General features: G+C 44.5%; 2 protein-coding genes across 2 annotated transcripts in view; both read right to left on the reverse strand.

Moving 5' to 3' along the window:
* Positions 1–3,083: 3,083 nt before the first annotated feature.
* LOC129707516 (YTH domain-containing family protein 1-like) lies at positions 3,084–34,374 on the reverse strand. The gene is given in 8 exon segments (XM_055652621.1): positions 3,084–4,067; positions 9,380–9,487; positions 11,244–11,283; positions 18,383–19,276; positions 19,279–19,914; positions 29,720–29,799; positions 31,267–31,291; positions 34,148–34,374. Coding segments are annotated over 7 exon segments (1,749 nt in total). The 5' UTR covers positions 34,175–34,374; the 3' UTR covers positions 3,084–4,067; positions 9,380–9,440.
* A 26,003-nt stretch (positions 34,375–60,377) lies between these two features.
* LOC129707517 (sodium/potassium-transporting ATPase subunit beta-1-interacting protein 3-like) overlaps positions 60,378–72,089 on the reverse strand; it is a 67,590-nt gene continuing 55,878 nt past the window's right edge. Inside the window, exons 5-7 of the mRNA XM_055652622.1 lie at positions 68,376–68,436; positions 62,876–62,960; positions 60,378–61,942 (exon numbers count right to left, since the gene is read on the reverse strand). Of these exons, the coding sequence (XP_055508597.1) occupies positions 61,933–61,942; positions 62,876–62,960; positions 68,376–68,436 (156 nt within the window). The 3' untranslated portion in view covers positions 60,378–61,932. The remainder of the gene's footprint in view (positions 61,943–62,875; positions 62,961–68,375; positions 68,437–72,089) is intronic.

Here is a 72,089-nt window from a genome sequence, read left to right on the forward strand (position 1 = left end):
GAGTCGGCCCCCTCCTACCGGATTCTGCGGCTCCCAAAGTCCGTAGGCCGCACCGGGTGGAGACCGCTGCTGGCGGCCTTCTGCAAGGCGCCCCAGGACTCCACGATGTTGTTCCGCACCGCCCGCGTTGGAAGCTCTCCGCACCAGAGCTCCACGATGTTGGAGCAGCGGCCCAAGGCTCCGGAGCTCCAAACGGCGCCCCAGGTAGGCATCGCCCGCTCCGCGGTGACTCCTGCGCTGCGCCGCCGCTGGAGCAGCCCTGGTCCGGTACTCAGTCCCCGGCAGGAAAGGCCGCTCCAATCCAGCTGGTAGGCCACGAGGTGGGGGGGCGAGGTGGGCGACTCGGGAGAAATAGTCGCGTCCCTGCTAGGAAGAGACTGGGAAACGGTTTCCCCCCTTACCCTGCCCCCCTCCCCCACATAGAAAAGTTAAAGTTTCCCCCAACACAAAACTTTAGACTAACTAAAAATTTTTAAAAAGATTGAAATAACAGACAGGCTGTAGGTAGAGGCTGCTGCCAGTGCAGCGCCCCTAGAATAGACTCTTGACTAACTCAAGCATTTTGCATTCTATGATTATAACAAATATACTGGATTGACAATGTGCTTAGTGTTGTATTATATACCTACACAATATCATTGACATCTTATGTAGTCACAACTATTCAATGAAATGTGATAACACTGCTACACATTATTTCCCAGAGCTGTAGTTCACCATGGTACACTTGGTCCTTAAGTCTGTGCACCCACAGGTTAGTTATACACCCATAGTCATACAGGGTGCAAACAGGCCCTTCAGCCCAACTTACACATGCTAACCAATGTGGCCCGAAGTCCTGAAGTCTGCAGGTACTATCACAATATTTAAGATACATGTAGACCGGTACATGGATAGGACAGGCTTAGAGGGAAATTGGCCAAACGCAGGCAGGTGGGACCAGTGTGGGTGGGGCATGTTGGCCAGTGTGGGCAGATTGGGCTGAAGGGCCCATTTCCACGCTGTATGACTCAGTGACGCAGTTTAGTTATTGGACGAACTGAGTGCTGCTGTGAGGGAAACCAAGTGCAAACGTCTTCTGAACGATGAAACGATTATCGCAGTCTTACAGCTCAGCACGCTATGAGCCACCAGAGTACTGAGCTGATGTTATTAGACGATAGACAATAGATGCAGCAGTAGACCATTCGGCCCTATGAGCCAGCACCGCCATTCAATATGATCATGGCTGATCATCCCCAATCAGTACCCCTTTCCTGCCTTCTCCCCATATCCCCTGACTCCGCCATCTTTAAGAGGCCTATCTAGCTCTCTTGAAAATATCCAGAGAATCGGTCTCCACCGCCCTGAGGCAGAGAATTCCACAGACTCACAAACTCTCTGTGAGAAAAAGGGTTTCCTCATCTCCGTTCTAAATTACTTACCCCTTATTCTTAAACTGTGACCCCTGGTTCTGGACTCCCCCAACATCAGGAACACGTTTCCTGCCTCTAGCGTGTCCAAACCCTTAATAATCTTATGATCCACCAGAGTACTGAGCAGAAGTTATTGGTGGACTGCGGCAAAGAGCACAATGCAGCTTTGCACACACATGCAGGGCTCAGGGCTATTGTCACGGTCCGGCAGCGACAGACCAACTGCAGACCACCTCCTGTTGATGCAATGGATGCTGTTCTGCTCTCACCCACTACCATAACGTTGGCTGCACAGATCTCTCTTTCCAGTCCAGCAATGGCAGGCAACACAGTGGAGCAGCCGGTAGAGTTGCTGGCTCACACCGGCAGAGATCCTGATGTTAGGTGCCGTCAGTCTGGTGTTTAAAAGTTCTCCCTGTGACCGCGTGGGTTGCCTCCCACATACCAAAACACCTGCAAGATTGTATGTTAATTGGGAAGAAGAAAGGAAGAGGTGGAGACAGTAGGCTGTGGGCGAGCTGGGGAGAGGAAGGAGGGAGAAAGCAAGGACTACCTGAAATTGGACAAGTCAATGTTCATACCGCTGGGTTGTAAACTGCCCAAGCAAAATTTGAGGTGCTGCTCCTCCAATTTGCGGTGGGACTTACTCTGGCCTTTCTTCCCCCACCCCCCACCACCACCCCCACATCAGTCTGAAGAAGGGGTTCGCCCCGAAACGACACCTATTAATTCACTCCATAGATGCTGCCTCACCCGCTGAGTTTCTCCAGCATTTTGGTCTACCAAAACTAATAAATTTCATTACCCACTTTGGACATTTTATCGATTCAAAACCAGCCAGAACAATCATGCTGGACAATCTATTTTATCCAGCGTGCAAAAGCACGGCAATGGGAAGCTTAAAAATTACTCTATAGCCATACAAATCAGAGGTCGACCTCAAAAGGCTGAACTCAATGCATTTACAATTCAAGTTGGCAGTCTTTAAAGTTTTGCAAGTCTGGAGATTTGAGCGGAAGAAATGTTTTGTCTGTGAATACAGCTTCAATTATGGGCATCAAATTCCACCAGTTGCCTCATCGTCAGATGCACAGCTTTTATATATTCATCCCATGGCATAATGCAGGTACACCATCCAGAAACATTTTTGCACCAAAGAAAACAATAAACTTGGTCAAAGAGCAAGGTTTTAATGAGCTACTGAAAAGCAAAAGTGAATCTAATTTTAATTCGAGAGCTGCATTAACTAGTATTGGGTTTACAATTTTGAACTGAAGGATGAGAGGAAAAAGAATAGCATCTTAATACACTGATCTTTTCTAAAAATCATATATATCTAAAACTATTCATCAAGGCTGTTGTCACCTGCAGGTTATTGCTGAACGTAACGGGGTGTTCAACAGCTCTGTACACCCATGATACTGACCAACTCATCCCCCCCCCCCCCCTCCCCCCCACCACCACACATCCCCCATTTGCAAAATTCATGACAATCTCACACAATTCATTGACATTTCTTAAGAGAAATTTACAAAATTTGATTCAGAATTCAATGCAACTCATGCATAGTTACTCATTGCACATTTTTTTTTTACAAATACAGTTCATCCAAACATGAATAGAAAGAAAGCTGAACATAATTGAACTGAGCCATGAAGAATAAATCACTTGTGCTTGCTAAACAGATATTGTTTATTAAGGCTTGTATTCTCCTAGAGGACAGAAAATCAACCCGATGATGTTTATTTACCTTACAGGCAATATTCCATAGACATAACTAAAATTGTCTAAATAAGTCTAAATGATAAGTTTATTTCTTTAAATTGAGGTCAATTTTTATAACTAAGTTTAGAAGAGTTAATTGTTTGTTTCCTAATGATAGTAAAGTTCCTCTACAATAAACACGTGCACATTTCTGTGAATAAAAGCAACAGGCATGAGCACCATTTCATGCTTTATCCAAGTTGGTGGCATTTTCAATGGTTCCCTCATCTCACAGACAGTACAGCAAAGTACAGCTTTCGGACAGAAAAAAAAATCAAAATATTTCATCTCGGAAGAATCAAGAGACGTTTGCATCAATTTATAATTTGAGACATCAACCATCATTTCCACTATTTGCTCCTACATTAAAGCTCAGCTTTATAGAAGGAAAAAATAAAATGGCCTTGGGATTTTCATGAAAGAATGCAAATTAACAGCAGCGTGAAAACAAAAAAGGAAGCTCAAAGTTTTAAACACACATGACCAAAAACTAGTAACGTTGAAAGCATCACATCATCCAAACTACAGAAGGCTGATGCAGTAATATGTCCCGTAAAAAGGAGCATGAAAATCTTCATATGGTTGCTAAACAAATGCAAGATAAAGCTTCAGTGTAACAGAACGTTACCAGTGACAGCTACAGCATTTAGGTGCAAAAATTACTAACAAAATGCAGACCAGTCTGGGGAAAACAAAAATAATCAAAACAAAACCAGAAGAGTATTAAAAACATGATATAGCTTAATTCCCCTGCACAGAAGGTTTTACTGGATCAGAAAGCTTTGATTTTTCGTTCTGACGCTGGTTTCTCACCACCAGCGATTCCGTTTGTTTTAATTATTCATCAAGTCAAATGTTTCCTTATCATTTGCTTCGATTCAGGTGCTCCTGCAGGGGACAAAGAAAAAGGTAAAAGGAACCATTTCTTTAAAAACTACATTCGAAACAACATACCCACCAATTCTTAGATTTTCAACAATACTTGACAATCCATCAAATAATCTATTTTGTCCACTTGCTTGGCATTGTAGTATAAACAGTATCTTTGTTTGATTCCAATTACCAGCAGGCATTCTTTCAGTATTGCCAAAACCATTTGTTAATTTGCTGGAAATTGGTTAACCATGAAAACAATGCACTGTAGGTGACTGGGGATCGCTGAAAACAAATATTGCATGGAATGTAAACCAAGTCTTCAACTCAAAAGAATGACCATGTCCACATTTGTTAATTTGCTGGAAGCTGGTCAACTATAAGAACAATGCACTGTTGTTGGGAGATAATTGAAATCAAATATTTTGCAGAGATTGTAAAGCAAGTCTCCAACTCAAAAAGATGGCCATATCCAATTAACTCCACATTTCAGGTAATGACCCAGAGCCAGTAATGCTGATGGAAGCGGTTCTTTTAGATGCCAGTCCATTTCCCTCTGTGTGAAAACCCCACACATATTTCTCACCAGTTCTTTACTACTTGCAGATTTTTAAAAAATATTAAACGTACAACATTCTACTCCGAATGTTTCTCGTTATCACAGCTCTCTCGCAGATAAGCAGGAGTTACAAGTTCACAACTCTGCTGGAGCTCTATCAGAATGATTCCTCTCTGGTAAAATTGGGTCAAAGGAAGATTATGCTGTTAGCAACTTTTAATGTTCAGTTCCCACAAGTCCCAGGCTGAAATTCAATTTGTTTGGGGGCAATTGTACGTCCAGTGTTGTCTTGCCCCTGTAAACGAGGGCATTGCAAATGTGGTCAGCAGATTTCTTAAAGCTTGGTTGTCATTCACAAAGTTGACTCGATATTTAAGATAGACTCAGCAAATGCTGGAGTAACTCAGTGGGTATTTGCATTCAACTCTGCAGGGTTTTTTTGTGTAATCTAGGTATTTCAATATGAACATTGGGGGGAAAACTGCCAAGATCTGCCCACAACAAACGACAGACTAGTCTGTAACTGAGCTGTTCCAGGCCATTGGCTGTGCCAACCTGTACAAATTTCACAGCAATCACTCTGGGGAAACTACCCACTGAGCGCACACTAACTACAGCAGCTCCATTAAACAAAACATTAGACATTAAACAGTCAAATCAAGCTTTTAATTTAACTTAAATACTTTTAATCGTTTTCATGTTTAGCATTTTAAATGTTTAAAAAATACATCCATGGTGATTATTCATGTTGTATATGTCAACATAATATGGCATTCATATTCATAAGCAAAGAATGTGGGACAGCCATCAGTGAATCAGGGCTCCATGCAGTACCATGTTGCTCTGGGCGTTTGCAATCATCTGAGACAGGACTGCAAGTGGAAGACTGCACCCCAGGTCACAATGGTAGCACGAGCAAGCAATCTTGGTATCTGCAGAAAATCCACTGCGTGATGTGGCCGAGTCTTGTACCAACATGGGAATGGAATTGTCCGTCTACACTCAAGGCCGGCTCCAAACCAAGGGGCCGATTACTTGTACCTGAAGCTTTCATCAAGCCAGAATATTAAGTAATAGACGTCAGATTACCTACAGAAGATGAAGTGCAAGTCTGGTATTAGCAAAATCACAATTTGAGCCTAAATAACTCAATAAATGTGTGTCCCAAACCAGTAGAAAATAGGACATTATTTTTACTGTCCTTTTTAACAAAAATCCCACATATTAACTCAAGCTTAAAGAGACATTTACAATTACAAGCACATTGGCTTTTTACTCCGAGTCGAACAATTGTTTTCTTAAACTAATGGTTTCCATTTATGTTCTCTGTCCACAAATCTACCCATCACCCATCCCTTAGCCTCAGAATTTATTTAAGCCAATCCATTTTCCTGGAAGCAAAAGGAAGTGGCGCTATTTCTATATTTTTTTACATCAGACTTTAAATCAAATAAATAATGCAGATATTCCAACGGGATCCTTCTAAGCAAACATATTTATTTGATGAGATGAATCTTGAGGCTTTTCCTCCAATGGTTTGTGATTTGTGACGTTGGAATATCTAGAACAGGAGTGGAAATAAATTATATAAGGATGCTCAAAATGCATTTAACATTGATACTAATCATTGGCCTTAGAATTATTGGCATTTTTTAGGACGTAAGATTAAGAGAAAAAAACAATCAAAACCAATGCAGTGTTTCTGTCATGAGAATAATGAACAGATTAAGAGCCAAGACTATGTGTGCTTTAAAAGAAACGAGGGCAAGGTTAGGGATTAACACAATCTTAAATGCCAGAAAATGAAAACATGCCAAGTGGAGCTCTGGGTTAGGATGGAGAGTTGCAAGACATGGTGTAAACATTTAGGAGTATCGAAATGGGAAAGTATCAAACGCCTCTGAGGAACACCAAAATAGGCCATAAGCCCAAAGGAGAATGCAACAGTGCAATACTGTGCCAGCTGAGAAGGTCAATCACGATTAACAGAAGCAAGGCCTGCAATATTGAAAATAAACATAGACCTATGAACAAGAACTTTCCTTAGGTGTGATTGACTGCTTTAAAGCAATGCGAAGGACAAACAGGAAAGAGGATGGAACACAGGAACAAAAGTAGTCCATTGATTCCTTAACTACAGAAGATATACAAGCTTGAAAGTGTGCACCGTACTAAAACAGCTTTGTCCCCTCTGTTATCAGGCTTTTGAACATTACTTCCAGAAGCTCGGCAGACTGATTCTCCTGTGCCTCATAGCAGACCGTGGACTTTCTCTGGAACCGTTAGAAACATAGAAAATAGGTGCAGGAGTAGGCCATTCGGCCCTTCGAGCCTGCACCGCCATTCAATATGATCATGGCTGATCATCCAACTCAGTATCCTGTACCTGCCTTCTCTCCATACCCCCTGATCCCTTTAGCCACAAGGGCCACATCTAACTCCCTCTTAAATATAGCCAATGAACTGGCCTCAACTACCTTCTGTGGCAGAGAGTTCCAGAGATGTTCTGCTACAATACTGAGAATATAGTCTGCCTTGAATCTTTCCCGTCACTGTCTACTGTACTCAACTTCAGCTTGATTGTATTCATGACTTTTTCGGCTTTCAAAAAAAAAATTTAGTACGTTTTAAAAGTTTGTGTAAATGTTCACTGGTTTGTGTTATGTGGGGGGAGGGAAGTTGGGGAAACTTTTTTTCAGTTTCTGACCTTGCCTGAGATGCGATTTATTTTCCGGATCGCATTTCTGGTCGCTCTGTGGCCTACCATCGTGGAGCTGGAAGCCTCCTCAGACCGACTTTGAGCCCACTGCGGGGCAGGGGACATCGGAGTTGATCCTTTGCCTGAGATCGCTCCAACCGCAGCCTGCGGACTTTCCCATCGCGAGCTTGCCGTCTCAAGAGAGGGTAGTCGGGAGCTCCAACGACGCAGGGTCCGATCGCCGGTGCGGGGGGGCTGACATTTCCCCCCCCCCCCCCCGATGCAGGAGCTGATCGCCCCGTTGCGGAGGTCCCAAACGCTGCCAGCTACAGGTCAAGATCGTCCCGTCAACAAATGGGCTCGAGGCCCCCGACGCAGGGGAGAAAAGAAGGGAAGAGATATGAACTTTTATTTTGCCTTCCACAACAGTGAGGAATGTGGAGGAGTCACTGTGGTGGATGTTTGTTAAAATGTATTTTGTGCGTTCCATTGCTTTTTATTTATATGACTGACTTGGCAAATGAAATTCCTCGTATGTTGCAAAACATACTTGGCTAATAAAGTATTATTGTGATTGCATAATATTATTGGATTTGTTTGGATAGCATGCAAAACTAAGCTTTCACTTTGCCTCAGTACATGTAACAATGATAAAGCTAAACCATATCACCAGTAAATGTCATGGTTGTCTGTGCCTTGATTCCACTGATCGACACAAATGCTGGAGTAACTCAGCGGGACAGGCAGCATCACTGGAGAGAAGGAATGTATGGCATTTCGGGTCGAGACACTTCTTCAGACTGACACAAAAAACTGGAGTAACTCACTGATGTCTGAAGAAGAGTCTCGACCTGAAACGTCACTCATTCCTTTTCTCCAACGATGCTACCTGTCCCGCTGAGATACTCCAGCATTTTATGTCTCTCTTCGATTTAAACCAGCATCTGCTGTTCCTTCCAACACATTGACTTCACTGATCTGTCTTTGCTCGAATTTTGTGGTCCTAGCTGATATGTTCTGCTATAAACGTGTATAGGGAAGTGTCACTAACACAATTAAGTCATCATCACAGATGTAATCTAGCTGTTTACACAACATTTGTAATCAGTAAAATGGTGTGCCCCCAATAAAGTCGGCAATCGGATTGTTCAAATGGCTGAAAATATAATACAGCCTTGTGCCAAGGTGCAGCTCAAATTCTCAAGAAAAATTCCCAAATACCTTAAACTTGGAAACTTGTTTAGATCATTTTATGTTCAGTACATTTTAACTTTTGTTTCGTAGTTAAAACATTGTCTGTTTTTACAACCCTACTCTAAACTGCTCATGAGAACAAGTGGTGACCTAATGTCTAGGAAGGAACTGCAGTTGCAGGTTTCACCGAATACAGACACAAAATGCTGAGTAACTCAGCAGGACAGGCAGCATCTCTGGAGAGAAGGAATGAGTGATGTTTGGACTCGATGGACCGAAGGGCCTGTTTCCATGCTGTATGTCTAAACTAAGCATCTTCCTACCCTGCATACCAGAAGAAATATTTTGAAATCCAGGAAATTAAGCTTTATTTTGCACTTCCTGAGAATTGGTAGAGGCATATCCTCTACTTTAAGTAGCAATGTAGCCAGTGAAAGGGTCAACATATGACACAGCTTGTCACAAAGAAGGAAAGGCATCTGACGGGCTTCAAGTTCCAACTAGTCCCGCTGCACCAGTTGCATACATGGTCCAGTCATTAAAACGCTTCCACCATTGTCATCTACTTCCCTTCTTGACTTTGCTGAGGATTTGGCTCTACGAAAACCAAATACAATGGAATCTATTTCAACAAGAGTATAGATATCACTGAAAATATGCCTCGTGTATGTAGATTGCACCCACATCGGGGGCAAGATCCAACACACCGATTAGATCAACATGAAGGGTAGCCATTCCAATTTTCCACAAATATCTTGGCAAAACTTGGGCAAATAACTTGCTTCCCAGTCTCCACCTTGGCATCTAGCTGGAATTTAACCCTGCGGAAAGATGATCCCTTTGTCGTTTGAGATTAAGTTTTCTATTGCCGCTTACCAGAGGTCTTTGGAGCAAAACTTGAAGAGGATGAGGACTGATGCAGCCGTTCTGATGCAGCTCATTCTCCCTGAAGCTTGGATGACTGTGCCTTCATAGGAGCGGTGGCTGGAAGGGCAAGAGGAGTGGGATGACTTTGAGCACTTGCCGGCCAGAGGCAAGTCAGACACCGATGCTTCAGCCATCTTGGATTTTGTGATCTAATGCAATCTTTGAATCTAATGCAATCTTTGAACTCTACTAAACGTGGAAAGTTTGACTAATCACATTGTACCACACAGCGGTCATAAAACAAGAAATAGTCATAATGGGAAATGAAAGCCCAGAATAAAATTCATTCCAAATAATCCAAACCGCACTGTCAAACACAGACGGGCGTGGTACTGTAGATCCTCTCACTCATGATAGTTGTGATCACACCCATTTTCAATAGGAGAAAGAACTGAGGAACGCCAGCATGAGGAATGTAGTAAATGGTATATAAAAAAAAACATTGGCCACAGGTGGGACAGACATCCTAAAAGCCCCCACATCACTGGCTTTGGATCAATACCAAATTTTTGCAGAGGCAACAAAATTAACTTTCATTTTAGTTTTTGCACTTGTTAGCGATTCCAAATATTGTTCTTTCACAAGCACAAGTTTTCATCAATAATGCATAAAGTTACAAACAATATTGAGAACCCCTACAATGTCACAGTGTAAATTAAATCATGGACCACAGTACAAAAAAATGTGACGGTACGTCAAATGACAATAAGATTTCAATGACAAAATACAGACAAAAATACAAAAGGCAAATCGTGCTACTGGTTTCTTCTCATGTTTAACATTGCTACATTTTTAGCAAACAAATCCATTCAAGCACATTGCTAACTATCTATGCAATTATCTATAGGATCGAGGAGAGACAATTGCAACAAAAATCTAACTTTTTTAAAAAAGCTTCTGAGATTGGAACAATAGGGTATAAAACCATTCTGATGTTTAATTAAGTATGCCTCGCAAAATAATAATAAGCTTTTGTTCTCATTCCCGCATGTAACTAATCCCTAACACAGTTATCAATTAGTCACATTTTTAAAGACAATGCAAATCTGGCTCTCAACTTTTTTTTGACAAGTGGGACTGTAGCTTTCTGGCCACTTCCAAAACTTAGTCTGAAATCTGGAATCTGCCATGTCGCACAATTCTAGGCTAAAACCTACATTTGGTCACAGGCCAGGTCCAACTAGGTTCCAAAACCATCTGACATTACCGTAGTTCAGACAAGAAATAAAACCACAGCTGCCAGATATATACCAAAAACAATATCAAAACTGGAAATTTAAAAAAATGAAAATACGTGGCCAGATAAGTGATACCAATTCGGAAAGATTTATGGAACACTTGTTCCACAATACATTTCTTTATATGATAACTTTAATCAATTATGATTCTTTATTACATGTGCCAGCCCCTTTTCCAAAAATTTGACCCAAGCACTCGGCAGCCTCCAAGCCAATGATTCTACCGTCTGGAGTCACAAGACGACACAGATGCTGGAAGCTGAAGCAAAACACAAAATGGTGGAGAAACTCAGCGGGTCAGGTAGCATCTGCGGAGGGAACGGACAGGTGACATTTCAGATCAGGAGTCCCCATCTGAAAATTAATCTATCCAATCCTTCCACAGATGCTGGCTGATCCCACAAGTTTCTCCAGCACTTTGTGTTTTGGTAATTCTACAGTCTGATCTGGATATGATCAGCTTCTTGTTTCCCAGTTCTGAGTTACAAATGGAGAATAACTGTAAATCAAAGGCAACCAAAATTCCACAAGCTTTTTTTCCAAAAAACACTAATAAATTGTTTTATAATATTTACCTTGTAAATAATGAGAAGCCACTGGCAGAGAAACTTTGTCCTGAAAATTTAAAACAAAAAGGCATGTCTATTCAATTTGTCGGTATATTACATAGGTCAAGGGTAACACATTAACACATTAATCAACACAGTCTCTTCATGAGCTTATGAATAAAACTGTACGTCAAGTTTTCTATGTAGACGCAAAAAGCAATACAGACATTAAATTTGATTATTGGATAAGATTACCAAATTGGAAAATATCATTGCATCGTTTTATCACAGTTAAGATGGATCAATGCTTTATCAATGTAAAACCTGGTAGGATCCCCTTCAATTTGGCAACCTTATGGGAATTATGTTCTTGAATCAGAATGGATTACAGTATCCATACAGTCAGAGATAAAGTACATGCCTCAACCAGCATGTCCAATGGAAGGAGTATTCTCTCCAAGATAATCAAACTAGAACCTGCATCTTGGGGCTCAACTACCAAGGGGCTCAAACCCCTTCAATATTTTAGAAATTTGAGCTATCTTTAATGAATGACAGGGATGAGTTTTTAATTAAATTTAAATAATGAAGTCATGGAAGCCTACGGCATGTGTAGGAAGGAAATGCAGATGCTAGTTTAAACTGAAGATAGACACAAAATGCTGGAGTAACTCAATGAGCCAGGCAGCATCTCTGGAGAGGAATGGGTGACATTTCGGGTCGAGACCCTTCTTCAGACTGCCTACTGCGTGAGGCCCAACTACAATCTCTACCTGATCATGTTTTTATATTAAACCGCTGTGATCACCGAAATTCAACTCATATTGGGACAGTCATCATGAATATGAAATTGATTGACACAGCAGTCAGCACTGCTGTCTCAAAGCACCAGGCACTCGGGTATGTTGCTGATCTATTGTGCTCTCTGCATGGAGTCTACCTACACGTACTCCCTGCATGGAATCTACCTACACATACTCCCATTTGCCTGGTTTCCTCCTATGTGCTACAGGTGCGCTGCTATTACAGTAATTGGTTATTGTAAATTGCCTCGTGTAAGTGCAATGGTATGACAATCAGTGGGGGGGGGAAAGAATGCTGGGAGGCAAGAGGGAAATGCATTTAGTGAAGGATTGGTATCGATGGATGTTTAACTGAATGGTTCTACCTCAGCTGCTATTGTTATTTATCTGTAATTTTTTTTTTTTTTTTTTTTTTATATATGTATATATTTTTACCTTTTCTTATATATTTAAAATTGCTCTTGTGAATCGCACCGTGGGATTGACGTTTAAATTTCGTTGTACCATGTGCAATGACAATAAAGAGATTCATTCATTCATTCATTCATTAATGGTTGACAAAGACACACTAGACCAAAAGGGCCTATTTTCATGCTGCACGTCTATTAAAAATGTAGCAATTTTGTAAAAATAAAATCCAAAATATATAGAAAATTTGTATGAGATTATTTAACTTTTAAATTATATCAACTTTTTTAAATTTTCTCGACCCATGCAATGTACTGCTAGTGTAGGTTTACATGGTCTATTCACAGCTGACAACAAAGACGCCTCACTTGGTTACTTGTTCAAGAAGCAACTGCAGATGCTGGAAGATCGAAGGTACACAAAAGGTACACATCAGTCTGAAGAAGGGTTTCGGCCCGAAACGTCGCCTATTTCCTTCGCTCCATAGATGCTGCTGCACCCGCTGAGTTTCTCCAGCAATTTTGTGTACCTTCACTTGGTTACTTCCTTTCCTCCCGCGCTAAACAAATCACTGTGGTTTAGTGTGACCTTGATAACTAAATACACCCTGGTCCCTCCCTAACCCAAGGGCAGATTCTCTTTCTTATTGCAGCTTACCTTTCACATCTCCTTTAAAAACTGCAATTCTCCCCAAAAGCCAAACCATGTTCTTCACTGACCCAATCTCCTTCCTTCTCATTCACGACTGACTCATTCTTAGGGTGAAGGCAAAGGCACTCCCCTGAACATCGCCGCATAATTCTCTGCTTTTCCTACTAAATCTGGACTATCACCATCTATTCAACAGCCTCCTATTTCCCCCTTTATTCCACCAATGCAAACCATGTTTCAGTGGCAAAAGGTGACAAATCTCTGCCTTGTATCTTAACTTCACATTTCCTCTCAATTTTCTTCCCGTGCCTTCTGAGCTCCTATTGTTGTTATATTCCTTCTCCTGCCTTCTGCTCCCCATCTGATTACATTTATTACCCAATTTCCTTTAATGGCTTCATGCGAGCCGACGTTCTGAAAAGTTCCAGTCAAAAAGTATCCCTCTTGAACTGTGTGACCATTGAAAATTACTGCTGCAGCTTCTATTTCCATAGATATGACACAGGATGGCACCTTTCAAGGGGCATCTATGTCTTGCTTAAAATCTTACCCACAGCACAGCGATGGCCATAATGAGCTTCAGAAGTGGTGGAGCTAGTAAATGTGACTCCAGTGCATCTGTCTTCATTTGCTTTTCAGAGGTTGATCTCGACATTTATCTCTCAGGATGTCTTTCTTGTCAACTTCAGCAGCACAAGTTTCACATGGTTTCACTCTCACCTAGCAAGCATTGTTTGAACATTCCCAGCAATGACAGCTTTTTGCTCCACCACGCTATTTCTGCTTGAGTCTCCCAACCATCCCAATGCAGTAATCAGGTGCTCTCAATGGGACCTCCATTACATCAGTGAGACCAAGCGTAGACTTAGTTGCTGTTTTGCCAAACACTTGTGCTTGGTCCACCAAGGCCTACTGAATCTCCAGGTTGCTAACCATTTTGTTCTGCCCCTCCTCTCCTCCACTTGGGGTGGGGCAGCATGGCACGGCGGTAGAGTTGCTGCCTGAAGCACCAGAGTTGCGGGTTTGATCCTGACTACAGGTGCTGTCTGAACGGAGTTTGCATGTTTTTCCCATGACCATGCGGGTTTTCTCCAGGTGCTCCAGTTTCCTCCCATTTTCCAAGGACGTGCAAGTTTGTAGGTTAATTGGCTTGTGTAAAATTGTCCCTAGTGTGTAGGATAGAACTAGTGTAAGGCATGGACTCGGTCGGCCAAAGGGCCTGCATGAATCTGATGGTCCAAATGACTTTGTAAATGAACAATTGTGTGATTCCATTATGTAACTGCGTCCAGGCCTACAAGGCGCTATTCTGTTTTTTCCTGCTGCAAAAGGATTGATGCTATTTTTAATCTGTAATGATCAATAATTTTACAAAAAAAACTGGGATCAATGTTTTTAGTAAATTAATAATTAGGATAGACATGAACCTTATTCTTGGCTTTTGTGCTATTCTATTGCAAAGTGGATGACCTAAAGCAGAAACCTATACTTTTATTTCCCATTAAATCGATCAATGTCCAACTTACTCAGAAGGAAACAGAACAAAGCCGACTCAAATACCAGTGAATCAAAATACAATTGTTTCAGCTCATTGAAATGATCTAACTGGCTGAACACATGCATGGGTCACAGAGTTCAAGAAACGTTAAATGCAGCAAGCACATTATTAATAAGAGATTGTTATCGGCAGCTTGAACAGAGCAAGCATGGACCAAACAAGAATCATCCTGTCTGCATGGCAATTTGAACAAGCCTAGATTTTTTACTAGACAATGCAGCCAATTTTCATATTTGCCATTTTCTTCACAATCCACTGGATCAGATCTAGATTGCATTCTTTATAAAACCCTATCCCTAAAATCAAAGAGATAATTGGGCATTTTCTACAAAAGAATGGCAAACCACTCTTTGGACTTTACTTTAGATGTTAGAGAGATATAGCGCGGGAGCAGGCCCTTCAGTCCACCAAGTCTGCACCGACCAGCAATCACCCCATACACGACACGCCACGGATAATTTACAATATAACCAAAGCTAATTAACCTACAAGCCGTTAAGTCTTTGGAGTGTGGGAGGAAACTGGAGCATCCAGAGAAAACCTATGCGGTCACGGGGAGAACGTACAAATTCCATACAGACATCGCCCGCAGTCAGGATTGAATCCAGGTCTCTGGCGCAGTAAGGCAGCAACTCTACCGCTGCACCAATGTCTCACACCTAAAGACCATTACACAGGTAAAGGCAAAAATATACTCCAACAGTGCAAAACCACTTCCATAAATAAAAATATACTTAACCAAAGATTTTATTATGTTTAAGAAGGAACTGCAGATGCTGGAAAAATCGAAGGTAGACAAAAATGCTAGAGAAAGTCAGCAGGTGAGGCAGCATCTATGGAGTGAAGGAATAGGTGATGTTTCGGTTTGAGACCCTTCTTCTGGAGAAGGCTCTCGACCAGAAACATCACCTATTCCTTCATTCCATAGATGCTGCCTCACCCGCTGAGTTTCTCCAGCATTTTTGTCTACCAAAGATTTTATATAGTTAAGTCACACTTGGATCAAGAAGATGGTCACCTGACAATAAAATACCTCTTACCAATAGCAGGAAGGAAAGAAATACTGTCAGAGTAAACAGACTAGAATTTGAGTATATAGCTGATCAAGTTCTCCTAGACTGATCAATAACGGTCACTCAACCTAATACCAGTAAATGCTCCATATCAACCTCGTTGAATCTGGGAAAAGGTAGTAAGATTATTCAGCATCTTAAATCTGTCCTGCCATTTAATTAGATTGTTGCCACTCAATTTCATTCACTCACCTTTAATCAAGCACTAAACATTTCAGATGATTTAAAAACCCAAATACTTTTATTTGCCGGGAGTGGGGTGGGTGTAGGAATTCCAGATTTTCATTTCTACCGTTTACATGAAAAAAAAAGTGTTTTCTCTCAATCGTGTGGCTTTAATTTTGTAATCACAATCTGTTGTTTGTATTCCCGCAGGAATTAATTTCCCTACATTCACACTGGCAAGTTACGTTTATTTCAGACAGCCCAATTAGATCTAAACTGAATCAAATTAAGACCAGATATCCCGCCGAAATGCCTGCATCCTTGGATCTGTGCCTACTGTAACTACCGACTTTGTGAAACTGTTACTAGATGTTGGGAGGGGTGGGTGTGTAGTTCCAAGAAGGAAACTACCGCAGAACACTGCAGATGAAACGCAGCAGAATATTCTCAAAAGTTTCATCTTACTATTATTATGACTGGGCAATCAGAATGTTTACATCACATTGCTTCTGGAACTGGTGCGCTGCAATGCTGAGAACTAGTTTCTGCACTCTGTGTCTCTCCCCTTGTTCTACCTTTGTACTCGATTTAGGCTTGATTATATTCTTGTATGGTACCCGACCTGATTGGATAGCATGCAAAAGAAAGCATTTCACTGTACCTCAGTACACGTGACAATAATAAATCTAAACATTTAATAATGTACCTCTAGTAAAGTAGCAATTTTTTTTTCCTTATTTCTTTACAATTGTTTGAAAACTATGAGGTTGTCTAGAATTTATTTGACTTATAGAATCATAGATGGAGTCCGAGTTATACGGCGTGGAAACAGGCCCTTCGGCCCAACTTGCCCACACCCACCATTATGTCCCATTTACCCCAGTCCCACCTGCCTGCGGCCGATATCCATCTAAACCCATCTTATCCATGTACCAGTTTAAATGTTTCTTAAACGTTGCGATAGTAACAGTCTCAACTACCTCCTCTGACAGCTCGTTCCATACACCCACTCTGCAAAAAAGTAACCCCTCAGGGTCCTATTAAATCTCCCCTCCCCCTCATTCAACCTATGGTTATCCTTGACTTAAACGAACTAAAGAAAAATAAGTGAAGATAAATTAGTCTTTGGACACAAATGCCATCCCTTTCTCTTCTGTGATATTAAGAATAATATTTTTCACCCAGAGAGTGGTAAATCTGTGGAATTCTCTGCCACAGAAGACAGTGGAGGCCAATTCACTGGATGTTTTTAAGAGAGTTAGATTTAGCTCTTAGGGCTAAAGGAATCAAGGGATATGGGGAAAAAGCAGGGTACTGATTTTGGATGATTTGCAATGATCATAATGAATGGAGGTGCTGGCTCGAAGGGCCGAATGGCCTACTACTGCACCTATTTTATATGTTTCTATATCGATCCTCAATTACATAATCGAATTTATGCTTTTCCAAATGTTGGCCAGGAAACAATCAAAACCCTTTAAGTAGAACTATTTGAACACATTAAACAGCTTTATTAGTTGTTGAATCTTGGCTTCAAGCGGTGTGCAATCATTCCTCACAAAACATAATAACATTTGAAGATACAGGGAACTGCAGGTGCTGGTATACACTTAAAAAAAAAGACGAAGTGCTGGAGTAACTCAGCGAGTCAACCAACATCCAAGGAAAAAATGGATCAGGCCAGGACACAAAACTTCACCCATCCATGTTCTTCAAACATACTGTGACCCGCTGAGTTAAACAAAATAATAAAATTCCCAATGTGAAGAAGGGCATGCAAATTGCAATATCATGGTTATTTTGCATATAACTACTTTATTGAAACATTACTATCTAACATGAGAAAAATAGATTCTGCATTTTGGACTCCAACACATAATGAGAAATCGGGGTGAGGTGCACGAATGTTTCCGGGGGAGAAAAAAGGAACTAAAATGCTTCAATCTTGAGGAAAACACACAAAGTGATGTTGGAACTCAGCGGGTTAGACTCTACAGGACATCTCTACAGGATATAGATGGATGGTAATTTGGTTCAGAAACCTTCTTCACAAAGATAGTGGCGGGGAGAAAGCTGGAAACGGATGAAGCCTGGCAAGTGATAGGTGGATACGGGTGAAGGAGGTTTTTGTTTGGCAGGTGGGTGGAGTAAGTGACAAAGACGAGAGGTGAAAAGGGCATCAGATGAGGAGCGAATGAATGAAATCAACTCAGAGGAAGGGATATGGGCGAAAAGGGAAATGGGCGGAGAAAGAGGGAAATGGGAGATGAGTATAAGCGTAGGAAAGGAGTCGGGTAAGTTTGGGTTATCCTGTCATCTGTAGAAGTACTGAATGACATTTGCTAAGCTGCACCAACGATTATATTCACATTTTATTACACCGAATTCTCTACGGCAGCTACGTTAATTGTTCAGCAAAATCTATACAATAAGCTTAAATTTTGCAACACGAGACCACGTTGACTCACATTTATATTATAGGTACATAAATGCCCCAACAGGACTCACCTTACGTACAACTTCCTCCTCCTCCTGCCGCTTCTCGTAATGTGAAAAGTCGTCAAAAATTGAAGTGGTGTGCTTGTACGTAGCAATAATTTTGAGCACTTGCTTGGCTTTCTCTAACGGAACCTCCTGTGTGTCTCGAGAGTTAGTGACTGGTTTATTGTCATTGTTTTCCAAGCGGATATGCCTCAGCTGGTTATTAGGCACGTCCTTTACAAAGATCCACTTGACATCGAATTTGCCTTTCCACTTGTCCTGTGACCAAACCCCAGCACATGTCCCGTAGTCCACTGCCGATTTCATTTCTGCCACTCCACAAAAATGTCCACTGCCATTTACACTGAATAGTAAGTAAACAGGACCTTTGCCAGCCATCGAGCGATATGCACTGTCCAAGCGCTTATTGCCATGTTCTGTACTGCACCAAATGGAGTACTTGATAGAGCGGTGGATATCATCCTCGGAGTAGCTCTTGATGATAAACACACGACCGTTTTTGACATTCCAGTCAAAGTCTTTAGGATTGTAGCTGTAAGCAGCCTTCAGTTTTTCGAGGACAGGGTGAGTCTCACTGCTCGGTGGAGAGCTAACTGGGACATTACCCAGCGAGTTGTTTTCATTGCCGGCTCCGTTATTTTGACCAAATGCCACACCTCTGTTGCGAGGGGCGATCCAACGGTTCTGCGGGGACTGCTGAGGGTTCTGAAACGGTTGCTGTGGAATCTGCATCTGCTGTTGTGGTGGCGGTTGAGTCAACTGTTGCAGAGGAACTGCCTGAGTAGGGGGGGCCTGATGAGGTGGAGGCGCTTTTGGTACAGGTCCTTTATTGTCCCACGTACCAATGTCCATATTGTGTTTTATAGGAGGTGGGGGCAACGAAGAGAGCTTCCCACCGATGCTCCAGTCTTTGGTTTCAGTTTGGGTTGAGGCTTGGCTGGTTTACTTGCAATGGCAGCCCATGACGTTGGCTTTGGAGCAGAGACACAGGCGGTCGAGCCATTTCCAGGCGCTGCATTGATCATACCTGGGCTGTTCACCACAGACCCCACCGTCTTCACACCCGATGACGTCACCGCTCCACCAATCTTTAATCCAACCATCCCTTGTTCAATGCTATTCATGCCTGGAGCTTTATTCAAAGTATCATTCGGAAAGCCTGCCTGTCCATCTACTATCGTCCCACCCAAAGAACTCGGCGGGTAACTATAGCTACTGCCATACGCTGAGCTTGGTGTTTGCTGTCCCTGAGACCCACCTGTTCCCCATGCAGAAAACCCAGGGTTTTCAGGAAAGAAGTTGAATCTATGTTGATTTAAGTAGGGGGTGCTCCCTAGACCCCCAGGCTGACCAAAGACAGCATCATGCATGAAATGGTGGTCTCCGTTGCTCAGCTGTCCATAAGTTGTTAAGTATGGAATCGGAGGATCCCCGCCAGTGGACCATGGCGCTGCTTCACTGAGGGAATAGGAAAATCCAATGGAAGGAGCATAATAGCTCGACAGATATGGATCAGTCATTGAAGGGTAGCTGTTATTCTGTTGATTAAAACAAACAATAGTTAAAGAACCATGTTACAATCAATCATTTCATATTTCTGCTTTTTTCATTCACATGTAATTAAACCTAATCACGTGATTAATCCGAATATCTTCAAGGTTGAGACTGGCTGCAGTGAACAGTGATTTATTAAATGTTCGACCTAAAGTACAAATATAATTAACCTTCTGAATCTCCGCTTGACCCATAACTTGAGTGTTGTGGAAATAAACCAACTTAGTACAAAACATACACAGGATCAGCTACGATAAAGGTATGCTTCAAAAGAAAATGAGTTTTACAGCAAAGCTACAAATAAAAACTCTATATTCAGGTTTAAATAATTTGCTAATTTTGTACGTGATAAAATAGTTCAGAAATAGTCATAATTTTGTTCGCCATGTACTAACATTAATTTTCGAAAGCATTTAAGAATTTTGACGTACTGAAAGAAGTGGCACAAATATTCAAGACCAGTAAACATATTAGCGGCAGTGCCAATGGCCATTCACCCACTGTTTCAGATGCAACTACGGTCAAGCTCCAACAACCCACAATCTGACTTCGCTTTCTAGTTCACTTGGTGGTTTTCCATGCTCCCTTCAAACTCATAGAAAAATGGTTATGCTATTGTGTAACATCTAAAAAAAAGAGAATTGAAATATGTATAGGAGTATAAATGTACAGAAATAGCACCCTTATAATCTGAAAAACCTACCAATTCAGCAGCACCAAAGTCCTGAGGGTGCGAAATAATAGCATTTTACTGTACCCAATCCTACCAAAGTGACATAAATGTGGATAAATGTGAGGTTATCCATTTTGGTGGCAAAAACGGGAAAGCAGACTATTATCTAAATGGTGGCTGATTGGGAAAGGGGGAGATGCAGCGAGACCTGGGTGTCATGGTACACCAGTCATTGAAGGTAGGCATGCAGGTGCAGCAGGCAGTAAAGAAAGCGAATGGTATGTTAGCTTTCATTGCAAAAGGATTTGAGTATAGGAGCAGGGAAGTTCTACTGCAGTTGTACAGGGTCTTGGTGAGACCACACCTGGAGTATTGCGTACAGTTTTGGTCTCCAAATCTGAGGAAGGACATTATTGCCATAGAGGGAGTGCAGAGACGGTTCACCAGACTGATCCCTGGGATGTCAGGACTGTCTTATGAAGAAAGACTGGATAGACTCGGCTTGTACTCGCTAGAATTTAGAAGATTGAGGGGGGATCTTATAGAAACTTACAAAATTCTTAAGGGGTTGGGACAGGCTAGATGCAGGAAGATTGTTCCCGATGTTAGGGAAGTCCAGGACAAGGGGTCACAGCTTAAGGATAAGGGGGAAATCCTTTAAAACCGAGATGAGAAGAACTTTTTTCACACAGAGAGTGGTGAATCTCTGGAACTCCCTGCCACAGAGGGTAGTTGAGGCCAGTTCATTGGCTATATTTAAGAGGGAGTTAGATGTGGCCCTTGTGGCTAAGGGGATCAGGGGGTATGGAGAGAAGGCAGGTACGGGATACTGAGTTGGATGATCAGCCATGATCATATTGAATGGCGGTGCAGGCTCGAAGGGCCAAATGGCCTACTCCTGCATCTAATTTCTATGTTTCTATGTTTCTATGACATACCAAGTAAACACCAATTTTAGAAAACAATTCCACTCATTTACAAAGCTGGAAAGACATTAGACTTACAGAATGATCCCCCACTCGTCCAGAATTTTCAACACATTAACAATTTCTCTGAGAAGCTGAGCTAACATTAAATTATTGTATTTTCACGGCAGGGCAGATTGCAAAGATTACATTGGATTCTTGTCAAAAGTCAAAGCCATTGCATTTAGATTCTGCTGTAATACATTGATAATTAGCCCAGAAAAACTGGGATGCACATTGATTCAATCATCAGCCAGTGGGCAAGAACATCTAAACATTGTACTGGTAGTGTTAACCAAATCACGATAAGCAAGCCCAGCTGATTTCCTAATGTCAGGAAAGTTGAAATTAATGTCCCAGACTGGGATCAGTAGAAACAAGGGCCCAAATCTCAAATTGTTCAAATCGGCGTGATATTAAGAAATATAATACATAAACCTCCATATTTTTGACATCCCAATGACATAATCATAATGTGTTTGACCGTGTTGAAGGTGCGTTATGTTGATTGAATACTTATTCTAAGATACAACTAAATTCAATGTTCCCTAACTAAATGGCCATGCTAGAAGTGAATCCCAATGACTATTGCATAAATGCTCTCAGACGTTGACACGTTGTTCCTTTGTTAATTTAGAAAATGAATCATCTGTTAAAACACAGAAATTATGAGACAGAAGGGTAACCATTTGGACCAATAAGCCTCAAGGTGGGTAAACACTAACTATTCCATTCTCACTTCCCAGCACTTAATCTTTCTGACGAAGTGTCTCGACCTGAAACATCACCCATTCCGTCTCTCCAGAGATGCTGCCTGTCCCGCTGAGTTATTCTAGCTGTTTGTCTATCTTCCGTTTAAACCAGCATCTGAAGTTCCTTCTTACATATTTAATCTTTTACATTCATTTAAAACAAATTTTCCTCTAGAATGAGGTGACATTGCATTATTTTAGTCGAGAGAGAGAGAGTCAAGTGTTTTTTATTGTCACATGCCTCGAAACAGGACAATGAAATTCTTACTTTCCGCAGCACAACAGATATGTAAACAGTGTACTCTCAAATTAGGGATAGTGACAATAATTCTACCAATTATGAAAACTTTGTCTTACTCCTTGCTGTGGTGAAGTAATGACTCCCAGTGGAAACATTCCTGATTTGTATATTCTCCCAAAGCCCTTCATAAATCTTTTAAATGTTCATTCCAATCCCTCAACTTTGAAAAATCAAATAGGTGCAGATGCTAGAAGTATGGAATTAAAACAGGAAAGTGAAATAAATAGAATCAATGGTCATACGTGGGGGTCAGTTTATGATGATTCAACAGTCCTGTCTATTCCATTGCTCAGGCAGCAATCTATCTTCACAGGATGCGAGATAATCAAATAAACGTATACTGCACCACTCTTAGCTGTTCCATACAATCTATTAACCACACTCGTTTGTGAAGCTAGATTTAGTTTTCCTTTCATAAATTATTTGAAAATAATTTTTAAAGATCTAATGCATAAAATCTGTTAATTACAAAATGTGATACAAATTTAATCTAATCAACAATTATTCATCACCATGCACATTCTAAATTTTAGACAGTAAATATCAGATTAAGATGCATAAGGACCAAATCGGAGAATTGGCTGAATAATTTGTACAAAGCTTCAAAAATGCACACCAAGTTAGTCACAAATGTTACAAGCAACACCAACAAGACCATGACAAATTTCACTGAAACATTTACTTAAATAATTATATTATGTGGCATGGATATCATTAGAGCGTTCTTTCACATCTCTCCCATGAGGCTAAATTACATGTCTATATTACAAACCTAACTTAGAATTACTGCAGATGGTCAGCCCACTCTGGTCCAGAATTCCAACAAACCACACAAAAGCCAATTGTTCTGAGCCAAATGGTACTGCAAATAATTCAAAATATGCATTTAAGTTTAATTTAAAAGAGAGGTGGAGAGGGTGTACCTCAGAACCTAGATGGAGGAAAGGATTTGTTCTTGATCTTTTCTTGCCAAATCCACATTTACTGTAGCAAAACCCTTCCATCTGAACAGCCACTGAACATCTAGCGTTAGGAGTTATTAATATGGTTGTGTCGGGATTTAGTCCAACAGAGATGTAAGGAACCACAAAATCTACCCAACGCTGTTTTTTTGGTGATGGAAAACATGGGTGTAAACCAAGGGGCCCCAGCAAACAGTTGCAGTGTATGGCACAACGTAAACAATGGATGAAGTAAGATGCCATGTGCTGAGCATCTGAAGTACAATACCAGCTGCATGCACAAAGGATGTGGTGAGTAGTCTGTCACAATCACAGTTTGCACCTTGCAAACACATGAGAGTCAGTTGAAAGACACTCTGCATAATACTCTTTTCTGATAATGGTATCACTAGGAATGAATCAGTTTAATTGTTGGTCAATTGTGTTCACAATTTTTGGTCAATTGTGCTAAGACATCACAGAAATTATGAGGCAGAAAAATAAACATTTGCTAATCCAATTTGCCTTGAGATTAGGGTAACATTCATTATTTCGCTCTCACGCCTCAGGTTGATGGACATTGATGGTGGAGAATGACCGATGGCGATGCCACTAAATTCAATGCAGTTAGCTTCTTTCCTTATCGGAGATGGCTGTTGTCTACCACTCGGGTGGCACAAACGCAGCTTGCATGCGCAAATAAAGTTTTATTTCTGAGCAATCCAGTACATGCTTAATGTTGACAGAACTTTTACAACTGTCTTTCCAAGGTTTGTTAGTTCTTTTAAAGTAGCACAACCTCTGATTGACCAAGAATCAACAACTATTCTTGAAATTCTTGTGTCACTTTACGTAAACCTTTAGAGCAGGGGTCTCCAAACTATGGACCGCGGGCCACATACGGCCCGCCACGAGATTTTATCCGGCCCACAGCAAGCTCAGCGCAGGACGGATCGTGCGTCAATTAGGCGTCGATTCGAGTCGGGGAGCACGGCGGTCCGGAGCTGCTCTTACTGTTGTTACCAGGTAGGTCCCTCGAATTGTCAGTGCCGTGACATCACAGGGCCACGTTATAACGTGCATTCGTTCCTCTCTCTCTTTTTTATTAAATTTATAAAACCGACATCTCTTTATTTTTTCCTATGGCCCGCAAAAATGTGCCAAATATATAATGTGGCCCTCATGCTGAAAAGTTTAGAGGCCCCTGCTTTAGAGAATCAATGGGTACAATATCACCTGAAAGATTTTCTAATGAGCTACGATGCTAAGAACTGTATCCTTTACATTTTCCCCTTTACTCAACCTATTGTACTTGAGTTTAACTTGATTGTATTTGTCTATAGTATCATCAAATCTGAAGGGATAGCATGCAAAACGAAGCTTTTCACCTCAGAACGCATGAACAATAATACATCTAAACCCAATCAATAGATCATTTGTTTTGACAAGCAAAGAATGTTGAATACAATTCTAATACTGGGGCCATGTGTTGCAAAATATTTTTCCTAAGATCAACAACAATTATTCAATGCGATATAAAGGGATTAACCTACTCCACCATTTTAAGAAAATATTCTGAAAATAGATTACCGAGTATTTATTTTTAAACGGACCATGGTTATTCACAAACCATAAGGAAACAGGAAACAAACTCAAACAATACAATCACCATTTAATAGCAGTCATTTTGCTGCCTTTCTTTTTAAACAGAATTAGAATACTGGCTTGAGAAAGGTAATTCAGAGAATTAATTGAGATTTTTAAATTATTCAAATATGAAAAATTGTTATTTAAATATAGCCGAGCAGAATACCTTTTAAAGAATTCCATCTCAAAGAAAATTGGTACTTGATATTCCAGGCATGGTACAAATAAATTTATACTGTTTAAAGTGACAAAAGCCTTCTTGTGCTCAATTTTCTTTATTTCAAACAAAATTGCATTACAAACTTGCTTTGTACCTACGTGTACATAGACAATTATCTACGGCCAACTTGTCCCTTCTCACCCCTGGTCAACTTGACCCTTCCCACCCAAACCACCCCCTCCCCTGGTACTTTCCTCTGCAACCGCAGGAGATGCAATACCTGCCCCTTTACCTCCCTCCATCGACTCCATCCAAGGACCCAAACAGTCTTTCCAGGAGAGGCAGAGGTTCACTTGCACCACCACCAACCTCATCTACTGAACCCATTGTTCCAGGTGTCAACTTCTCTACATCGGCGAGTCCAAGCGCAGGCTCGGCGATCGTTTCACTGAACACCTCCGCTCAGTCCTTCTTAACCTACTTGAATTCTCAGTAGCTTAGCACTTCAACTCCCCCTCCCATTCCCAATCTGATCTTTCAGTCCTGGGCCTCCTCCATTGTCAGTGCAAATTGGAGGAACAGCACCTCATATTTTGCTTGGGTAGTTTACATCCCAGCGGTATGAACATCGACTTCTCTAACTTCAGATAGCCCTTGCTTTCTCTCTCCACCCACTTCCCTTTCCCATTTCTCCCACTAGTCTTACTGTCTCCACCTACATTCTATCTTTGTCCCGCCCCTCCCCTGACATCAGTCTGAGGGGTCTCGCCCTGAAACGTCGCCCATTCCTTCTCTCCAGAGATGCTGCCTCGCCCGCTGAGTTAATGCATTTTGCGTCTACCTTCTTTCTTACACATAGACAATTAGATTGTTAATTTTAAATGTAATAAATTGATTTTGGTTTTCCAAACTGCATTGGCTTTCCAAAAACATACTTGGAGCTAGGTCAGAGAGTAGTCATTATCTCATTGAATGGCAGAAAGATGCAAGAGGCAATTGGTACACCCTGAATCTATAGTGCCTGTTCTTAAACCAGATCACATTTAGATTCATTTTCTTGTGTGCAAATGGCTTCATTCAGTTTTACCAGTTCTTTTAATATTACTGTTGAAACTCAAAGTGCTATTACATCAGGATAAGCACACAACCCAGAAAATGAAGCCCAATGCCAAAGTACAGGTACACAACCTTTTATCCGAAAGCCTTGGGACCAGACACTTCTCAGATTTCTGAATTTTTCGGATTTCAGAATGGAAGATTTTTAGCGTAGATTAGGTAGGTAGCACGGGCAGCTTGAAAAGTCTGGAGCGGCTGCCTCCTCCCCGGAGACCGGGGAATCATTGCTTAAATGTTAGTCAGTTCCTTTGGAGCGCCGCGCAGCCAGGGGTAGAGTTGCCGGGGTCGGAGCTACAACCGGCGCCGCCCGCGGCCGAACGCCCGCAGCCCCAACTCCGCGATGTTGGGAGTCGGCGGCCACAGCGCTCCGGAGCTTACTGCACGGCGACCCGGTAAAGCATTTCCCGCTCCCCGCCTCTCCGACCAGGTAGGGGGACTAAGAATTAAAGTTACCCGCTTCACCCCCCCCCCCTTCACATAAAAGCCCTCCAAACTAACTGACTTTAACATTTAAGCAATGATTTACAGATGTTTAAGAGTCTCCCCGGTCTCCGGGGAGGAGGCAGCCGCTACAGTAGTACAGACCTGGGTTGACCGTGGGTCGTTTCGGGTCAAGTTTGGCGCCAAACGCGAGCTTTGGTGTGCAGGCGACATCCTGAAAAAAATGTCCGGTTTTCGGAGCTTTTCGGTTTCCGGAACTCCGGATAAAAGGTTGTGCACCTGTAGTATCTAAACTATCTATACACAGTTATGCTATAGGACAATAACCAGAAATATTTCAGAAATGTTTTAATATATAGCAAACTGTAACCATTGGCCAGAATTTCATGCAAAATTATTGTTGATGGGCAGTTATTTTCAGCTTTTGAAAATATTCAAATGGTTTTGCAATTATAGGCTGTACAACTAAAATAATATTTTTGTGAATATTAAGAAAATTCATTACACAGTTAACTGCAATGCAATTTTCAGTTAACTCTGAAAACATTTGGGATAAATTAACAAACTAAATTAAGATTAACAGGTACTGTATCCATTAATGGGCGACATGAGGTAAGCAAAATATTTGAAACATCAACTCAATTGGAGCACATGCCATAGTTCTTTGGAGATAACAATTCATCAATGTCTTTAAACGGTTCATCATTATAGATACAAAAAAGAAGGACCTCGAGCCGAAACGTTAGCATTCATGTTCTCCAAGGAGGCTGCCTGACCTGCTGAGTTATTCTAGCACTTTGGGTCCTTTTGTGTATTAACTAGAAGCTGTAGTTTTTTCACTTAAGACATTTACTACAGATGATAGACCCTTGAATGGTACAGTAACCCATCCAATGAGCAACCCGGTCATATGTCCCAGGATGGTGTCTGTTTGATATTACGTTGATGTGTTGGTAAACATGTACACTACCCTAGGGAAGTGGAGCTCTGGATTCCAATCACTATCACAAAACATCTATCAGAAATAAATGTATACGAACCCTGGACAGGCCAGGAATAAGATAGACACAAAGTGCTGGAGTAACTCAGCGGGCCAGACAGCATCTCTGGAGAAAAAAGGATGGGTGATGTTTCGGGTCAGGACGCTTCTTCAGACCTAACTAGGAATGTCAGCCATCTTTTTTCTCCAGAGATGTTGCCTAAACTGCTGAATTGCTCCAGCACTCTGTGTCTATTTTTGGTATGAACCAGCATCTGCAGTTTTATTTCTACAGACCAGGAATAAGGCAGACTGAAGTTGTCCTGCAGTAGTCTTCAATCCAGCATCAGACAACAATGCAGACAGGAAGAAATAAAGAGAGCAGTTCAAGGCCATTGTGTGAACTAGACAGATGGCTAACTTATTGGAGAAACCCAATAGGTTGGTTGCTCATACGATTTCTGGTTAAGTGATCTCTAAATAGTGAATTGAATAAAAGGCACAACTGAGAAACAGGCCCTTCAGTCCACTAGTTCTACCTTATCCCACTTTCACATCCTCGCCAACACACTAGTGACAATTTACAGAGGCCAGTTAACCTACAAATCTGCACACCTTTGGGATGCGGGAGGAAATGGGAGCACCCAGAGGAAACCCACGCAATCTCAGGGAGAATGTGCAGACTTCACGCCGAGGTCAGTTGCGAACCCTGGTTACTGGCACTGTGAGACCAGCTATGTCACTGTGCCACCCTTATGAAATGTAATAGTCAGTGAATGTAATAGTCAGTTGTTTTTTACATCCTATGTGTGTCATCATGGTGGAACAAACCTACTCTCACTCAATAAGTCACTTCAGTAGAATAAAAGCATCCATTGCAAATACTAGAGTGATCAGCAATACATTAGTTGTGATCTAAAAAAGAGATATCAAACCCTCTGAACCATTCAATTATCAGGGTTCATAAAATGGCTAAAAGGTCATCAAGGGAGTGCAGATGCACTCAAACTGCTCAGTTACTGAATGTGACGAAACTTGAAATACATACAAAAGCTCTGCCAACAGTAATTAACCAGAGTTCCTCGGTTATTTTATTAGTCAGCTATCGCCCTTTAAGAGCATCTTCAGTTTTTGCAGAAAACACTCCCACTATGGAATCCAGAGAACTGATCCCACAAAACATAAGCCCAATCATGAAAGCTTCCTTAAAATTAGCATGAAAATATATGCCAACATGAAAATTCTAAATATAAATCAAAATATTAAAGCACAAAATAAAAGATCACGACATATAGATTTAATCATATGTAATTAGATTTCTGCCATTGATTAATGGTTTAACAATCCAATAAGGGAGATTTTTTTGTATGGAAGATTAAGAACGATGCACTGTATAACAAATAGGTACTTGGTTTCAAGAGGTATTTGTACAACTAATTGCTTAAAATAGTAAATATAATTGGCACAGGGGTTTTCGTCATCATGTGGGAAGTAACTGCATTCATAATGTCAAATATATTTATATACCAGTTGATATGTTCACTTTGTATCCTAACACAACATTCAATTAAGTACACAAGCCTTACACAATATATCCTACATCTTCCATATACATGTATTTTCAGATCTTCCTGAAGCCCCATAATACAAAAAGCTTTGCTCCTCAAAATTAATTACAAAGTGCAAAAATCATAGCTTTTTTTAATTACTCTATCTGATCATCCAAATAAAGTCTTCTCCATTTATTATAGCTTGATTTGGCAGGTTAGACAGTTCCCAGATCTCTAAATACAAAATGTATAATAAACTCTCACTTGATTAGATTGGCTGCTTAGGTACGGCTCAAAATCATTGTCGTGCACTGCATCCTTTTGATGCAGAGAACCATTTTGCACTGTAAAACAAGACATCCCGATGAATGGTGAGATCATTGACATAAATCCTCAAAAATTCCAGTTATAAAACAAGCCACAATCGCCAGAAATCAATAGCAAAACAAAGCCACAATTATTTGTCTGTTGAACACCACACAGTTTAAGCATTTTGCTAAAACTTCAACATTGTAAAGATTAAATAGGGAGAGAGAAATTTTCATTTTATTGTCGAAAAATGAAAACAAAAGCAAAAGGAGATGATCTCTCCTTTGCACAAACTGGGTGGGACTTTGGCCTTAATATATAACTTTATCCAGTATTTCAGGAAATTAAAAGCAGGACAAACCTGCAATTATCCATCAGCAAACATGACACGGCCTTGGCATTTAGAAGGGCATTTTGTTAAAACTTCAACATTACAACAATTCAATGGGGGAAAATAAAATCTGATTTCACTGTAGACTGAATTTACAACTGGGTGGATCAAGTGCTGAGCAGAAGCATATGATCTCCCTCAATAAAAACAGGGGAAAGATTTGGCCTCAACTCATAACTTTACCAAACATTCCAGAATGTTAATTTCAAAACTAATACATAATAATCAGTCTGTGAACACCACCAGCATTTTGTGTGGAAGGGCATTTTGTTCAGAATAGAGAACATTTCCTTTATATGGTAGTGTTGAAAGTAAATTCACTCTAGAATTGGATACAACACAGCAAGTGCAGAGCAGTAAATTATCTTTCCTTTGTGTGAGGAAGGGTCCCGACCCAAAACAGCATCTACCCATTTTCTCCAGAGATGCTACCTGACCCACTGAGTTACTCCTGCATTTTTGGGGCGATCAGAAGTATTTTTGGGTCTCTCCTTTGTACAAACTGGGGGGGCTTGATTAACTCATAACATCACCCATTCCAGAAATTAATAGCAAAACAATCCATCTATGAACACTGAACAGCCTCAGCATTTTGTTTAGAGAAGAAAAAAATGATTGTATTGCACTGATGAAAGTAAATTAATTCCAAACTGGAATAAACAAGGCAAGCCCTACGCAGAATTACATGATCTCTCCTTAGCAGGGACACACATATACATGGCCTTAACTCACAACTTGACCCAACATTTCTGAAAACAAATAGCAAAAACAAATCCACAATTATCCAGCTTATACATTAAATGGTCTCAGCATTTTGTTTAGAGGGGGAAATTGTGATTTTATTGTAGTGGTGAAATTCAATTCACTGGATGACAAGGCCCGTGCAAAGCAGAAGTACATGATCTCTCCTTTGTGCAGACTGAGGGGTTGGGGGAGACTTGGCCTTAACTCAAAAGTTTAGCCAACATTTCCTCCAGTTTCTCTCCCCAGCACCATTACCGGGATGGGGAGGATAGGGGGGCAGACCTGCCCTCCAACACCACTATAGGGAGATAAACACATGGGCAATATCACACTTTATTGCAGAGCCTGTGTAGTAGCCAAGTCTTACCTTTATTCTCTTGTCCTTTTGCTCTCTGTTGAAAGAGGAGAAATGGAATGGGGGGGGGGGAGGAAACAGAGGGAAGAGGAAAGAGAAGGGGGGAGGGGAGAAGGGGGGAGGGGAGGGGGAAGGAGTGGAGAGGAGGAGAAAAGGGGGGGGGAGGGAATGGGAGAGGGGAGGGGAGGAGGGGAGGAGGGGAGGGGGAGGATGGGGAGGGGGATGGGATGGGGAGAGGTTGGGGGAGGAGGGTAGAGGGTGGGGGGAGGAGGGGGAATAGGGGGGAGAATGGGGGAGGATGGGAGGGGGGAGAATGGGGGGGGGGAGAGGAGAGGAGGGAGGGAGGAGGAGGGAGGGAGAGGGGAGGTGGTAGAGAGGAGGAGGGAGGGGGAGAGTGGAGGAGGGAGGGAGAGAGTGGAGGGGGGGGGGGGGGGGAGGGGAGGGAGGGGGGTTGAGGGGGGGGGGGGGGGGGGAGGGGGGGAGGGGGAGGGGAGGAGGGAGGGGAGGGGAGGGGGGGGGAGGGAGGGGGGGGGGGGGAGAGGAGGGGGGAGGGGGGGGGAGGGAGGGGAGGGGGGGGGGGGGGGGAGGAGGGGGGGGGGGGGGGGGGGGGGAGGAAGGGGGGGGGGGAAGGGGGGGGGGGGGGGGGAGGGGGGGAGGGGGGGGGGGGGGGGGGGGGGGAGGGGGGGGGGGGGAGGGGGGGGGAGGGGGGGGGGGGGGGGGGGGAAGGGGGGGGGGGGGGGGGGGGGGGGGAGGGGGGGGGGGGGGGGAGGGAGGGGGGGGGGAAGGGAGGGGGGGGGAGGGAGGGGGGGAAGGAGGAGGAGGGGGAGGGAGGAGGGGGAGGAGGAGGAGGGGGGAGGGGAGGGGGGGAGGAGGGGAGGAGGAGAGGAGGGGGAGGGGGAAGAGGAGGGGGGGGGGGGGGAGAGGAGGAGGGGGGGGAGGGGAGGAGGAGGGGGGAGGGGAGGGGGGGGAGGGAGGGGGAGGGGGGGGGGGGAGGAGAGGGAGGGGGGGAAAGGAGAGAGGGGAGGGGGAAGGAGGGGGGGGGGGAGGGGAGGGGGGGGGGGAGGGGGGGGAGGAGGAGGGGGGGGGGGGGAGGGAGGAGGGGGGAGGGGGGGGGGGAGGAGGAAGGGAGAAGGAGGAGAGGAGGGAGGAGGGGAAGGGGGGGAGGAGGAGATGGAGAGGGGGAGGAGGGGGGGGAAGGGGGGGGGGAGGAGGAGGGGGGGAGGAGGGAGGAGGGGGGAGGAGGAGGAGGAGGGGAGGGAGGGAGGGGAGGAGGAGGGAGGGGGGGAGGGGGGGGTGGGAGGAGAAGGGTGAAGAGGGAGGGGAGGAAGGGGGGGGGAAGAGGGGAAGGGGGGGGAAGGGGGGAAGAGGGGAGGGGGGGGGAGGAGGGGGGCAAGAGGGGGGGGGGGGGGGGGAGGGGGGGGAGGGGGGGGGGGGGGGGGGGGGAGGGGGGGGGGGGAGGGGGGGGGGGGGGGGGGGGGGGGGGGGAGGGAGGGGGGGGGGGGGGGGGGGGGGGGGGGAGGGGGGGGGGGGGGGGGGGGGGGGGGGGGGGGGGGAGGGGGGGGGGGGGGGAAGGGGGGGGGGGGGGAGGGGGGGGGGGGGGGGGGGGGGGGGGGGGGGGGGGAGGGGGGGGGAGGGGGGGAGGGGGGGAGGGGAGAGGGGGGGGGAGGGGGGGGGGAAGGGGGGGAGGGGAGGGAGGGAGGGAGAGGGGGAGAGGGAGAGGAGAGGAGGGAGAGAGGGGGGGGGAAGGGGGGGGGGGGGAGGGGAGGGGGGGGGGGAAGGGGAGGGGAGGGGGAGGAGGGAGGGGGGGAGGAGGGGGGGGGAGGGGGGGAGGGGGAGGGGGAGGGGGGAGGGGAGGGGAGGGGAAGGGGAGGAGGAGGAGGGGGGGGAGGAGGGGGGAGGGAAGGGGGGGAGCAGGAGGAGGGGGGAGGAGAGGGGAGGGTGGGGAAGGGGGGGAAGGGAGAGGGGAGGGGGGGAAGGAGGGGGGAGGGGGGAGGGGGGGGAAGGGGGGAAGGAGGAGGGGGAGGGGGGGGGAAGGGGGAAGGGAGAGGGGGGGGAAGGAGGGGGGGGGAGGAGGGGGGGAAGAGGGGGGGGGGAGGGGGGGGGAGGGGGGGGGGAGGGGGAGGAGGGGGTGCGGGAGGGGGAGGTGGGGGGGCAGAGGGGGGGGGGGGGGGGGGAGGAGGGGGAGGGGAGGGGGGGAAGGGGGGGAGGGGGCAAGAGGGGGGGGGGGGGGGGGGAGGGGGGCAGGGGGGGGGGAAGAGGGGGGGGGGAAGGGGGGAGAGGGGGGGGGGGAAGAGGGGGTGGGGGGGGGGGGGAGGAGGGGTGGGGGGTGGGGGGAGGGGGGGGGGGGGGAGGAGGGGAAGAGGGGGGGGAGGAGAGGGGGAGGGGAAGGAGAGGGGGGGGGGAGGGGAAGGAGAGGGGGGGGGAAGGAGGAGAGGGGGTAGGGGGAGGGGGAGGAGGGGGGGGGGGAGAGGGGAGGGAGAGGGAGGGGGGGGGGGAGGGAGAGGGGGGGAAGGGGGGGAAGGGGGGGAAGGGGGGGGGGGGGAGGAGTGGGGGGGGGGAGGAGAGAGGGAGGGGGGGGGGAGGAGATTGAGGAGGGGGGGAGAGGAGGGAAAGAAAGGAAGAATGAATGGGGGGGGAAAGAGGGACGGAAGGAGGGGGGGGGGGGGCAGCGCCGAGGTGGGGAGGGAAATAAAGAGAAAGGGCGTTAGTGTTGGTGGAGGAGGAGGGAACGGGCGGCGGGCGGCCGCTCCCGGGGGAAGGAGGAGGCGGCGAGTGGACGGACGGACGGACGGAGATAGCGGGAGTGAGGAGGCGGCTGTGCCGGGCGGGACGAGGAGGAGGAGGCGGCGAGTGGACAACAAAGGCCGGGCCCGGGCCGGCGCGCGCGGCCTACCTGAGGGTCAACGCTTGTGGCCGACATCGCCTCACGAAGCGTCTCTCTCTCTCTCTCTCTCACTCCGGGCCGGGCCGGGCCAGACCAGTGACGGTGGGCGGGCCGAGCCGAGCCGCGCTCTCCCCTCGCTGTCTCCCCCCGCTGTGCGCCGCCTCCTCCCGCTGTCTCCGTCTCTCCCTCTCTCGGCCGCCGCTTCCTCCGACGCCTCAGCCGACGGCGACCATACTCGGGTTCCGATGACGTAGCGCGCAGATCCGCGCAGCCACGGCGGGGGGGTTAGGGGGGGGGCCGCCATTACTGATGACGTAGTACGCAGGACCTTGCACTGGCCTTCTGACACTTACCCTAATCCCACTTTCAGTGTGAAGGGCTATGGAGTGTGCAGGACCAAAGATCCTACAGCAGAGGATCTTTGTGCAGGACTATGCTGTGCAATGACATGACTATGCAATAGTCACTGCAGGGCTATGGAGTGTGCAGGGCTAGTTTATGTGCACAAACACATACGAGATGGATGCTCCTCAGCTTCTTCCAATGCAATCGGCTAACAAGACAACCAAACAAACTTTGCCCCACAAAGTAACGCACATATTAACATAATACACTGCAGCAGAGCCACTGTTGTGCTGTACAGGTCGGAACGGCTGAGAATGTTTAGTAGAGTGTCCGAATTTGTTTCATGGACATGTATTCCTTTATCAACCTCTCTATTCTTTTTTCATGGCACACTGAATGGCGTTTGGTTGAGCAACATTTTTTTGTTTCCTCTGGGTATGCGAATACTCAGGAAATGACAATAAAGATATACAATATACAATACAATAGTGCACTTTGCAGGGCTATGGAGTGTGCAGGACTATGCCATGTGCACAATAGTGCACTGTGCAGGGCTATGGAGTGTGCAGGACTTTGCAATGTGTCCAATAGTACACTGCAGGGCTATGGTGTGCAGTCGCTGCCTCAAAAAGGCTGGCAGTATCATCAAAGACCCACACCATCCTGGCCACACACTCATCTCCCTGCTACCTTTAGGTAGAAAGTACAGGAGCCTGAAGACTGCAACAACCAGGTTCAGGAATAGCTACTTCCCCACAGCCATCAGGCTATTAAACCTGGCTCGGACAAAACTCTGATTATTAATAACCAATTTTCTGTTATTTGCACTTCATCAGTTTATTTATTCATGTGTGTATATATTTATATAATGGTATATGGACACACTGATCTGTTTTGTAGTAAATGCCTACTATGTTCTGTGTGCTGAAGCAAAGCAAGAATTTCATTGTCCTATACAGGGACACATGCCAATAAACTCACTTGAACTTGAGGACTACGCAATGCGCACTACTGCGTGGCTGTGGACTGTACAGTTCTGTGTACTTTACGGGATGATTGTGCACTGTGCAGCACGATAGAGTGCATGAATGTGCACTATGCAAACGAGTGAGGACGATTGTGCACTGTGTACAATTGTGCAGGGCTCTAGAGTTGACTGCAGAGCTGTGGAGTGTGCACGATTGTGCACTGTCCAGGTCCATAGAGTGTGCAGGGATATAGAGTGTGCACATTAGTGCACTGCAGGGCTGTGGAGTGTGCATGATTTTCCATTCCAGAACGATGGAGTGCATTTATTCTTCAGTCCACTATTTAATATCCTCACTTTTGCTGTGTCGGGGTATGCACTGGTATTTCTTTTTTGCAATTACACTTTTTAATATTTTTCACTTTTTCTGTGCAGATCTATGCAGTGTACACGGGACATTTGTCCCATTTATTTTATTGTAACGTTTGTCAAATATGGATTAAAATTAATTATTTAAATATTTCTTCTGCATGCACATTCTTTCAATAAAAACAATAATTGCAGCAAATACATTTTCATTGTCTCTTGCATTGCATATAGAAAAAATGGTGCCCCAAATCCTTGTGCCTGTTGTCTGGGTGTTTGATCACCTATCGCTGAAGGCAGTGATATTTAACGTTTCACATTCAGGCATCTGAAGATTCTGCACAACCCGTCCCACATTGAAGCTACGCCCTCTCGTTCTTGACATTTCTCCCCCTGGGAAAAAGGTTCTTGCTGTCTACCCTATCTGTGCATCTCGTAATTTTGATATACTTCTGTCAGGTCTTCCCTCAACCTTCCATAGAAAATAATCTTAAATTTGTCTAACCTCTTCTTTTCACTAATATCCTCCAATCGAGGCAGCGTTATGGTAAACCTCTTTTGCACCCTTTATAAAGCCACCACATCCTTCCTGTAATGAGGTGAACAGAAATGCACACAATATTCGAAATGTGGCCTAACCAAAGTCCTTTAAAGCTGCATCATGACATCCCAACTCTTATACTCAATGCCCCGACCAATGAATGCAAGCATACCACATGCCTTCTCTACCACTCTTATCATCTTGCTCTTCACAGGGCTATGGACTTGCAGACCAAAATACATCTGAACAAACAATTAAAATTTCTCACCTGGCAGAGTAAAATAAATTCACTCATTGCAAAACTGTTTTATTGGTAGCACTAGTGACTTCTGTCTTTTGATTTGCACAAATACTGGGGATTTTTATAGTTTATTTAACTTTTCTGTTTATTGTGTTATCTTTGAGTACACTGTTTACAGGCTGTTGTGCTGCTGCGAGTAAGAATGCCAATTTTCCATTTTCGGTACAAGAGACAATTAAACTCTCTTGACTCTCATCACCAGCCTTCATGAGAATGCTTCAGTTAGCAAACAGAATTGTAAATGATAACTGTTTTAAATGGGCCGACTAATCCCTATATCTCCCATATATTACCTTTAGTTTCGTAAATTGTTAGTAGTCCACCTTCTATTTTGAAACAATTCGGCAAATCATATAAATTTGAACTATTTTACATTTTTGGGGAATTCCAAAGATTCAGTCAGAAATGAACCATCTTTGAGGTGGTGCCTGTGTTGAAATGAGATGATCTGTTTATACGCAAAATAAACAGAAATGCTTTTATAATTGGTCAGATCAAATGGTTTTAATGATGTTGATTGCGGGGTGATATTTCCTTGGGGACTCCCTTATTCTTCAAATATGTCATGGAATCTTTGGTGTTCATAAGATCAAAAGTGATAGGAGGAGAATTAGGCCATTCGGCCCATCAAGTCTACTCTGCCATTCAATCATGGCTGATCTATCTCTCCCTCCTAACCTCATTCTCTGCCTTCTCCCCATAACCTCTGACACCTGTACTAACCAAGAATCTATCTGCCTTAAATGAATCCACTGACTTGGCCTCCACAGCCTTCTGTGGCAAAGAATTCCACAGATTCACCACCCTTTGACTAAATAAATTCCTCCTCATCTGCTTCCTAAAAGAATGTCCTTTAATCCTGAGTCTGTGGCCTCTATTTTTAGACTCTTCCACTAATGGAAACATCCTCTCCACATCCACTCTATCCAAGCCTTTCACTATTCTGTACGTTTCAAAGTGTTCACCTGACAGAGCAAGAGACCTGTTTCTGATGTCTAATATAAAAGCTGGGGCCTCCGGTGGAGAAGAGGAGGGTGGTGACTCTGTGGAATTCATTTCCACAGACGACTGTGGAGGCCGAGTCAGCGATACAGATACAGAGATACAGTGCAGAAACTGGCCCTTCGGCCCATCGGGTCCACAGCGAATGGCGATCCCCGCACATTAACAATATCAGATACATACAAGGGACAATTTACATTGACACCAAGCCAATTAACCTACAAACCTGTACGTGTTTGGAGTGTGGGAGGAAACCGAAGATCTCGGAGAAAACCCACGCAGACACGGGGAGAACGTGCAAACTCCATACAGACAGCACCTGTAGCCAGGATCGAACCCGGGTCTCTGGCGCTGCAAGCGCTGTAAGGCAGCAACTCTATTGCTGCGCTGCCGTGTGCCTCCCATTGGGTATATTTTGAGTATTTTGGACTCTATATCTGAGGAAGGATGTGTGGCATTGAAGGCAGTCCAGAGGAGATTTACAAGAATTCACCATCCTCTGGCTAATAAAGCCATCTCCATTCGACAGGTATGTCCTTTAAGTAAGCATGCAGGTACAGCAGGCAGTGAAGGAAGCAAATGGCATGTTGGCCTTTATAACAAGAGGAGTTGAGTACAGGAGTAAAGAGGTCCTTCTGCAGTTGTATAGGGCCCCAGTGAGACCACACCTGGAGTAATGTGTGCAGTTTTGGTCCCCTAATTTGAGGAAGGTCTTTCTTGCTATTGAGAGAGTGAAGCATAGGTTTACATAGAAACATAGAAAATAGGTGCCGGAGTAGGCCATTCGGCCCTTCAAGCCTGCACCGCCATTCAATTATGATCATGGCTGATCATCCAACTCAGTTTCCTGTACCTGCCTTCTCTCCATACCCCCTGATCCCTTTAGCCACAAGGGCCACATCTAACTCCCTCTTAAATATAGCCATTGAACTGGCCTCAACTACCTTCTGTGGCAGAGAGTTCCAGAGACTCACCACTCTCTGTGTGAAAAATGTTTTTCTCATCTCGGTCCTAAAGGATTTCCCCTTTATCCTTAAACTGTGACCCCTTGTCCTGGACTTCCCCAACATCGGGAACAATCTTCCTGCATCTAACCTGTCCAACCCCCTAAGAATTTTGTAAGTTTCTATAAGATCCCCCCCCAATCTTCTAAATTCTAGCGAGTACAAGCTGAGTCTATCCAGTCTTTCTTCATATGAAAGTCCTGACATCCCAGGAATCAGTCTGGTGAACCTTCTCTGTACTTCTCTATACAAGGTTAATTCCTGGGATGGCGGGACTGTCATATACTGAGATAATGGAGTGGCTGGGCTTGTATACTCTGGAATTTAGAAGGATGAGAGGGACTCTTATTGAAACATACAAGATTATTAAGGATTCGGACATGCTAGAGTCAGGAAACATGCTCCTGATGTTGGGGGAATCCAGAACCAGGGGCCACAGTTTAAGAATAAGGGGTAAACCATTTAGAACGGAGACGAGGAAACACTTTTTTCTCACAGAGAGTGGTGAGTCTGCGGAATTCTCTGCCTCAGAGGGCAGTGGAGGCCTGTTCTTTGGATACTTTTAAGAGAGAGCTAGATTGGGCTCTTAAAGATAGAGGAGTCAGGGGATATGGGGAGAAGGCAGGCACTGGGTACTGATTGTGGATGATCAGCCATGATCACATTGAATGGCGGTGCTGGCTCGAAGGACCGAATGGCCTACTCCTGCACTTTTTGTCTATTGTCTATTGTTTTATTCTGAGGCTGTACCCTCTGGTCCTCCTGAGAAGGCAGGAGAATGGGTTTGAGAGGGAAAAGTAGATCGGCCATTATCAAATGGTGGAGCAGATTTGACTAATGATTTTTAAACAGCCTCGGTGACTGCCGAGTTTTATTAAAGTTTCATATCACATTCGAAAACAGGGCTGCAATAGTCATAAATAAAATAGTCACCAGTCCGTATAATAAAACATGCTGATCACATGTACAAAACTAGTTTTTTTGCGAGCTACATCAAATGCAGAAATTACATTTTTAAACTTTCCGGGAATTGCTTGTCAGCATGGGGAAATTACAGCCACAAAAAAGGAAGAGCTGTCATTTAAAAAAAAAAATCAGTCAGATGAAGTTCCGTGGGAGCTTTTGCAGTCTGGTTAGGTCACCCACAGGTGGCAAGTAGAGAGCACACTGTCTGGTTTCGTCATAGTCTGAAGAAGAGTTTCGGCCCGAAACGTTGCCTATTTCCTTCGCTCCATTGATGCTGCCTCACCCGCTGAGTTTCTCCAGCAATTTTGTCCACCTTCGATTTTCCAGCATCTGCAGTTCCTTCTTAAACACAGGTTTCTTCATGGCCTGGTTCAGCTACTGGAATGCCCAGGAATGAAGAAACCTGCAAAAAGTGGTGAACACTGCCCAGTCCATCATGAGTACTGACCTCCCCACCATCGAATGGATTTATAGGAGGTGCTGTCTCAAGAAGGCAGCCAGCATCGTCAAAAGACCCACACCACCCTGTCCACACACTCACTTCACTCCTGTCATCAGGAAGTAGATATAGGAGTCTGAAAACTGTAGCGTGGCCATGACACATGTAGCGTAGCTGGAGGAGTCGGTCATTCTATACTGTCAACAAATGTATAGGAAGGAACTGCAGATGCTGGCTGAAACCGAAGAAGGGTCTCTACCCGAAACGTTACCCATTCCTCCTCTCCAGAGATGCTGCCTGTTCCGTTGAGTTACACCAGCAATTTGTATCTCTCTATGGAGAGCAAAATACAGGTATAAATTGGAACCACATATTTTGGTCCATCGAGTTTTTGCTACCATTTCGGTCCATCTTTGGTGAAATCCACTACGTTTCCTAACAATCAGCCCTTTGGCATTTACCGGCAGCACGGTGGTGCAGCGGTAGAGTTGCTGCCATGCAGCACCAGGGACCTGGGCTCGATCCTGACTACAGGTGCTGGCTGTACAAAGTTTGTACGTTCTCCCCGAGACCGGGTGGAGTTTCTCCGGGATCTCCGGTTTTCTCCCGCATTCCAAAGATGTACAGATTTGTAGGTTAATTGGCTTTGGTAAGAATTGTAAATTGTCCCTAGTGTATCGGATAGTGCTAGCATACGGGGCGCTAGCTGGTTGGTGCGGACTCAGTGGGCCGAAGGGACTGTTTTCACACTGTATCTCCAAACTGTCACACTGGAGGGACTAGCGTAGATGGGGCATGTTGGTCAGCATTGGCAAGTGGGTCGAAAACCCTGTTTCCACTCTGTATGACTCAATATCTCTAAGACATTGGGAGAGTCTCGGACTAGAGGTCATAGCCTCAGAATTAAAGGACGTACTTTTAGGAGATGAGGAGAAATTTATTTAGTCAGAGGGTGGTGAATCTGTGGAATTATTTGCCACGGAAGGCAGTGGAGGCCAAGTCAGTAGATATATTTAAGGCAGAGATAGATAGATAGATTTTTGATTAGTACAGGTGTCAGAGGTTATGGGGAGAAAACAGGAGAATGGGGTTAGGAGGGAGAGATAGATCAGCCATGATTGAATGGCGGAGTAGACTTGATGGGCCGAATGGCCTCATTCTACTATCACTTTATGACCTTATGACTCTAAATCCCCAAAAAGAACAAAATATGGGGCATGTATTTGCCCAGATAAACTCCAGAGATTGCAAGGAATTAATCTTAGAAACATAGAAACATAGAAATTAGGTGCAGGAGTAGGCCATTCGGCCCTTCGAGCATGCACCGCCATTTAATATGATCATGGCTGATCATCCAACTCAGTATCCCGTACCTGCCTTCTCTCCATACCCTCTGATCCCCTTGGCCACAAGGGCCACATCTAACTCCCTCTTAAATATAGCTGTATATCTTGCTGTAGAAATGGAAGAAAATGTCCTTTCCTCCCTAAAACAATCTCTGCAAACTGCCACATCAGTAGCATCAATTAAGCAACGCTGTTGAACAACTCTCAGCTTTAATTGTGTTTAAAAGCATCATTTACAAATGTAACGGCCCTGTTGCTACGTTTCAGTTCTGCTGCATTGTTTTTAAATATTTATGAAAACAACTTTTCATTTATAATTTAGAAGTAGATATTACTGCACTTACACCTTACTGAAAATAAATTCACAGCGTGCACAAATGTTCGGCGCTCAAGAACAAAATAACTAAACAACCTCGGAGGAACTTCGCTGGTCAGGCAGCATCTGTGGAGGGAATTGACAGTGGACGTATTGGGTTGGGAACATCGTCTGTCCATTCCCTCCACAGATGCTGCATGACCCAGTGAATTTAAGTTAAGATTCATAGAGTGATACAGTGTGGAAACAGGCCCTTCGGCCCGACTTGCCGACACCGGCCAACATGTCCCGGCTACGGACGAGAAGCAGGAAGCAAAGAAGTGGAAGCCAAATAACCGAATGGAAACGAAGCCGAAACGCCAACTAACCGAAAGGCGGCGTCGCCTAAAAGCAAACTTACCGAATGGCCGCTCTGCCGAAACACCACCTACCCGAAAGGCGGTGTCGCCTAAAGCCAACAAACCAAATGCTGCTCAACAGAAAAGTCAAATAACGGACATGGCGTTGCCGGGGGGGGGGGAGGGAGGGGAGGGGAGGGGGGGGGGGGGGGGGGGGGACACGACTTGTCAGCGATTGGTCCAGATCCCCGTGTCCATCACATCACTGTGGAGGGATGAACATTATCCCACACCTCTGCCCCACCCGACCCACAGCAGCTTTGAATGTTGTTTCACATAGATCAACATCTCTACTGTGGGAAAAATATGTTGGGTGCAATCATTTAGAGAATTTAATTTATTTTTTCCTCTTCTTTTTCCAGGTTGGCCATTGCATTCAGTCATATCCGTTGCATTTTTATGATGAACAAACAACACTGTAAAATATAACTGATTTAAGAATATAAAATCAAATTTTTGTCCTAGTCTTTCAAATTATAGAGTATCTTCCTCAAATAAACCACCAAAAAAGTACTTTTTCAGTCTAATGCATTGATTTAAAACCGTCGTAAACTGCTGGGAAAAGTGGTGATTTTCAACAAAATTGGTGACCGTCATAACTTTTCACCAAATTCCTCTTTAAAAAATATTTGTTTCTGGAGATGGAGCTGGAGTTGGAGATGGAGTTGGAGCTGGAGATGGAGATGGAGATGGAGATGGAGCTGGAGATGGAGCTGGAGATTGGAGCTGGAGATGGAGCTAGATCTGGGACCCGGGAGACCGGGGGTTACGTGACAGAGATGAGCGTTACGGATATGACGGTCCAAACCTTTAGATGAATAGGCAAAATCATACTGTTGATTTATCAAATACAATTGATAATTGTCAATGTTGTACTATTTTATACATTATGAGCATACAATACTCATGTGACGGATATGACTCAGCGTGATGGAGATGATCAAGTTCGGTAGGGAGATAGAGCTACAGCTAGAGATAGAGATAGAGATGGCGATGGAGATAGAGATAGACCTAGAGATGGAGGTGGAGATGGAGCTGGAGATGGACATGGAGCTGGAGATGGAGAGAGCTGGAGATGGAGCTGGAGATGGAGCTGGAGATGGAGCTGGAGATACAGTGGAGATGGAGATGGAGATGGAGGTGGAGATGGAGATGGAGCTGGAGCTGGAGATGGAGATGGAGGTGGAGGTGGAGGTGGAGATGGAGCTGGAGATGGAGCTGGAGATACAGTGGAGATGGAAATGGAGATGGAGATGGAGGTGGAGATGGAGATGGAGCTGGAGCTGGAGATGGAGATGGAGCTGGAGCTGGAGATGGAGCTGGAGATGGAGCTGGAGATGGAGCTAGATCTGGGACCCGGGAGACCGGGGGTTACGTGACGGAGATGAGCGTTACGGATATGATGGTCCAAACCTTTAGCCCAGCATGGCCTCACCAGAAGGCGGTGCCTGGCGATATTGTTTGGATGTACGGCACATGGCACGAACCTATCTGCACTACAAATCAAAAAAGAACAAAAATGTTTGATTTTCTACGTGGTTCTATAGCGTTCGGATATGATGCTGATTAAAGATACTCACCCGTTATGCTGCAAAAACCAGAGTTTTGGCAAGTTTCTCGTCCCGCGAATCAGGAGGAACTCACACGGTAGGTGACTTTCGAATTCCGCGGTCTTTGAAGACCGCAGGTGCGCGTCTATTCCATTAATATCCATGAGTGTTGGCGCGGCACACGTGCGTGACGCCATCTGACTCCAATCGTCGGGACAAGAAATTTTGGACAAAAACTGTAACATTTATAATTTGATCAAAAGAATAGAGGCATATTCTGAAAGGTGAAAAAGATTGAAGTGATTAACACTTACCGTTTAAGAGTATTTTCATTTAAGTTAAATCCCCCAACAAATAAATATGGGACATGCGGTTTTCTGGGGGTAGGCATCGAACATCCGGGAAAAAATTACAATATAACACTTTATTTCCTCTGTGGTTTAATCTTTATTTATCAGGATTATGTTTATCAACAATATAGAAAAAGAAGAAATGGTATAGAACTACGGAATTTCCGTCGAAACGGCATCAAAGTATCGGGGCACCAAAGTAGACACTTATCGAAGAATCACCTGCATGTGTTAATATTGGCAGCAGTTCTCTGTTGCCAAGGTTAATGTTCTGTATACGAAGCCAAACGAATAAAAGACGTACAGGTTTGTGGGTTAATTGGCTTGGTGTAAGTGTATATTGTCCCTAGTGTGTGTTAATGTGCGGGGATTGTTGGTCGGCGCGGACACGGTGGGCCGAAGGGCCGGTGTCTCTGAACAGAACTAAACTAAAACAACGCAGTTCTTTGTGAGGAAGGTGCGCTGGGGCTTCCAAATAATAATACTCTAATCATCCAAGAGAGAATGCCACTTCACTTGCTTCCTGCTCCAGTATTAACTGTGACACCATCTGGCTGACTGATATTCTCCGGGGCTCATCGCCAATATTTTTCTGACTGCAGAGTTGTGAACCACACAATATGTTGCAAGAATTAGCAAGATAATACTGGCTGCACAATGCAAGACACCTTTGGATTTATCCAGGTACTCGAACATCCCTTTGAAAAGAACAATAACGCGCTCCGTCTTTGACAATTCCTTTGACCCACCACGGTGACCTAATTGGCGAGTTTAGAAGTGTTTGCCCACGACCTATACTTGCGGCATGGTCGACACGAGGTCCTAGGAGGTCTTTGTAACTCTCCTTCATGCTGGAGAGTCTCGAGGCCTCAGCTAGGTCGCGGTGTATTTTTCAACATGCTGAAAAATGCCCACGAGTAAAAAAAGTTCGCCATGGAAAAAAATCGATATTTTTTTTACTCGTAGGTTTAGTCGATGTTGGTCGTAGTAGGGCGACATGTTAGTCGTGGGTAATCGAGGGTAGTCGAAGGTAGTCTTAGATAGTCTTCAACATAGTCGAAGGGAGATTGAAGGAGAACGAAGGAGGTCTTCTTCACTCTCCACTATTCGGTGTCCAATTTTCCCAAAGTTAGTCGTAGCTAGTCGAAGCCGGTCTTCAAAATAGTCGAAGGAGGTCTTCAACACGACACTTTTTCAAACTCTCCTAAACTCTTCTAAACTCGCCAATTAGGTCTCCGCAGTGGGACAGCCCCTTTATTGGTCCACACCTGCGCCACACTGATCCGATAAAGAATGGTCATGAGAGTTATAGCTTTTCTGCTATTGAACCAGATCTGAGACTGCGTGTTAACCAAGTATAAATTCATACTTGATGTATGAAACCATGAGATAATGGAGCGGCTGGGCTTGTATATTCTGGAGTTTAGAAGGATGAGAGGATATCTTATTGAAACATATAAGATTATTAAGGGTTTGGACACGCTAGAGTGTTTCCTCGTCTGTTCTAAATGGCTTACTCCTTATTCTTAAACTGTGGCCCCTGGTTCTGGACTCGCCCAACATCGGGAACATGTTTCCTGCCTCCAGCGTGTCCAAACCCTGAATAATCCTATATGTTTCAATAAGATCCCCTCTCATCCTAAACAAATAACAAGAAGATTCAATAAATTAAAAAATAAGGTAGCAAATCCTCGATGCAACCGTTGTCATAGTTTCAACAGCAAGCTACTCAGCCAGTAACTTTAAAGTCGGTGCTGAGTTTGCACGCCCTCCCTGTGACCACGTGGGTTTCCTCCAGGTGCCCTGGTTTCCAACCACATCCCAAAGACGTGCGGGTTCGTAAAGTAATCAGCATCTGCGAAAATTGTCTCCAAATGTGTAGGAAAGTGGGGTAACACAGAACTCGTGTGAGAGTGTGATTGGCATGGACTTGGTGGGAGATGAACCTGTTTCCATGCTGTATCCTTTTTCTAAAAAAGAGTAAATTGACGATAGGGTTTCTTGCAAAGTCGATGTCAAATCAAGCAGTACTTTTGGGTTGTTGCCATGTCAATTAACATGAGGTCCAAAAATAAACAGACTGGGCAAAGTAACCATACTGGGATGCAGATATATTCCTGGGTACCCCTTTGATGATGTTGTCAGACTGCCCACAGTTTATTGTTTCACTCAACAGATGTACAAAGGTCTGCTGGAGAACCCCAAGAGAGTATTTTGATTTTAACATAATTCATCAAGCAAATATAGCAGAAAATATCTGATGCCGTGCCAGATATTCACAAAAGTTATTTTCCTTTTTTGTGCCTCCAGACAAAGATAAATGAATTCAACCTAAATGCAGAATCTATTAGAATATTAGTCAACCTGCCAATTGGTTAAATTCTCTGACATTTTCGCCACCTCCAATGGAATCCCACTACTGGCCACATCTTCTCATCTCCTCCCCTGTCTGCTTTCTGCAGAGACCACTCCCTCCGTAACTCCCTGGTCAATTTGTCCCTTCCCACCCAAACCACCTCCTCCCCAAGTGCTTTCCCCTGCAACCGCAGGAGATGCAACACCTGTCCCTTTACCTCCCCCCTCGACTCCAACCAAGGACCCAAACAGTCTGTCCAGGTGAGGCAGAGGTTCACCTGCACCTCCTCCAACCTCATCTACTGTATCCGCTGTTCCAGGTGACAACTCCTCTACATCGGCAAGACCAAGCGCAGGCTCGGCGATCGCTTCGCTGAACACCTCCGCTCAATCCACAATAACCAACCTGATCTCCCGGTTGCTCAGCACTTCAACTCCCCCTCCCATTCCCAATCTGACCTTTCTGTCCTGGGCCTCCATTGCCAGAGGGAGGCCCAGCGCAAATTGGAGGAGCAGCACCTCATATTTCGCTTGTGTAGTTTACACCCCAGTGGTATGAACATTGACTTCTCCAATTTTGGATAACTCTTGCTTTCTCCCTCCTTCCCCTCCCCCTTCCTAGTTCTCCCACAAGTCCTACTTTTTCCGCCTACTTCCTTTCTTTTTCCCGCCTTGTATACTTCAATTCAATTCAATTCAATTCAACTTTAATGTCATCGCACCAAATACAAGTATGAGTACAACGAAATGCAGTTTTGCGTCAGTCCGTAGTAGTTGTACATAAAGAAAAACAAAAAAAAAAATTAAAAAAAAATAGAAAGAGGGATGATACAGAATAATCAGGAAATACAGAATAATTAAACAAAGGGGACGGAGGGACCAGAGAAATCTATCGTCGGGACTCCGAGTTCAGCAGTGTGATTGTGTTGTTGTAGAAGCTGTTCCTCATCCTACTAGTACGTGACCTGAGGCTACTGTACCGCCACCCTGATGGGAGGAGGGCAAACAGTCCATGTATACTTGTTACTTGTTTGCACCCACTTCCTTCCTCTGGCCACAATTGTACCTCTTCTATTCTTATCCACATCCTTTTTCTGGGCCCTTCACAATTTGTACCAACCCCCACCCCACTTTCATTCTCATCTCACGCCAGGCTTCCTTCTGCCCCACCTTAATCCAGCTTTCTCTCTCCCTCTCCACCACAATCAGTCTGAGGAAGAATAGAATAGAATAGAATAGTTTCTTTATTGTCATTGTAACAAGAACCATGTACAACGAAATTTAAAAATGTCAGCCAGTCAGTGCAGCATTCAAACATTTCTAAAAGCTAACGATACATACAAGGTAAAATATTAAAGATAAACAACTAAATAAATATCACGGACAAAGCACGCATACACACCCAACCCTCCATCCTTCTCTCGATTCCACAGTTACCACAGTCCCTTAGTCTGTATTGCCCCTGCGTTCCTTGGCGGCTACATTTAGTGCTTTTATAGCAGAAGGGCCCCAACCCAAAATTTCAACTATCCACATTCTCCAGAGATGCTGCCTGACCCTTTGAGTTACTCCAGCACTCTGTGTCTATTTTAGCATCTGCAGTTCCTTGCGTCTCCTATGTACTTGAGTTCCCTTGATTGTCCCTTAAGATTGATGACCACTGTTTGAAGCAGTTTGATAAATCTTTTTAAAATAAAGACACAAGCTCAGCGGCTGAAGCAGCAGCTCTGGAGAGCATGGATAGGTGATGTTTCAGGGTCGGGACCCTAGGTTAAATCCTCTACTCGGCCACTAGATGGAGCACACCTGTCTCTCGCATAAACCTAAAGATGGGATACTTCGAAAGCAGCGTTTTTAAACCAGCACCAACATTTGTTTTAATTCCACTTCTTGTACTCTCAATTGCAAGAATGTTGACGAGCCAAAGAAACGCTTCAAGGACAACGTCAAGAACAGTCTGAAGAAATTCCACGTCACATCGAGCAACTGGGAGTGTGGATCACGGACAGGCGCTCGGAGGAAATCCTCTACAGTCATGATATGGAACTACCGTGCAGACCCAAAACGACAGCACAGTGGACCACGACCCACCACCGCCAGTGCCCACGAGATCGGCCTCTACAGACATCTGCACCCACAAGTGGACCACCCCATGGAGAGGAGAGGACAGTCATACTCGTTTTGAGTGATCGCCGATGATGATGACTTGAAAACAAGACCATAAGACATAGGAGAAGAATTAGGCCATTCGGCCCATTGAGTCTACTCCGCCATTCAATCATGGCTAATCTATTTTCCTTATCAAAACCATTCTCCAAACATAAAGGAGATTAGATATTAGCCAACAAAACAAGGTAGTGTTAAAGAGCAGGCAAAGAATTAGCATGTTAACAGTTTGCTAGCTTAATGCCAGTGACAAATTGAAACATTAGATATACAGCATGGAAACAGGCCATTCAGCCCACCGGGTCCACACCAACCAATGATCACCCCGTACACTAGCGCTATCCTACACGCTAGGAACAATTTATAATTTACAGAAGCCCATTAACCTACAAACATGTACGTTTTTGGGGTGTGGGAGGAAACCAGAGCACCCAGAGAAAACCCACACAGTCACAGGGAAAACGTACAAACTCCGTACAGACAGCACCCAAAGTCGGGATAGAACCTGGGTCCCTGGCGCTGTGAGGCAGCAACTCTACCGCTGCGCCACCGTGCCGTTCAACATTAAAACAGTATAGCGCACTTGATATTTTTAGATACTTGTGTATTCAAATAAATTTGAAGGTCTCTTCCTTTTTAAAAAAAATAATTAAATCTAAACATATCGAGTAAAATTAAAAGATTTTCTCTCCCCGGGAGAAAGAGTTGAAACTGCAATGTGTTATTTGGCCATTGAGGCTGCAGCCACAATATCAATTCAAACAGAATTAACTAAGTATTTGAAAGGTGTGGGAGACAAAAAGACAATAGGGAACAGGTGCAGGAGTAGGCCATTCGGCCCTTCATGCCAGCACTGCCATTCAATGTGATCACGGCTGATCATCCACAATCAGTACCCCGTTCCTGCCTTCTCCCCATATCCCCTGACTCCACTATCTAAGAGCCCTATCTAGCTCTCTCTTGAAAGTATCCAGAGAACCGGCCTCCAACGCCCTCTGAGGCAGAGAATTCCACAGACTCACCACTCTCTGTGTGAAAACGTGTTTCCTCGTCTCCGTCCGTAGCGGTGTGGAATGAGCTTCCAGTGGAAGTGGTGGAGGCAGGTTCATTGGTATCATTTAAAAATAAATTGGATAGGCATATGGATGAGAAGGGAATGGAGGGTTATGGTATGAGTACAGGCAGGTGGGACTAAGGGGAAAAAAAATTTGTTCGGCACGGACTTGTAGGGCCGAGATGGCCTGTTTCCGTGCTGTAATTGTTATATGGTTATATGGTTAAATGGCTTACTCCTTAAACTGTGAGCCCTGGTTCTGGATTCCCCCAACATCAGGAGCATGTTTCCTGCCTCTAGTGTGTCCAAGCCCTCAATAATCTTATATGTTTCATGAGAAAAAGATAGAAGGAGTTGCATAGAATGGGGTTAACTGGCTACCTCTGAAGAAGCAGCATTGGAAAATGATGCATAACTGAGTTTAGTTTATTATCATGTACACAGAGGTACAGTGAAAAGCCTTGGCATGGATGTCAGTGCATGTTATAGAATAGCAATTGATGCACAGCTGACCTGTGAGTTACCGATGTCTTAACATTGCCGTGATGTTAATGGGATTGCCGTCAACATTAAAAGCAGCGATATGTGTGCCTGCAGAAATGTGGAAGGAAATGTTCAAATGAAGATTGATAGTCAGAAATGATTGGCTTCTTCTGGCTGGGCAAAAATGCTGGAAAAACTCAGCGGGTGAGGCAACGTCAATGGTGCGAAGAAATAGGCGACGTTTCGGGTCGAGGTCCCCAACATAGTGCAGCCCATGGAGTGCAGCAGCAGCACCCCCCCCCCCCCCCCCCCCCGTCCGACCTTCGGACCTTCGCTTACCGCCGACACCACCACCCCTCCTTCTCTCACAGCCAATCATCGGTTCATGAGTTGGATGGGGCGCTGGACTTTGTGCGCAACATCGCGGGCCAGGCCAAAACTCCTCTGCTGGCCCCCCGGCTGGGCTTTGTGTGCAGTCCAGCACCCGGGCCAACTCATCATTCACTCAGCCAAGGCCGTGTCGGTCAACGAATTGCCGTCGGGAATTTGTCCCGTATTTTGACCTTTTGTCCCTTATTTGGGAGTGAGAACGTTGGCAATCCCTATAGGGTGATTTCACGAATGGTCACTGGAGCGTAGATCCGCACCCACGTGACCGAAAATCTCAACTGGAGTACATGCTAGACATCCGGTACATGTTAGTGGATGGGAAAACACGCACTTTCCCACCCGTTAAAAACATCGGAAACGGCCAGTTTTTGAGCTGCAATTTATTGTGCCAGTCGGGGTGACCGTGAGGCACAGCTACCTAGATTTACAGTCCAAAACAAAGATAGAAACTAAGGTAAATTAAAGAAGGAACTGAAGGTGCCAATCCAGCGGAATTTGCCGTGGAGATTTAAAGGTCCAAAATATCGGGAATTATCGCGTTTGCTCGCTGCATTTCATCAAAAGTAAATCAATAATGCCTTACTTTTGATGAAATTCAGCGAGCAAACGCGATAATTCCCGATATTTTGGATCTTTAAATCTCCACGGCAAATGTCTGCTAAGCACTTCCGCTGTTTTTCCATCTTCAGTTCCCTCTTGTAATTACCTTACTTTCTATCTTTTTTTTTGCCTGAAAATTTAGGTCGCTGTGCTTCACGGTCACCCCGACTAGCACAGAAAATTTCAGCTCAAATATCGGCCGTTTTCCATGTTTTTAACGGGTGTGAAAGTGCGTGTTTCCCCATTCACTAACATGTACCGGAAGTGACATATGTCCTCCAGTTAAATTTTTCGGTCACGTGAGGGGGGATCTACGCTCATTTGACCTTTGGTGAAATCACCCTATAGGCAAGGTATAGAGAGATGCGGGCTTGGATTAGCTTAGATGGAGCACTTTGGTCAGCACGGGTGAGTTGGGCCGAAGGGCCTGTCTCCTTGTTGTACGACTCTGTTGTTCGGATGCCTTATCTTGTTATTATGAACTGCCAATGTGCTCTGCATGCAGACTACTAGACAACATAAATGTGGGATGAATTTTATCAGCATCAAATTATTGGATGGAACTTCATCATGAAAAGAATGCCATATGGACGATCTTGGCAATATTTAAATATCAAATCATACCAACCTGAGAAATCTGGATCGTGGAAAATCCTGTCTGTAAAAAATGCAGATCCAACGAATAATGCAAATTTACAGCAAAATATCAACATTTCAGTCTGTCACTTTTGAACATTTCAAAAGGTTATAACTTTTTAATGCTGGGATAAGGAGCCAAAACCTGTCGGAATCTACAAACATCCTCCAGCACTTGGCCTATGCTCGCTAGACTTCAGAAGAATAAGGGGGGGGGGGGTCTCCATTGAAACTTACTGAATAGTGAAAGGCTTGGATAGAGTGGATGTGGAGAGGATGTTTCCACTAGTGGGAGAGTCCAAGGCTAGAGGGCACAGCCTCAGGATTAAAGGATGTTCCTTTAGAAAGGAGATGAGGAGGAATTTCCTTAGTCAGAGGGTGGTGAATCTGTGGACTGTGGAGGGCAAGTCAATGGATATTTTTAAGGCAGAGATAGATAGATTATTAATTTGTACGGGTGCCAGGGGATATGGGGAGAAGGCAGGAGAATGGGGTTGAGAGGGAAAGATAGATCAGCTATCATGGAACAACAGAGTAGACTCGTTGGGCCGAATGGCCTAATTCTGCTCCTATCACTTATGCCAATCAGTGATTGACTCCCCCTCCCTTTCCGAATCCGACCTCTCTGTCCCGGGCCTCATCCACGGCCAGAGTGAGCACCACCACAAATTGGAGGAGCAGCACCTCATATTCCGCTTGGGCAGTCTGCACCCTAGTGGCATAAACATTGAATTCACCAATTTCCGGTTGCCCTTGCTGTCTCCTCCCCTTCTCAGCTCTCCCTCAGCCCTCGGGCTCCTCCTCTTCCTTTTTTTTTCCTTTTTCCTTTCTTCTACCCCCCCCCCCCCCCCCCCCCCCCCCCCCCCCCCCCCCCCCCACATCAGTCTGAAGAAGGGTTTTGTCCCGAAACGTTGCCTATTTCCTTCGCTCCATAAATGCTGCCGCACCCGCTGAGTTTCTCCAGCACTTTTGTCCACCTTCGATTTCCCAGCATCTGCAGTTCCTTCTTAAATAAGTGATTGACTTTTATTTGACATCAGAATCTCTAGTTACAGTAATTAGCTATTATGCTTCTAATGGACTGGTGGATCTAACTACAGACCATCTCAGAAGCACGATCATCTTTGCCTGAATAATTCTAAATTGGTTATCTATTCTATTGAGCAAAGTTATGAGATTCTTTTTTAAAACCGCCAAACTGAAACTACGGCAGATGGACACAACATGCTGGAGTAATAATTCAGCGGGTCAGGCAGCATCTCTGTAGTGAAGGAATAGGTGACGTTTCCCTTCATCAGAATGTAAGTCAGGGTAGAGGGATACAAGAGGCATGAAAAGGTGCAGAGCAATTCAAAGCCGGCACCAATGAAACAAGAAAGGTGGAGCCCACAAAGGTCCATTGTTGGCTGTGGAAAAGGTGACAATGAAGGAATAAAAAGCAGTGGGCGAAGGGCATTAGAAGACTTCTATTTCTAGGTTCCACTGAAATGCATGGACCATCTTGACCTGGGGTGATGGAGCTGTAAGGCAGCAACTCTACCACTGTGCCCCCTAGGGTTCAGTTTATTTTTATGAATGGTTTTGACCAGCAAGCAGAAATGTTACAAATATGGCGCGATACCACAGTGGGAACAGATATCCAATGCCTTGCCTCCATCTTTATCGGGAGCGGAGCAGAAATGCCCAGATTTATCAAAAACAAACCATGCAAGGCAGTCCTTTACGTTCACCTGGGGTAGACACTGAATCTCCCTAGCATCTGTGTTGGAAATGGGCACGAGATGGTTTCATATATTCATAAGTGATAGGAGCAGAATGAGGCCTTTCTGCCCATCAAGTCTTCTCCGTCATTCAATCATGGTTGATCTATTAACCCCATTCTCCTGCCTTCTCCCCATAACCCCTGACACCCGCACTAATCATGAATCCATCTATCTCCGCCTTAAAATAAAAATATCCATTGACTTGGCCTCCACAGCCTTCCACAGATTCACCTCCCTTTAGGACGGGGCCCTTCTTCAGATGGATAGTTGGCCATAAAATGCTTCAAGGTGTACACTGCAGCGTGCAATGTTGGCCAGCATCAGTAGACAGCGTGTCTGAGTATCAAATTGCTTGCCATGAGATCAACCCCTTCATATTTCTGTTCATCTTTTAGCATTGTTAAAATGTTGACTTGCTGAATTTTGAACAGCGGTAATTTGTTCACCATAGTAAAGCCTAACCTTGAAAGACCATTGCCCAGTCTTGCATGTATCTCAGTCTTAGTTTTCTTCACTTTACATAGAAACATAGAAAATAGGTGCAGGAAGAGGCCATTCGGCCCTTCGAGCCAGCACCGCCATTCATTGTGATCATGGCTGATCGTCCCCAATCAATAACCCGTGCCTGCCTTCTCACCATATCCTTTGACTCCACTAGCCCCTAGAGCTCTCTCTAACTCTCTCTTAAATCCATCCAGTAACTTGGCCTCCACTGCCCTCTGTGGCAGGGAATTCCATAAATTCGCAACTCTGGGTGAAAACTTTTTTTCTCACCTCAGTCTTAAATTCTAAGACTGTGGCCCCTGGTTCTGGACTCGCCCCACATTGGGAACATTTTTCCTGCATCTAGCTTGTCCAGTCCTTTTATAATTGTATATGTTTCTATAAGATTTCCCCTCATCCTTCTAAACTCCAGTGAATACAAGCCTAGTCTTTTCAATCTTTCCTCATATGACTGTCCCGCCATCCCAGGGATCAATCTTGTGAACCTACGCTGCACTGCCTCAATCACAAGGATGTCCTTCCTCAAATTAGGAGCCCAAAACTGTACACAATACTCCAGATGTGGTCTCCAGATGTGGGCATGCCTACTTTATTTGTAGGCATGCCCACTACCAAACTTATGTCGGCCAATTGTTAGGAATGTTGAGCCAACTGTTGGCTTTGAAAATGACGGCAAAACATGGCGCCTCTTGCACGCGGGGTCAGTGGACTGTTTCTGTACGACTGCTAATCGTGGATGTGCTTGGGTACGGCAATATTCTCCCGCAATGTTTGTGAGACAAGAGTTTCACTGTGCCTTTACACTTCACCCATGTGACAACAGAAGAACCATTGAAAGTTTTAAACGGAGGACAAGAACTGGACAAAGGGCTTATTTTTCATTGTGTGAGAACTGGCAAAAATTCCATGGTGCACGGTGGCGCAGCGTACAGTTACTGCCTTACAGCGCTTGCAGCGCCGGAGACCCGACTTCCATCCCGACTACGGGTGCTACCTGTAGGGAGCTTGTACCTTCTCCTCCATGACCACCTGGGTTTTCTCCGAGATCTTCGGTTTCCTCCCACATTCCCTCCCACGGAAGGCTCGAGGCTCCTGACCGCGGGAGAACAAAGAAGGGAAGAGATTGAACTTTATTTCGCCTTCCATCACAGTGAGGAATGTGGAGGGGTCACTGTGGTGGATGTGTATGTTAAACTGTATTTTGTGTGTTTTGTTGCTTTTATTGGTATGACTGTACGGCAAATCAAATTCCTCGTATGTTGCAAAACATATTTGTCGATTAAACTAATGATTATTATGAAACTTATGATTATTCCAAAGATGTACAGGTATGTTGGTCAATTGGCTTGGTATAAGTGCAAATTGTCCCGTGTGTGTGTGTGTGTGTGTGTGTGTGTGGGATAGTGTTAGTGTTAGTGTGAGTGTGGGTGTGTGTGTGTGTTAGTGTGAGTGTGTGTGTGTGTGTGTGTGAGTGTGTGTGTGTGTGTGTGAGTGAGAGCGTTGTGTGTGTGTGTGTGTGTGTGTGTGTGTGTGTGTGTGTGTGTGTGTGTGTGTGTGTGTGTGTGTGTGTGTGTGTGTGTGTGTGTGTGTGTGTGTGTGTGGTGTGTGTGTGTGTGTGTGTGTGTGAGTGTGTGTGTGTGTGTGTGGGTGTGTATTAATGTGTAGAGTTAGCCAGTATGGACTTGGTGGACTGAAGGGCCAGTTTTCGCACTGTATCTCTAACTAAAATCTAAAAAGACACAGTGCCTGTGCAGTAAAATTTATTATTATTATTATTATTATTATTATTATTATTATTATTATTATTATTATTGTTATTATTATAAGGGGTGGGAATTAATAAGCTTTGGCTTCTTCCTGCTCCTTTTCGGACACATATGATTTCATTTATTTATAGATATTGTTTATGACACTTTATAAATATTTGTGTTTTGTTTTTCGTATGCTGTTTCACATTTGCTTTTTATTCTTTTATTCTGTCCGAAATAAATAACTAATAAATAAATAAATAAACAAAAAATTATTATTAGTTGCTTGCACTGGAAGTCAGGAAATCAGACAAAAAGAAAGTTGGCTCTTGGCTAGCTCTTTTCCTGCAGATGTCCTTTGTTCCTGGAATCAGGAAGCATTTGTGTAATTAAGGATTAATAACTATCTAATTTAACCCACAAGTATAGAGGCAGATGACAGCCATTTTGTGAAAAAATCAAACGGCACAAATACAGAATGTAAATCACATAAAGACTTTAAATCAATAAAAACCCACTTATTTTATGAAATCTTTGAATATAAAACAACTTCAAAGTTTAATATATATATGAAGAAAATTACAAATGCTGTACAACGGCAAGTAAACAGTAATAAAATCGTGAATGCCCACTGAGCGGAAATAATACAGAGCTTGTCACATTTAATGGAAGAGACACTGGAAAACTATTTGCCGCATCCTACATGTTCACAGACTATTTATTCACGTCCTACAGTTCCATCAAAAGGTTTATTTCTACGGAGAATCTTTTATTTGTTAATCAACACTTTAATAAAATAAAATAAATGGTGGAAGACTGCCATTTAATTGATGCAGGCAGGCGCAAAATGCTGGAGTAACTCAGCGGGACAGGCAGCATCTCTGGAAAGAAGGGATGGGTGACGTTTTTTCAGGTCGAGACCCTCCTTCAGACAGTTTTCAAGAAGGGTTCATAGAGGCACATGCTTCTCAACTGAAGATTGTGATCATCAATGCAGAACAAGGAGTCACAGTTTAAGGATAAGAGGGAAGTCTTTTTGGACAGAGATGAGAAAATCATTTTTTACACAGAGAGTGGAGAATCTGTGGAATTCTCTGCCACAGAAGGTAGTTGAGGCCACAGTTCATTGGCTATATTTTAGAGGGAGTTAGATGTGGCCCTTGTGGCTAAAGGGATCAGAGGGTATGGAGAGAAGGCAGGAATGGGATACTGATTTGGATGATCAGCCATGATCATATTGAATGGCGGTGCAGGCTCGAAGGGCCGAATCAAAGATCTTATAGCTTCGCTCTAAGATCTTTGGGCCAAATGGCCTACTCCTGCACCTATTTTCTATGTTTCTATGTTTCTATGCCACAAAGCATTTTTCATATACCCAATATTGTCTATTAATGCTTTATATTACATGATGCCTTCATAAATGAATATCTCGAAATGATCCCATTTTATACTTTCTGGTGTATATCCAAAATTATGTATCAGAATTATCACAATGACAAAGTAATGATGTTGGTAAGCCAATTGCACCAGCCATTGTAACAGGACATTGTCTTATCAGGGTTATTAATATGTATAGGAAGGAACTGCAGATGCAGGTTTAAACCGAAGATAAGACACAAAATGCTGGAGTAACTCAGCGGGACATGCAGCATCTCTGGAGAGAAGGAATGAGTCCCACCCACTCTCCTGACATCAGTCTGAAGAAGGTGTCTCAACCCGAAACGTTGCCTATTCCTTCTCTCCAGAGATGCTGCCTGTGCCACTGAGTTACTCCGGCATTTCAAGAGTCAAGAGAGTCAGAGTCAATTTAATTGTCATTTGGACCCCTGGAGGTCCAAACGAAATGCCGTTTCTGCAGCCATACATTACACACAAATAGACCCCAGACACAACATAATTACATTTTACATAAACATCCATCACATAGCTGTGATGGAAGGCCAAAAAAACTTATCTCTCCACTGCACTCTCCCCCCCCCCGATGTCAGAGTCAAAGTCATAGCCCCCGGCTGGCGATGGCGATTGTCCCGCGGCCATTGAAGCCACGCCGGGTGGTGCGAGGTCGCACACCGGGTTTTGTGTCTATCTTATTATCTCTTAGAGTAAAGGGGAGGCTATTTAAGACTGCAGAGGGCAGTGGAGGCCAAATCACTTGATGGATTTAAGAGAGAGTTAGATAGAGCTCTAGGGGCTGGTGGAGTCAAGGGATATGGGGAGAAGGCAGGCACGGGTTATTGATTGGGGACGATCAGCCATGATCACAATGGATGGCGGTGCTGGCTCAAAGGGCCGAATGGCCTCCTCCTGCACCTATTTTCTATGTTTCTATGTTTCTATTATTATGTATGGTAGATTGGAATGTCCCTTCTAACATTTTAGAAAATATAATTGCCAACAAAGGATATCTTATAGAGAAACAAGGAATTGCAGATGCTGGTTTGGAAAGATAGAAATGTTGGAGTAACTTAGTGGGTCAGGCACCATCTAGGGTGTAAATGTAGTGATCGTGCAGTCATTGGACTTGAGCTATAGGGAGAGGTTGGGCTGGGACTTCATTCCTTTCAGCACAGGCAGATGAGGGGTGATCTTATAAAGGCATATAAGGTCATGCAGGAAATACATTAATTCTGGGGGTCGAGAACCAGGGGCCACAGTTTAAGAATAAGGGGTAAGCCATTTAGAACGGTGACGAGGAAACTCTTTTTCACACAGGGAGTAGTGAGTCTGTGGAATTCTCTGCCTCAGAGGGCGGTGGAGGCCAGTTCTCTGGATAATTTCAAGAGAGCTAGATAGGGCTCTTAAAGATAGCGGAGTCAGGTAATATGGGGAGAAGGCAGGAACGGGGTACTGATTGGGGATGATCAGCCATAATCACATTGAATGGCGGTGCTGGCTCGAAGGGCCGAATGGCCTACTCCTGCACCTATTGTCTATTGTCAATTAATAGATGCATCTCTTTGAATAACATGTGGCACCCTTAAATACACATTTAACGTGTATTAAATTATTTGGAATATATATAGTGAATGTACAGAGTGTTTTACCCAGAGTTGGGGAATCAGGAACCAGGGGACATAGGGTTAAGGTGAGAGGGGAAAGATTTATTAGGAACCTTTTCACATGTAGGATGGTGGATACATGGAACAAGCTGACAGAGGTGGTAGTTGAGGCAGGGACTGTAACAACATTTGGACACGTACATGTATAGGAAAAGTTTAGAGGGGGTATGGACCAAACGCAGGCAGGTGGGGATAGTATAGATGAGGAAGCTTGTTGGGCTGAAGGGCCTGTTTCCATGCTGTATAACTCTCTGACTGTCCTTCCAAACACTCTCACGGAGGCCGTCTGTTTCTAAGCCGTTCACAGTTTTGCAATCAATATTAATTCTGATTTTGATGAACCAGGGGACATGGGGTTAAGGTGAGAGGGGAAAGAGTTATTAGTAATCTGAAGGTTAACCCTACAAATGCAATCAACCCGGCGTGCACAAACAAGATCAAATAGAACAAGTTGACCTACAACTTTAGGCTGTGCACGCACGCAGGTTCAACCCTGACTTCTTCTTGTGTATGGCGTGACAGCCTAAAGTTGTAGGACAACTTGTTCTATTTGATCTTATTTGATTGTGCACGCCAGGTTGATTGCATTCGTCGAAACAGGGCGGACCACGTGAAGGTTGCAATCTCCCACCCCAATCCTGACTATGGGTCATAATACAAATAACTCTAGTCTTCTGTAGGAATGACCTTCACATGTTGCTTTTAAACCGAAGATAGCCACAAAATGCTGGAGTAACTCAGCGGGACAGGCTGCATCTCTGGAGAGAAGGAATGGGTGACGTTTCAGGTCGAGACCCTTCTTCAGAACCTTCTCGACCCGAAACGTCACCCATTCCTTCTCTCCAGAGATGCTGCCCGTCCCGCTGAGTTACTCCAGCATTTTTGTGTCTGTCTAACTATATATATAGTCTTCTGTTTAGAATTGCTGTGATTTTTTGTATGACTGTAAGGGAAAAATAATTTTGTTGTCTCTTCATTGAAGACAATGTCAATAAATTAAATCAAATCAAATCAAATTAATTTTGCTCCAGATTATTTGATTCATCATTGAAAGTATACCTTACAGGTATAGAGTTTATAGCTATTAATGCATTTTGTTGTCTCTGTACCCCTAATTGAATCTGAATCTTAATAACCCCCAATTGTAACGATCTACTGACAGATGGATATCACCTGATAGCCATAAGCTGATGAACATTGATGGTTTAGTGCGGAGGATGCAGGAAAGATTATTTGATGCAGGAAAGACACGATTCTGAAACCTTGTGTATCTTCAATCTTCCAGCATCTGCAGTTCCTTCTTGAACACAAGATTTTGAAACCACCCAGTGCAAATACATGAACCACCCAGTGCAAATTTGAACAGCTAGAGGGCAGTGTTTTCCCAAAAGTAGCTCAGAAACTAAACAAAAGGACACACAGTGGGTCAGGCAACATCTCTGGAGCTACAGGTCTCTCCGTTGCCGGACCAGCAGGTCCAGGAACAGCTTCTTCCCTGCGGCTGTTACACTACTCAACACTGTACCTCGGTGACTGCCAATCACCCCCCCCCCCCCATACTCCTCCCACCCAGGAAAAAAATCCTATGACTGTATGTACGTAGATAGATTTATTTATTGCTCATATTTATGTCGCTTTTCTAGGGAGATGCTAACTGCATTTCGTTGACTCTGTACTGTACACTGCACAATGACAATAAAGATGAATCTGAAACTGAATCTGAGAACATGGATAGGTGACGTCTTGGGTCGGGACCCTTCAGTGGGGGAGAGGGGGAAAGAAAGCAGATTCACACACTTTGAACATGTTTGTACGTCAAGATCTGCGTCTTTATTCGAGTTTAGTTTAGAGAAACAGCACAGAAACAGGCCCTTCGGCCCACCGAGCCCGCGCCGACCAGCGATCCCCGCACACTAACTCTACCCTACACACACTGGGGACAATTTACAATTTACAGTAGCCAAATAAATCACAACCCTGTACGTCTTTGGAGTGTGGGAGGAAACCGGAGCACCCGGGGAAACCCACGCGGTCACGGGAAGAACATACAAACTCCAGACGGACAGCACCCATGGTGAGAATCGAACCCCCGACTCTGGCGCTGTAAGGCAGCAACTCAACCACTGCGTCACCTCTAAATCACCCTTCCCACCAGACTATCCTTTGAACTCAAGTTCGACACAAAATGGTGGAGTAACTCAGCGGGTCAGGCAGCATCTGGGGAGAAAAGGAATAGGTGACATTTCAGGTCGAGACCCTCTTCAAACTTCACACAGACGGCATCTGAGGGTGGAATCGAACCTGGGGTCTCTGGTGCCGCGAGGCAGCAGCTCTAACCACTGTGCCACGGTGTGACACCTGTACGAAATTTGAGACATCCTGATGTTGTGAACAATGTTGACTGGAGCAGATTCTTTTGGTTTCTGGATTTCAGAACAAACAGTTCATGACTAAAGATAGTGGATCTGAGGTCTGGCAGCCATTAATTCTTCTGAACGATCACTAAAACTGGCGAGGATCCAGTCAAAGCTCTGAAGAAAATGACCTAACAATGGAAAAATGTTCTCCTTAAAGACAAGACCTGAAAGCCACCTGCGGTGAGATCAAACAAGGACCTTGGCATTTCACAAATCAATAAATTCACAGTTTAAAAAAAAACCCAATGAGATCTGAAGAAGCTCTTGTTTGAAAGAAATGTTGGAACAAACAAGCTGCTAAAACATCGAGACATGGTTTGCCTGGCAGTTTGCCATCTTATTTCTCCTCTGTCCTCAAGCAATTAGTAGCTCTTCTGATGACCGGCCATTTAGCAAATTGACGAACAAAACATCTTTTTCTTTCAGGGTCCAAGTTCTTAATTTTGCAAAACGACTAAACTGGACTTCTCCATTTCTCCATTTCGCTCCTTGCTTGGAGCCCCAGTATCTCTCTTCTCAGATGCGCAGTTCTTAAGTCTAGACAATTTAAAAGTCTACGGCAATTTAAAAGAAAATGCTTTTATATTAGAAATTGAATCCATTTCAAAAAGTTAATTGTTTTGGAATGTGATGAGTGGAATCAGATGAGCAGCTGTTTCGATATCTCCTGCGTTTTCTTGCAGTAGCCTTCAACAGCTGAAACGTTTGATGTAGAAAAGACTCTTCACTTACGTAGACCTGTGGGGAGAGAAAGAGAATGTTTGTTTCTTGGAAGATGCTTTCATTGTTTTTCACGTTCATTAAACTTTGGCCTACTTTTGTCAGCGTTTTAAATTTGCGCGCAATGAAGTATTTGTGTCTTGATCGGTTGAGTTCAGTGTCTTAATCACGGTGACACAGCGGTAGAGTTGCTGCCTTACAGCGTCAGAGGCGCCCAGAGAAAATCCACGCAGGTCGCGGGGAGAACGTACAAACTCCATCTAGGCAAGCACCCGTAGTCGGGATTGAACCCGGGTCTCTGGCGCTGTGAGGCAGCAACTATCCTTCGTACCTCCACCAATTTAAAGTACTTTGGTCAACGAGAGTTGTTTTTTTAAATGCGCTATAGAAATAAAATGACTTGACTTGACTAACTCTAACACTGCTCCACCGTGGAGGTGAACGAGGTAAGGAGAGGTGAAGATTGGGGAGAAACTCAGCGGGCGAGGCAGCATCTATGGAGCGAAGGAATAGGTGACGTTTCGGGTTGAGACCCTTCTTCAGTCTCGAAAAGAAACGTCACCTATTTCCTTCGCTCCACAGATGCTGCCTCACCCGCTGGGTTTCTCCAGCATTTTTGTCTGCCTTCGATTTTTCCAGCATCTGCAGTTCCGTCTTAAACAAGGAGATATGAGGAGATGATTTTACAACTCGTAATCCACGGGAGCCTCACACACTGTTACAAATTGCAAATTGAAAATTGGGGTATCGCAAACTTTCCAATTTATGATGTAAAACGGTGATTTCTAGTGTAATCTGTGAAGTGTCAGTTTATAACTGGACCCTCTGCTGTATACAGTATGTCCCGGCAACCCATACAGGCGACATTGCCACAATGGAGCGCAGACAGGTTAAAGATTGCAGCATATCGCAGTACAAAAAGCCATCGCCATGACTTGAGGAATTACTTACAGGTAAATTGGCTTTAATAGTACATGGGAGGGTTTCTGAGGCACATGGTAGACGGAGAAAGAATCAAATCCACCTATAAAATCAACTGAAATCACAACAAAACCATAAATAAATAAGGCGTATGAAAAACGCACGTCTGTGGTTAAAAACAAAGAACCAAACAGCCATTTTTAAATAAATATAATAAAGTTAAAATGAAAACAAAACAAAGTTGAGATTCAAGAAAATGCCGATTTAAAAATATACGTAACACTTTTAACAACAAACTGAAAGAGTATTCTTCAAGCAGACCAGAAAACCCAGCTCCAGTAATGGTCATTTGACATTGTTTTAAAACTATGATACATCCATTTTGCAAATTCAAGCAGGCGTCTAAATGCGATCAACAAAATGAAAAGTTCATAACTTCATAGATAGATAGATAGATAGATAGATAGATAGATAGATAGATAGATAGATAGATAGATAGATAGATAGATAGATAGATAGATAGATAGATAGATAGATAGATAGATAGATAGATAGATAGATAGATAGATAGATAGATAGATAGATAGATAGATAGATAGATCCTTTATTGTCATTCAGACCTTCCATTCTCCCTGTGATGGCGTGGGTGTCCTCCAGGTGCTCTGGATTCCTCCCACACTCTAATGATGTGCACGTTTGCAGGTTAATTGGCCTCTGTAAATTGCCCCTGGTGTGCGGGGAGTGGATGAGAAAATGGGATAACATATAGTGTGAACGGGTGATTGACATGGTTGGGTTAAAGCAAAGATCCTACAAGCGAGCAAGATAGATCGCTCAATGAAAAAGACCTAGTACGGTCATGGGCAGATTCGCGGGTAATTTTCGGCCCCGTTTCCGTAACCGGCTTCCAGTCTCCACACCAAAGATCCCGTAGCGGAGCAAAGATACCAGTGCGGAGACGGAAGCCGATTACGGAAACATCCTCGTGAAAATAAAAGTTATTTGGGAAAAATCTTCTCCTCATTTTCCGAATTTAAATTTATTAACACAAACAGTTCCCCCGCAACGTTGATTACACTGCGAGTCGGGTCGGGTCGGGTCGGGTCGGGTTACTGAGATGGATGAAAAAAAGGCCCACGTTCCGCTCCGTTGCGTACTACACGTCAGCCCATTGCACTTAGAAGGAGTGGTCTATCTTGCTCCGCTATAGGATCTTTGGGCCAAAGGGCCCGTTTCCATGCTGCACATTTCAATCAATTCAAAGCAGCAATTGAATTTCACAATTGACATTCATTGTAAGTCATTTGCTTACAATAGCAGATTAAACGTACGTGGGCCCTGATGTAATGCACCTTACTCAGCCTCATTCACTATTCACATCTTTTATTCATGATCTCCAACCTGGGGAAATTACGGGAAGTTCTTTCATTCAGTTAGCGTAAATAAAGTGGACTGTTCCCTTGTTGCTTAGATCTGGGTCAGCACGGTGGCGCAGCGGTAGAGTTGCTGCCTCACAGCGCCAGAGACCCGGGTTCGATCCTGACCACTAGCGCTGTCTGTACAGTGTTTTGTACGTTCTCCCCAGGACCATGTTGGTGTTCTCGAAGGAATGGGCGATGTTTCGGGTCGAGGCTCTTCTTCAGACTGGATAAGGGTCTCGACCCGAAACGTCGCCTATTCCTTCGCTCCATAGATGCTGCCTCACCCGCTGGGTTTCTCCAGCATTTTTGTCTACCTTCGATTTTTCCAGCATCTGCAGTTCTTTCATAAACATGACAAGATCAGTGAATGGATGTGTGAGAAATATCCATGGATCTGATCAGTGAGGAGCAGGATTAGGGAGTTCCCAGATTCACAGATTCTTGATAACAAGGTGTTAATAGGTATATAAACAAACGATCTGCGGAGGCTGGTTTCTACCAAAGATAGACATAGAATATGAATAGTTACACAAAAAAGCTGGAGAAACTCAGCGGGTGCAGCAGCATCTATGGAGCGAAGGAATTTCCTTCGCTCCATAGATGCTGCTGCACCCGCTGAGTTTCTCCAGCTTTTTTGTGTAACCTTCGATTCTCCAGCATCTGCAGTTCCCTCTTAAACATAGAATATGGATAGAAGTGCTGGAGTAACTCAGAGGGTCAGACCAAAGATCCTATAGCGAGCAATATAGATCACTCAATGAAAAAGACCTAGTACGGTCATGGGCAGATTCATGGGTCATTTTCGGCCCCATTTCCGTAACCGGCTTCCGTCTCCGCACCAAAGATCCCATAGCGGAGCAAAGATACTAGTGCGGAGACGGAAGCCGGTTACGGAAACATCCTCGTAAAAATAAAAGTTATTTGGTAAAAATCTTCTCCTCATTTTCAGAATTTAAATTTATTAACACAAACTGTTCCCCCACAACGTTGATTACACTGCGAGTCGGGTCGGGTTACTGAAATGGATGAAAAAAAGGCCCACATTCCGCTCCTTTGCGTACTACACGTCAGCCCATTGCGTTTAGCTGGAGTGGTCTATCTTGCTCCGCTATAGGTTCTTTGAGTCAGACTGCATATCTGGAGAACATAGACCAGCTTTGATGATGCACCTTGGTCAGCATGGACGAGTTGGGCTGAAGGGCCTGTTGTGTGACACTATGAATCTATAAGATGGGTCTGGTAACATACATATTTCCACCCTATAAATCAGCTACATGAACGGTTAACTTTACAAGCTATTACTTCTGTTTATTTAACGAGTTCCATTAAAAGGACGCACACCCTGCTCTTCATATCAACACGGCCAAGAATATGCCATCAGTTTATTCCCAAAGGATTTTGATACAAGGTGAAAAGTTAGGACAGAAGCAATTCCGATTCATGCTAATGTTGGGTTGAGTGGAGAAGGTAAATGAGCTGAAGAACTGAATGATTAGCGGAGCAAAGAGGGCAGCAGTTGCAAGTTAATTTCTGCTAATTGTAACTGGCCTTAACAAAGTTCAATACAAGCTGAATTGTCATACAGAATAGGAGAGCAAACATAATTCATATCTCATTAATTGGTTACGAAGTTGAGAAAATTACAGACTTACAAAATTCTTAAGGGGTTGGACAGGCTAGATGCAGGAAGATTGTTCCCGATGTTGGGGAAGTCCAGAACAAGGGGTCATAGTTTAAGGATAAGGGGGAAATCTTTTAGGACCGAGATGAGGAAAACTTTTTTCACACAGAGAGTGGTGAATCTCTGGAACTCTCTGCCACAGAGGGTAGTTGAGGCCACAGTTCATTGGCTATATTTAAGAGGGAGTTAGATGTGGCCCTTGTGGCTAAAGGGATCAGGGGGTATGGAGAGAAGGCAGGAACAGGATACTGAGTTGGATGATCAGCCATGATCATATTGAATGGCGGTGCAGGCTTGAAGGGCCGAATGGCCTACTCCTGCACCTATTTTCTATGTTTCTATGTTTCTATGTAAAAGACTGCTACAGAATACCACTATCATTGATTATTTTAACAGGGCATTTCCTTTTGGTCCGATCACACCAACATCTCGGTTTCATATTAGTTTATTGTCACGTGCACCAAGGTACAGTGTAAAGCTTTCGTTTTTGTTTTTGCTTGTAAGGCAGAGACACGGGCCTGTCCCACTTACGTGACTTTTACGGCGACTGCCGGCACCCGTCATAGGAATTGGCGACGTTTCGGGAAGGGTCTCGAGCCAAAACATCGCCAATTTCTTCTCTCCATAGATGTTGCCTCACCCGATGAGTTTCTCCAGCATTTTGTGTCTACCTTCGATTTTACCAGCATCTGCAGTCCTTTCTTAGACAAGTTCTTGATTAGAACGGGTGTCAAGAGTAATGGGAAGAAGGCAGGAGAATGGGATTATGTGGGAGAGATCAGCCACAATTGAATGGCGGAGAAGACTTGATGGGCCGAATGGCCTAATTCTACTCCAATAACTTGTGTACTTCTTTTTCAGTTTCAGTTTCAGTTTAATGTCCCGTATACCGAGCTACAGTGAATGGGGGGGGGGGGGGACCTCATTGAAACTTACAGAACAATGAAAGACAGAGATAGAGTGGATGTGGAGAGGATGTTTCCACTGGTGGGAGAGTCTAGGACCAGAGGTCACAGCCTGAGAATTAAAGGGCGCTCTTTTAGAAAGGAGGTGAGGACGAACTTCTTTACTCAGAGGGTAGATAATCTGTGGAACTCATTGCCACAGAGGGCCGAGTCCACTGGCTGGATACCACAGAGCTTTTCACTGCACCACAGTATAAACGTGACATTAATAATCAAAACCAAAATAAAAGAATTTATATCTCTCCATATCCACGTGCCTATCCAAAAGTCTATTAAATATCACTATCGTATCTGCCTTCACCACCACCCCCGGCAGCATGTTCCAGGCACCCACCACCCTGTGTAAAAAAATTGCTCCTTTAAACCTTGCTCCTCTCACCTTAAAGCTTTTTTTAGTTTAGTTTAGTTTAGAGACACAGAGTGGAAACAGGCCCTTCGGCCCAGCAGGTCTGTGCTGACCAGCGATCCCCGCACACTAACACCATCCTACACCCACTCAGAGAGAGCTAGATAGGGCTCTTAAAGGCAGCGGAGTCAGGGGATATGGGGAGACGGCAGGAATGGGGTACTGATGGGGGATGATCTGGAACTCTCTGCCACAGAGGGTAGTTGAGGCCACAGTTCATTGGCTATATTTAAGAGGGAGTTAGATGTGGCCCTTGTGGCTAAAGGGATCAGGGGGTATGGAGAGAAGGCAGGTACGGGATACTGAGTTGGACGATCAGCCATGATCATATTGAATGGCGGTGCAGGCTGGAAGGGCCGAATGGCCTACTCCTGCACCTATTTTCTATGTATCTACAGTATGTATCAGCAATGATCACATTGAATGGCGGTGCAGGCTCGAAGGGCCAAATGGCCTACTCCTGCACCTAATTTCTATGTATCTACAGTATGTATCAGCAATGATCACATTGAATGGCGGTGCTGGCTCGAAGGGCCGAATGGCCTCCTCCTGCACCTATTATCTATTATCTATCTCTGGCCCTATATTTGGCCAACGCCCACAAATGCACGTTCTATTCTCTCTCTTTCCTGGCAAACACCGCCGATAAACGTGAGCGCTGATTGCCACAGGATGGAGTTTCCACGCTCCCCGAGAGTTATTGTTGCATCAGATGCTTTGCAGATCATTCTTCTTTCCAGGTAACATGTAGCAGAAGTCACTGCGCATAACACGGCATCTGCACACGTTGGCAAAATAATGTTCCGTGCGTTCAAATAATGCATCGCACAAATCAGTGAGACATGTATCGCAGCTGCTGTAGCTCCTTCCCTGCCTATTCTTCTCGTTCGATGCCAGAAGTCACTGGAGCTGAAACCTATAATTCACAGGGGTTTTGAGGGAAGTGTTTCTCGGCTCTCCCTCTCTCTCTCCCGCAAGCTGCCGCAGTTGGCTGGCCTTGCACATACCACGTCTCACTCCAATTAACCAGTTCACAGTTTCACACACCAGTACTTACAGCTGTCATCCACCTCTGTAGAAACACTGATGACATAACAGGCGTAGATGAATCCAGCAAGCTGCAAAGGAGAAGAAGAAAAGCTTAATAACAATAATAATAATAATAAATCATCAGGACTGAACATTTACACTCGAGTCGCCAGCGTTCCATTTTCATTCCAGGTTTTTAGAAACATAGAAACGTAGAAAATAGGTGTAGGATGAGGCCATTTGGACCTTCGAGCCTGCACCACCAGAAGGGTTTCGGCCTGAAACGTTGCCTATTTCCTTCGCTCCATAGATGCTGCCTCACCCGCTGAGTATTTCCAGCACTTTTGTCTACCTGCCATGCAATATGATCACGGCTGATCATCCAAAATCAGTACCCCGTTCCTGCTTTCTCCCCATATCCCTTGATTCCATTTGCCCTATCTAACTCGCTTTTAAAAACATCCAGTGAATTGGCCTCCACTGCCTTCTGTGGCGGAGAATTCCACAGGTTCACATGTCTGGGGGGGGGGGGGGGGGCCCACCAGCGGTAAAGTTGCTGCCTCATAGCGTTCTATCAAGTGATATGAGAGAAGGCAGGAACGGGGTACAGATTGTGGATGATCAGCCATGATCACATTGAATGGCGGTGCTGGCTCGAAGGGCCGAATGGCCTACTCCTGCACCTATTGTCTATTGTCTATAACAACAAATGTGAGTGCTTAACAATTGCTTGAATGTGTAAGAAAGAACTGCAGATGCCGGTTTATACCGAAGGTAGACACAAAAAGCTGGAGTAACTCAGCGGGACAGGCAGCATCTCTGGAGAGAAGGAATGGGTGACGTTTCAGGTCGAGACCCTTCTCCAGACAGGTACTAAATATCATATTTAACTGACTTTGGCGTTTTTTTACAATTGTATTGTGGATATTGGTTTATTATATATAATATCGGTGCATTGTGTTCACAGGCCTGCTAGTACATATGCCAATTATACATTTAACCCTGTATTCTTGGATTATATTAATGGCAACATACCCATTAGAAGCAAGATTGACTTTCATAATGCTATGACTTTTTCTAATTTTATCCATATTATCTTCAGGATTTTCTAATCTTGTTCAGATATTTCATACAATGCATTGTCATTAAGCAGGAGGTAGAGAAAAATGCTGGGGAAACTCAGCGGGTGAGACAGCATCTATGGAGCGAAGGAATAGGTGACGTTTCGGGTCGAGACCCCTTGGGTCTCGACCCAAAACGTCACCTATTCCTTCGCTCCATAGATGCTGCCTCATCCGCTGAGTTTCTCCAGCATTTTTGTGGGTCTCGTCCCGAAACGTCACCTATTCCTTCGCTCCATAGATGCTGCCTCACCCGCTGAGTTTCTCCAGCATTTTTGTCTACCTTCGATTTTTCCAGCATCTTCTTCAGACGTCAGTCAGGAGGTACTTTCAGGAATATCATTTCAAAATGGGCAAATCCCCTGTAGTTTTACTCAGCTGGTGGTCCGCTCTGCAGATAGAATGTGTCGTAGCTGATCTGGCAAACGTTCAACGTCTCCACATGGTGTAGCATTCTGGGAGGTAGCATCTGGATCACCAGGCGTTTACATGTCCCAAAGGCCAATAACGCCCAAATTAAACTAAACTGCTTATAAATGCTCAGCTGAAGCACAGATTAGCTTTCTTTCAAGCTCCTTTGCATGTTCATAGAGTCATACAGCTCGGAAACAGGCCCTTCAGGTTATTTATCTTATTTATATAGCACATTTTTAGTCAACTTGCATTGACCCCAAAGTGCTTCACATAATTACATTACATTTACACACAGGCAGAGGTGGGTGAAGTGTCTTGCCCCAAGGACACAACGACAGTATGCACTCCAAGCGGGATTCGAACCGGCTACCTTCCGGTCGCCAGCCGAACACTTAGCCCATTGCGCCATCTGTCGTCCCATACTGACCAAGATGCCCCAATCTACACTAGTCTCACATGCCCACATCGGGCCCATTGAACCCTCTAAAATCTAAACCTTTGTGTAGGATGCTGGGTTACACTGAAGATTGAAGAAGGGTTTCGATCCGAAAGGCCACCCGTTCCTTCTCTCCAGGGATGCTGCCTGTCCCGCTGAGTTACTCCAGCATTTTGTGCTTATCTTCGGTGTAAACCAGCATCTGCAGTTCCTTCCTGCACACTGTATAACCCTCTCGATATCCAAACCTTGCCAACAGTGGGTCGAGCAGTGCCTGAAGTCATCTGTGGCTGGCCCTGATTGTCCTGGCCTTTCCTTGCCTCCAGCTCTTACCCCCACCCCACCCCCACCTCCCAGTCTGAAGACAGGTCCTCACCCGAAACGTCACCTATTTTTCTCCAGAGATGCTGCCTGACCCGTTGAGTTACTCCAGCACTTTGTGTCCATCTTCAAGATAGCCACAGCTGGATTGGTACAATGCATCTTTCCCCATCCCAACTTTGCATATTATCAGCAAATTGGATTAAACGTCTCAAAAAAACCACAAGAAATAAGGTGGTGACAGATGAAATATAATAACATCTTTCCCACGGCATCCGTCAAAATGTGTCACAGTATCATGACACTGAAACAATGATACATTCTAATTTCCTAAAGCACGTCTTGGCAGCTCACATATAAATCTACTCTGCAGTGTTCATGGGTTCATAAGTTAAGGGAGTAGCGTTAGGCCATTTGGCCCATCTACTCCGCCATTCAACTGTGGCTGATCTATCTTTCCCTCTCAACTCCATTCTCTTGCCTTCTCCCCAGAACAAGGGGTCACAGTTTAAGGATGAAGGGGGAAATCTTTTAGGACCGAGATGAGGAAAACCTTTTTCGCACAGAGAGTGGTGAATCTCTGGAATTCTCTGCCGCAGAAGGTAGTTGAGGCCACAGTTCATTGGCTATATTTAAGAGGGAGTTAGATGTGGCCCTTGTGGCTAAAGGGATCAGGGGGTATGGAGAGAAGGCAGGAACAGGATTTTGAGTTGGATGATCAGCCATGATCATATTGAATGGCGGTGCAGGTTCGAAGGGCCAAATGGCCTACTCCTGCACCTAGTTTCTATGTTTCTATGTTTCTAACCCCTGACACCAGTATTAATCAAAGTGCATTAGTTTTGTATATTTGTACACTGTACACTGCAAGGGCTAGGAAGCAAGCGGGTAAGATCATCTCTGACCCCTCTCACCCTGGCCACAAACTCTTTGAATCACTTCCCTCTGGAAGGCGACTCCGGACTGTCAAAGCCGTCACAGCCAGAGATAAAAACAGCTTTTTTTTTTTCCCCCACGAGTAGTAGCTCTACTCAATAACCAAAAATCTGTGGCCTCCTTTTTTGCTCTGGTATTTTATTTAATTCACATGTTTAATCGATAATGTTTTATTATTAATGTTTTATGTGTCATTCCTAACTGCCACTGTATGTCATGTTGTCACTTGCGGGCGGAGCACCAAGGCAAATTCCTTGTATGTGAATACTAGGCCAATAAACTTATTCATTCATTCATTGTCCTGGTTTATCTTTGGTAGACACCTACAGATTTGTATTCTACATATCCCCAAACCCCAATCTATACTCCATCTCCAATCTCCAAACTTCTCTAAACTATCTCTGAACTTGCCAAGCAGTTTCCTTGCAAGTCCAATTCCCCTGAACATGACAAAATAATTATCAGATGCCTAAAGCATGACTGGAGATTGATTTCATGTTATACTGCGCACAAA

The sequence above is a fragment of the Leucoraja erinacea genome, chromosome 21 (assembly GCF_028641065.1).
Source record: "Leucoraja erinacea ecotype New England chromosome 21, Leri_hhj_1, whole genome shotgun sequence".
Taxonomy (NCBI): Eukaryota; Metazoa; Chordata; class Chondrichthyes; order Rajiformes; family Rajidae; genus Leucoraja; species Leucoraja erinaceus.